The 72,089-nt window shown below is 39.3% G+C and overlaps 1 protein-coding gene across 1 annotated transcript; it reads left to right on the forward strand.

Moving 5' to 3' along the window:
- Nucleotides 1-5,786: 5,786 nt before the first annotated feature.
- On the forward strand, nt 5,787-52,129 carry LOC135217113 (uncharacterized). The gene is given in 9 exon segments (XM_064252815.1): nt 5,787-6,055; nt 18,020-18,154; nt 24,151-24,297; nt 29,242-29,490; nt 29,752-29,947; nt 31,031-31,169; nt 36,070-36,194; nt 36,197-36,225; nt 50,122-52,129. Coding segments are annotated over 8 exon segments (1,824 nt in total). The 5' UTR covers nt 5,787-6,055; nt 18,020-18,034; the 3' UTR covers nt 50,941-52,129.
- The last annotated feature ends 19,960 nt before the right edge of the window (nt 52,130-72,089 follow it).

The following is a 72,089-nucleotide window of genomic DNA, read 5'->3' on the forward strand; positions in this document are numbered from 1 at the left end:
TGAAAGCACACTTAACATGCTCCTCGGACTGGTCAACATAACCACGTCTGCATCATTATGACAGCAGACCTAATAAGCTCAACAGTCATAACAACAATTTCAAAGTAGGAATATGAATTAAGACGAGTTTACTTTGAATGTTGATGTTTTCGGCTGATTTTAAGATGCCTGTATGTTGCAAAATGTTTTATAGGCCTAAAAAAAATAACCTAAGCCTTCTGAGATGTAGTCTGTTACTGATGAATTTATTTGTAGAGATTACCTGTTCTTTGAGGAATACAATAGGAATATAAATTACAACCAGTTTCCTTTGAATGTCGTAGTTTCAGGTAGTGTTTCAGCTACCTGCGTTTTGCAAGATGATTTATAGGCCTAAAAATATAATCTACGTCATCTGAGATGTAATCTGTTACTGATGTTTTCATTTGTAGAGATTAACTGTTCTTTGAAGAATTAAAAGATGATGATGACTTTGGTTATATGTAGAAGATAGCTATTAATCAAAATATCATAAGTATTAATATCAAGGCGTATGGAACACTAGTTTTTTAACTGGTTTAAAATACTATTTTCTTAAAAGTCCTTCTGCTCGCTTTTGGTGTATAATTAATTCTTTCATAAGGCAACTTGAAGTGCAAGAATGTGTAGATAACCTTCTTTGTTTTCTGGCCAGAAATTTTTAATATAGAGATGTGAATGTTAAGAGTAAAGTAAAGAAATCTAACACCTAGGCCTAGGAATAATATCTTGGCTTTGACTGAAGAATAATTGCATAGGCGAATATTTGCTATTATGCCTTCATTTTTTAAATATTTAAGATATATGACAAATAATTATGTATGAAAATCCAAAGATTCCTCTAACACATAAAGTTAATGTTTTCAAGATAATTTCATGGTCGCTACTCATTGTAGACCTACTTGTGTTACACCAGGTGGTTGTTGTTGCACCAACACTAATGAATAGTAATGATACGTCAGACATGCTCCCCTCACAGGTTGATATCGGTGGGCGCATTCTACTTTTGTATATGCATATTTAATTTTTTTTCAGCGGTGCTGTGTATATATATATATATATATATATATATATATATATATATATATATATATATATATATTTCAAATTTTATGCTTGCTTTGGAAGCATTATTAATGTTATGAAAAAATTTTTCGTTTTTTCATTTAACATTTGAGCTTAGGTTTGATGACGACTTCCTTTTGGTTAAATGCTTCAGCGATGAGTCATCAATCGAATATTTTAAAAATGTTTTGTAAGAGTTTTTTCTGATATTTGGCTACACATGACATCTTCTTACAGTTTTGAAGTATTTGACAGATTTCATTCTTATGAAACATATTATGGCCTCATTGTATGCAATAATCGCGTTTTTGCATTTAAATAATAGATAAATATGGAGCTTGCTAAGTTGCCACTTAGTCAATTTTGAACGAAATCCTGTGGACATGTTGCATGAGATTTGAGCATCACTGTACGTATGTATATATTGTTTTATGTGGACCCTTGTATTAGTAAAATCTTTAATAATGACCTTAAAGATAAAATCACTGCTTTAATTACATATTAGTTATCTTAGATATTTTCTATATATCGTGTTATATATACAGTATATCTATATATATATATATATATATATTATAATATATATATATATATATATATATATATATAATAAAAGGAGCCCATAAAAACACCAAATATAGAGAAAAATACTTTATTTCAAAGACTGCTGTCTCCCTCTTCAGGTAGATGAATGAGAAAAGTTTACAGAAAAGGTGGTATTTATACCAAGAGGTCCATCCACAGGTAAGCCAATTTAGGTCACCCCCGCTGTGGATGAGATATGTAGATGATATTCTAACATTTTGGGATAATAGGTGGGGCAATTTTAATTAATTCCTTTAAAAATTAAATGCATTAGTGCTCAGCATCAAATTTAAAGTTGAATGGGAAACAGACAACAAAATTCCTTTTCTTGATGTTTTAATAATCAGAGACACGACAGAATACAAATTTACCATGTACAGAAAACCAACGTTCTCACTTTCATACATTCACTACTTTAGATATCATGACATTGCTATCAAGATAGGTGTAGCCAGCAACCTGTTCTTAAGAGCCTTACAAATTTGTTCCCCAAATTTCCTGGAAAAAGAATTTGAACTAATTCGTAAGCAACTTTCGTCTTCAAAGTATCCTGACCATATAATTGAGAAAGCAATTCACAAAGCAAATGTAATTTTCTACCGACCCCTTAAAGACAAGACCAGAGATACACCCAACAATAAAATAAAAATTCCACACCTGGACACGATTAAGACGGTGACTCAGACCCTCGGAAAATCTAACCCTTTTGCATTTACTTACCCAAAAACCTTAGCCAAATTCCTGATTAACGTCCAACAAAAGACATCCCCCAAGGACACAGGGGTTTATGAAATCCCATGCCAGGACTGTGACCAATCTTACATCGGATTTACAGGAAAATCACTTCCCAACAGATTAATACAATGCAAACTGTCAGTTAGGTATGGAGAACAGAGCTCAGCTATTTTCAACCATTTAAATAAACATAACCATAGAAAAAACGGGAATTTGTCACATACAATTTATAGCATATAAACTGCCGGTACAAGAGTCAAATGATGGAATCGGCCTTAATAAAAGAAAGGCAGGTAATGAACATCTCAAAAGGAGCATGGGATTCAGATGTGATCGACAAGATTTTCATTCAACCAACGCTTAAAGCTAAATTGGCTTACCTGTGGATGGACCTCTTGGTATAAATACTACCTTTTCTGTAAACTTTTCTCATTCATCTTACCTGATGGACCTCTTGGTATAAATACTACCTTTTCTGTAAACTTTTCTCATTCATCTACCTGAAGAGGGAGACAGCAGTCTCTGAAATATAGTATTTTTCTCTCTATATTTTGGTGTTTTTATGGGCTCCTTTTATTACCAGTCATATATATATATATATATATATATATATATATATATATATATATATATATATATATATATATATATATAGATAGATGATAGTAGATAGATATAGTAGATATATAGTATATATATATATATATATATATATATATATATATATATATATATATATATATATATATATATATATTGTGTGTGAAAATGTTCACTTTGCAAAAAATTGTTGTTTAGCAAAATGAGATTTATTGATTGTACTTTTGTAAAACATTTTTTTTTCTTTTTTGTGCCCCTGTTTTGGGTAGGTCTACTAATTCGTCAACTGTATTGGATTCCAGGTGCTTATTTTCCTTTATAATCCCCATCTGTCATTTATACGAGCTTTCTTTGTAAACTTATTTTCACATATATGAGTCTGCTTAGTAAAGTACAAGTGGAAAGGCCTCTCGCAGGAGTACTTCATTGTTTCACCTTCTTTTGTGGAATTTGCCTTTATATATACATATATATATATATATATATATATATATATATATATATATATATATATATATATATATATATATATATAGTATATGTATATATCACATGTATTTGGAACAAAAATTATTAGCAAAAAAAAAGAAACTCAGAAAAGAATTAGCAGGGAATAAAGAATGCTAAGAGAACACTTAAGTGAAGTGAAAATTAAACAGAAATAAATAAACAGAGAGAAGGAATTCAACAAGTGAAAAATGCGTAGAGGAATGTCTGTGAAAATGTGGAAGAGGTTATAGTTACGCTTTGGAATCATAACTCACCAAGTGATTACTAGCCAAAATGATTAGATCAGCAACCGGCCGGCCTGTCAGACTTACCTACCTGCTCTCAATTTCCTCGCCATGGCTGAATGACCTCTAGGTCCTAGTGCTTGGACTTTGGCCTGAACTCTGTATTCAATTCAGTTCAGTTCTAGAAAAAAAAAAGCATTAATGGTTAGTATATAATGGTCCTAAGAAGTATCTAGTAAATGCAGACAGTTGAAATTCAAAATTACTGAGCGAATAATTCAGCGAACGTAGAATCATGCATATGTAATTAAACTTTTTACCAGATATATATATATATATATATATATATATATATATATAATATATATATATATATATATATATATATATATATATATATATACATACATACATACATACTACATACATATACATACATACATACTAGGCGGGAAAACACTGGTTATTCCAGAGAACTAAACACAGGTACGTCGTCATTTCGCCAATGACCGATTGCATTTGTGACGTCCGTAGACGGTGAGAAGGTACACGACAACCCATCTTTGTGAGTTCTTGCTTTGTAACATATCCTCTGAGATCACAACGGAAGTATCTAAACTGATAAGAATTGGCAGAGACAGTGATGCAACTTAAAAAGTCTGGGTAGGTATTCAGTTTCAGAAAACTGGAGACTGTCCAATTGGGTCTAAGCGACAGATAGTTTTAGGCCTATAAAGAATTTGAATATTTTGTGACGACTTTGACATGTTGACTGGCCTAGTTGAGACAAAACACACACACAGACACACACACACACACGCGCGCGCGCACTTAAATATGCACTTATGCTTTCTATGCTCGAGGCAACCAATATTCCTTAACGCCGAATTCACTTTACCTCGTGAATGACTTACACCAAAAGGAAATCATACACAAGGACATAAATATTATGCTCCAGTCAGGATTCGAATTGAACCTAGCCTCATATTTACTATAGGACACTATCAGTCAGAGTCTCAAATCACTTCCATAGATATAGAGGCTATATCAATATTTTGTGTCAATAAATTTTCGTTTTGTTTGTATCAATACCGAGTTCCTTGGAACAAAATTCCTATGTGGATGGTTTTTCTGGTTATTCGTAAATATTAGTCTAGTCTTTTGTGAAACTGCGATGTGCTCTTATTCTAAAAACAATATTCTATAGTCCTGTGATTCTTGAGTAATTCGATATGAGAGTAAAAGGATATAGTTTTATTGCAAAATTCTAAAGCCTTGGTCCTATAGTTGTATATACTGGTTATCTGTTTTATATGATCCTGTATGTTTATCTCCAATTTATTTTGCTGCTCGCATTATTCATCCATTTTGCTGGTCTTTTGGCCCGTCAGAATATGTCGGCCTGAAGTACCTGAGTTGCACACTACCAAAACTTGACAATTTTAATCACTTAATAAAGGAGGTTTTATTAAAAAGATTTGCTACATTTATTACAAAGCTTTTTTTTTAATTTCTTATATTTCTGAGGCTGTTGCTTTGTTAACGCTGTTAGCATTGTTTTAATTTGTTCGTTTGGGAATCTGTTTTGTATGGAATTTCTGCCGTCATTTCTGTTTGGTGATGGCTGTGTCGTCTTAATCGACGCAGTGCTGTCTCCTCGCCATGGTTTTGTAGCTTTTCACGAGTCTTTCATTTTATTTTTCTAAGCCTTCACAGCAAAAGTTTTCATTTATTGAAGGCTTTATAACCATTACCATCCAGTACCACAATTTCAATTAACCGCGCAATACGAACTATGCCTTGAAGTATCGAGCCATATCAGTGCAATGAAGGAAGTATTCGATGGAAACGGGATAAATTAAGTCATATATGTCATTAAATATTCTTTTTAATAAATATGCATGCAGAATGATATTATTCATGCTGTCAAACGGAGTATCATTAAGTGAAAAACGAGTGTGAAAGCCAGAAGTGAAGAAACATCACCAAAACTTGCCGGAGATCCCGCTCGGTCGCCTCCCTCAGGAGGGTTGCACGGGGTCTTATAGCTGAGGAAAGCTGGCAGCCTTAGACATTACGCTTTGTTACTACAATAAGTGATAACATACCACACATTTTCGGCCGTATCTCCTCTAATCGTCATTCTACGATGCTGAAAATCGACAGGCTCGTCTAGCGGGGTCCGTTGCACCGACCGAAGAGGCTTTCAGGTCGTAAATGGGCCGCGTTTTGGCAAATAAGCGGTAAATACAGAACAGCTCGGACTGGTGGAGTGGCGGACGTTAAGGTGGAAGAGCTTTCCTATTTATTGGAAGAAGGTGAGGTTTCATCCGTCGCCCTCGGGTTTGCACGCGCTCGCGGTCCGTGTGAATGCCCAAAGCTCTGCCGAGTGGCTTCACATCGGGGAATGGACGAAATTTATTCGGAAATAAGGTATAATGGCTTCTTAGCCAAGGTCATTCCTTCCGACCCAAGCCTTGGTCATGGGAAGTTCGCGAGGGATTAATATCGCGAGAGCGGAGATTTGGCGGCGCCGGAATTTCGCGACGGCCGGACCATTTTCGTGGCCTTTGGTCGTGGTTATGCAGTGTCATACCACCTTTATAACGTTACGGCTCTCATTTAGCAGTTTAGTAGCATAAAAAGCGATGACAAAGGAAACAACGCTTGTTATTTTTTTGTTAAAGTTAAATTAAGGGACTCTCCGTCTGTCGCAGTTTTGGGTTAAATCAACCGCATTAAGGCAACTTTGAGTTAGTCTGGAAGTAAAATTAATAATCTTTTCCCCATTAGGTATAAGTTGCCCATAGATTAATTATATACATTTTAAAATTAAATTGAAGATAGAATTTATATATTATAGTCATCTTTAGCTACCCAATGTTAGCGTATGTTAGGAATCGTTAATTTCCTAGTGACTTTTTAGGCCATCGAAGTTTTATTAAACTTCATCACTGTAAGTAGTGTTTATTTACTCTTGCGATTGTTTGTATTCAGTTTTTAGCATTTTTCGTCTGAATGTCCCCATGTGGTCTAGACCATCTACTATCTTACAACTTATGCCATTTTCTATGATCTTGAAAACCTTTCTCTTCAATCTTCAATATTTCTAAGCCTTGTTCTGTCAGTTCTTCAGTCTCGTGTGTAACTTAGCGTTTACTGCTTCTCATTACAACTATGCTTTTTAGTGGGACATTCCCATTAGTTTCCAGCCCCATTTTGTATTCACTACTAAATTTCCTCCATTTTCTTGTGGGCTGAGTGCTTAGGGAACCTTAGGTCTAGAACTTTTTTTTTTTTTTTTTTTTTTTTTTTTTTTTTTTTTTAAATCAGTAGTACAAGAATCTTAGTTTGATTCAGTTTTTCATTTTTGCTTCTATTTCCCCTCAGTTTCTAGCTAAGCTTGTCATTGCAGTCTAGTATGTTGCCAAGGTAACAAAAATGTACTTACTATAATATCTAAGGTCTACCCCTCCCAACCATAGTACACTCCACCCAAACCCATTATATACCATAACCCTTACTGTTACATCTTCCACCAACATCCACCAACTTTATCATTTAGATGTGTGTCCTTCCTTCATTTCTCTGATAGGTAATAAAGGACTCGTTCCTGATCCTAAAGAAGCACTAGCCTTCACCCCAAATTCTTCTGACCTTGCCACACTGCATAGCTTGTGTTAAGTCTTTTAGACATAGGCCTATACCAGTTTGATTTGTAATGCCTTAGATTTCTTGTTTTGTGAAATACCTTTTCAAGGTGTGAAAATATATAGGACCTTATCATTTGGTATTTCTACAGAAGCAGTCCGCACGGACGTCAAGGAACGTAACTGCGGATACGACATCCACTAGGGATTGGGGCGTCCAATGCATTTCGTTGTGTTTAGTACTGGCCCCTGGGGGGTTAATTACAGTTGTCCGAATAAATATTACTTAAAATTCGTCTTCAGTAGGTAAAACTCTATAGAATTATGGCAACTGCCATAGTCTAGGCCACAGCAGATAAGTACCCTAGATCTACCTATTATTTTTCAGAGGTACTTCGCATGCTCTTGTTTTATCATTCAGTAAAATGCACAGGGCCTCTTGATATTAATATCCCTGGTACGAACGAAATTGATGGTTGGGGTTTTCATCTACTTTTGTCACCTTCTCTGTACTGTTTGAAAGCATTCTAAGCCCTCAGTATGATATTCTAGATGCCCCTTAGCTTTAAAGATTTTACTTTAATACCCTTCCGTTCGCCAGTTTCCATCTTGTAATTTATGGTGTTGTGTGGTAATCTTGAAGGATTTTTCAGTGACTGATTCTACCCCAAGTGGTCTAGGAGCCTTGCCACTTGTCATGGTGACATCATCATCTTCTTGCAGTAGGTTTTCAGAGTTTTAAGCCTTTTACTTATCACATTTTCAGATTTATTTATCTTGTTTTATTTTTAGATTCTTTACCCTTTTCATGTCATCTGCGCTCATCCTGTTAACAAATCTGAACATTTTTTCCTTCTTCACTAGGCTTTGTAGAAAATTTGATACATTTTTCTCCTCTATCTTCTTCATTGCCTCCTTCATATACATAGACCTCATCTATGACTGCTTTCTGCTTCCCATTGTTTTGTATGCCATCTTTTGCAGCCTTCATATGAGGCCTTTCATACTCTTGTCTGTTGAAAAGTATCCTTCATATTTAATTTCTCAGTTTCCTCTATTTACTCTTTTGACTAACTCATCATCTTTCTTCCTTAGTGCCTCAGTGGTGTGATCGGTATGGTCTTAGCCTGCCACCTCAATGGCTGCAAGTTCAGTTCTCTGGCATTCCACAGAGGGGTTAGAGATGTGTATTTCTGGTGATAGAAATTCACTCTCGACGTGATTCGGAAGTCGCTTAAAGCTGTTGGTCCCGTTGCTGAATAACCTATGGTTCCATGCAACGTAAAAAAAACTCCATACAAACAAACAAAACAATCTCTTTTCCTTGTTACTTGGCATGCATGAGTATACCCTGTGCTGAATTGCATTTCACGCTTGGCACATCTCGTGTTATAACAGAGTTGTTTTCTTTGATAGTATGTACTACATTTCTTTACGATGTGTTTACACGTTTTGAATATGTATGGTGGATGGAAACATTGTTTTCTCTGAACGACTTTGGACATTGTTTGCAGCATTTGGAAAATCTGGCCTGGAAGGAATTCAAAATGGCTTCTCCCTTCGTTATGTTCATCTTCAATCTTTAGCCCAACAGAATTCTGGTACTGTTATTCCCTTGTGATTTTGTACTCCAAAGCCACATCCTCATTTCCCATCCTCAAAACAATCTTGACTTCCTTTGTATCTACTTAGAATTTTTCTGCTATCATTATTTACCTTAAGTGTGACATTTTTGTCCTTTCATTTGATAACTTTACCAAATTTATTGCTTTGACTTAGTGGACTCTCCGTTTGTGGCATTCATTCAGAAAAATCTTTTGCTTATTAGGGTAATGGATATTATTCTAAAAACAGGAAACAAAGTTTCCTTCTGTTTTATCAGTTGAAAGTGAAAACTAGTGTGCTGTATAAAACTTAGGCTAATTACCCTACTGGCCATTTATGAAGAAGCTGACCTAATAGATATGTTCTGGGGGTATGCTAGGCTTTGCCAAGTTTACTTTTTTATTTGTTCCCTGACTTTTTCTCTAGGTCATAGGCTTGCGTGGCATAACTGTTTGCTGGGTGACTTTTTTTTAATTGTATTCATGTTGGTAGTTTTCATATAAATTACATATATACGTGTTAGAGCAAATTTTGTTTTCTTAAATGTTTCTTCACCTTTTATCGAGACATTTTAGTAAAATGATTATTGCAGCCAGTCGGCATAACCTAGTGTGATGTAACCCAAACCACTTGAATATCAAGGCTAGTGTTTTCTTTGCCATTTGCCGAAACAATTTCTTTACCCTTGAGCAACCTCTTAACTATTGTGTTCCCTGGTAAAATCTACTGTTTAATTGTGCCAATCTTAGTTGGCTTGATTTACCTTGTTGTTTGAGATAGGTTTGTTCCATGTAATAGGAGACTGAATAGCCTGTAGTAGCTATCAATCTCCTTAGAACTTGCATGGGTGTTAGTGTCAAAAGTTGCTGTGTGAAAGCGCTGATATGGAAGATTGCAGTAGCAATTGTTCAATCCTTCTATGGCATCTGCAAAGCCTTGTTTATGGATGGCCAGCTTATAACACTAGTAGATTGACTGTATAGAGGTTGTGAACTTTTAATCATCTTCCAACCATTGTTTGAATGCAGCGTGACTGAGGGTTGTAGGCTTGTGTGGATATACCTGTTACGAGGCTGAAGGGTCTTTACTGCTTAATGTCGGGTTGCAGGCGTAAATTTGGTGCACTCAGTGAGCAGTAATGGTTGAAGGAGCCACAACAATACATAGTTTATGTAGCAGCAGCAGTAACTTGAAATATCTGGTCCTGATTATATTAAAATTGTTTCTTAAATTCACTTCCTAACTTCTTCCTGGATGTGTGTTCTTTTTCTCTCTCCTTGGAAATGTTGACTAGTTCAGCTTGTCCTAGAGAAGGTCACCACTTTACTATGTTGATAGTTTCAAGTGCTCAACAGAGTATTATGTATCTAAAATGTCTGAAGGATGAATAAGTACGGCATCAGTAATACAGGAATACGCAAACAAGTCCAGTACTAGGGCAGTGATGAAAAATAAAGAGCTGTATATAATTGCTGCTTCAGACAGACACCATTTTAACATTACACTAATGTGGCACATCTAAACAACAAGTTGGATGTTTGTGTAGGACAAGCAGACTACCCCTTGTTTCCAAGGAAAGAGAGAAAAAACACAAACCCCAAAAGGAGGTTCAGAGAATTCAAGACGCTTGAAATTTAAACTGGATGAGACAACATTCAAAGGTTGGGCTGCTAAGAGGATGAAAGTTGGCTAAACATGTAAATTATAAACAAGATGTCTACATACAGTGGTCCCCCCGTATTCGCGGGGGATGCGTACCAGACCCCCCGCGAATAGTTAGAATCCGCGAATGTTTGGAACCCCTATAAAAACGCTAAAAACAGCCTATTTTGTTAGTTAAAACTTAAGAAAAGCCACTAAAAATGTTCATACTTGGTTTTTATAATAGTTTTATCACAAAAAGTGCATTTTATGATGAAATTGATAACAAAAACCAGGAATTTGTGGATATTTCTCAGAAAAATACCGCGAATGCGCAAATTTTCCGCGAATAATGCAGGGAAAGGTTCCCTAGAGAAATCCGCGAATGTGTGAGTCCGGGAATCCGGAGAACGCGAATACGGGGGGTCCACTGTATACCTACAGAGTGCCAACATTAGTGTCGGTTTCAAAGCATTTTGCAACTCAGTCACACACAAGCCTATTACCAAATTCTACTAGCCTTGCATACTCAGAAAAAATGAACTGTGAAGGTAACTGTGTTTGTGAATGGGCAGTGGTACTAACATGGTGATTATGTAGATACTGCAGTGTATGCATTTGGCTTCCCCTGTAATTGGTTGTAATTGGTGCTAAGATTCTTCTTATATGGGTTCAACACTGTGACTTTGTAGTAAGAAAACATGAGAGAATAGCAGTACAAGAATTCTGCAGGGTAGAGGATTAAAGAATGCAATGAAGCCCATGAGTGAGAAGCCATGCTGGAATTCTTTCCGAGCCAAATAGTAAAGATGCAGCAAACAAAGGGCTAGAGTAGTCAGAGAAAAGGTGGTAACATACAACATAAGAATGAAGAGAGTGAAACATTTAGGGGAAGAGAAAAAAAAGCACTGCTGCACTGACCTTTCATGCTAAAAGCAACTTATATGGTTGTGAAGGATATATTATTGTACTTATGTCAGGTAATTAGGGAGGGAGTTACTGAGTCGGTGAAAAAATGTCTGATAACTAGGGAGGGAGTTGTTGAGTCGGTGAAAAAGTAAAAACCAGAAACAGAACTTTAATTACACATGAAAGAAATGTGTTAAAAGATAGGAAATAAAAGGCAGATAATGAAGAATGCAAGAAGGCATACAAAAGGAGGAAATATGCAGTGGTCATTTCTACCAAAAGGGTGTAAAGTAATGCTGGTAACGATTGAGTAGGTGGGCCCCCCAACTCTTCACTTGCTGCTAGGGAATTACCATACCCTGTTGAAAAGTTAATCCATATATAAGAATTCAAGATTGTATATGTAGGGAATTTGCAAGTTGTTCTGAGTTTGTAAAATTGTATGTAATCATAAAACAGATTTCCATTGGTTTTAAAGCACTGAACAGGAGGGAACATTTGTTGACTTGAATTTCACTCGGTGGAATTGTTTTATATGTGAATGGATTTCAGCGAGGATTTTGTGATCAAAATAGTCTTAGAAAACATGTTCGGGAACTTCATATGAATAAGTAATTCAAAAGATTTGGCATATACATTGATGTATTGAATGGGATAAACAAATTTAGTAGTACAATGTCAGGAATAATTAAAAAGTTGATTGGGGTCACATTCTTGAATTTGAACCACTGAAGAAGCATGGCAGAAGTTAAATCTTGTTTCAAGTCAGTGGGAATTGGTATCTTTGTAGTTAAACATGTAGAGTTGAATCTAAGTACTTTTCTTTATTGTTGATAGGGGTAATTATTTTAGAGTAAATATTTAGTAAAATAAAGAGCAAAATGTGTAAAGGACATCAGGACCAGGTGTTCTCATCAGACAGACTGAGTATCATTAGTACTAATTGTAATCTGAATCTTCTTTGCTATGTATTTTGCCACAATGTGAATGGGAATAGCCACTGAAACTCATGAGCTGTGTCAGTTTCTCAGATGTTTGGCACAGGGTGTCTTTTATAAATACAAAAAATATCTAGAGTGGAGTTTCACAAAATATGTAAACACTTGATCTGGAGCTCCAGACTTGTAGTTATCACGATCACTGACTAATTGAAAAGTATTGTAAATGGGAATGTTACAGCTGTGTTTAAAACATTAGATGACACGACAAAATGTGAAGAAGGCTAAGAATTTCTTTGTTTTCTTCTGAAGATTGAAAAAGAAACCCACAAAATTACTGCTTATAAGTTTTTTACTTGTATATTTACATATTTTATTTACTCAGCACTCAAGTGTTGAGTAATAATATGTAAATACAAGTAAACAAGTTGTACGCAGTCATTTTCTGGGCTGCTTTTTCAAGGCTGAAAATGTTTAGGAAGTCATAATTGAGTACATATATTTGACATGCAAATTAGTTTTGATGTATACTAATGTTATATTTAACATAAATCACTGACAATACCAGGTGAAGTTTAGTAAAACCTAAATGATACGAGATGACATAGCTATTAAAAAATGTAGTGATGTTGCACATTAATATAACCAATTTATCAGTACAAAAGTGACATGGGTTAAGATATGGTGGTTGTACTTTGTGCCTTGCTGTTTGTAGTTTTAACTCTTGAAATGTATTTAGTTAGAAGAAAAAACTGTATTGCTACAGTACAGCAGATATGTACTTCTAATACCTGAAGTAATCGCACCACCATTGTTGTTAACACTAGTTGCCAGTATCCCAGCGTATGATCTGGTCAAATGCTGCATTTTTTGGGGACCCCAAAATTTTTTTTTTTTTTCTCAAAATTTGCAAAGCTGACATATGTATCCTCTGTGAATGTAAAGGGACAACTCTATATTCTTACAGTTTTGGGAACACAATTACTGTATGCATATAGTACAGTGGTACTTCGAGATACGAAAGGCTCAACTTACGAAAAACTCGAGATACGACAGCTACATACGAAAATTGCTCAAGATACGAAAGGTTGTTGCTGTAAAGTCATAGATTCGCCCGGACCACCGACAACAAAGTAGACTCGCCACCATCCTCCTGCTCTCCCATTGGTTCCTGATCCTAGTCACTGCCATGAGATCCTTCTCTCCAATTGGTCAGCATCCCTCCCGTTATGCATCTACTACGTAGCGGCGTGCTTCTTCAGCCACTGCACGGTATCATCTGTATCGTACGCACGCGGTATTCATTCGTTCTAACGATTTCGTTTATTAACGTAAATTCGTTAGTGATTTCGTTGTAGTATACTTTATCGTGTTGTGTGAGAACTTTACTCCATATGTATACGTACTACATACATAACATAATTACGTACAGTATATATACATAGTCATGGGTCCCAAGAAACTTGAAATTCACGGAAAGAAGAGGATGCACTCTTTGGAAACGAAGATGGAGATTATCAAGAAGTATGAAGCTGGTATGCGATTGAGTGTGATCGCCAAGGAATACGACCGAAATCCATCGACAATAGGCACCATCCTTAAGCAGAAGGATGCCATCAAAGCAGCTACACCTTCCAAGGGCGTCACTATTTTGTCCAGCAAGAGGACCCACGTGCATGAGGAGATGGAAAGGCTTCTTCTTGTCTGGATAAAAGACAAAAAAATTGCTGGCGATATGATAACGGAGACGGCAATCTCCCACAAGGCCAGCGCTATTTTCGGCGATTTGATTGCCCAGGCCGAAGACGACGGAGGAGAAGGGACATCAACGTCAACCCCAGACTTCAAGGCTTTGCATGGGTGGTTCAAGAAATTCCCTAAACGGACTGGCATCCATTCGGCGGTGTGGCATGGGGAGACTGCCTGCTTGGACACGAAAGCGGCCGAGGCCCTTAAAAAGATGTTCAATGAGATGATGACCAAGGAAGGCTACATTTCTCAGCAAGTCTTCAACTGTGGTGAGACTGGCCTTTTTTGGAAAAAAATGCCGTGACGGACGTACATCACGGAGGAAGAGAAGCAGCTACCCGGGCATAAGCCTATGAAAGACAGGCTTACGCTCGCACTTTGTTCGAACGCCAGTGGGGATTGCAAGGTGAAGCCCCTACTTGTCTATCATTCCGAGACTCCTCGAGCCTTCAAGGCCCACAAAGTGCTTAAGGAGAAGCTTCCAGTGATGTGGAGGGCTAATGCGAAAGCCTGGGTAACGAGGCTTTTGTTCATGGAGTGGGTAAGTCTGTGTTTCGGCCTGACAGTGAAGAAATTCTTGGAAGAGAAGCGCCTCCTTCTGAAATGCCTGCTGGTGTTGGACAATGCCCCTGCACACCCCTCTGGTCTCGAGAAAGATATCCTAGTGGAGTATTCCTTCATCAAGGTTCTTTATCTTCTGCCCAACACCACCCCTCTCCTCCAGCCCATGGACCAGCAAGTGATATCGAACTTTAAGAAGCTGTATACGAAACATCTTTTCAAGAGATGTTTCGACATCATCAATACCACAAACCTCACCTTGCGTGAATTTTGGAAAGAGCATTTCGATGTGATATGCATCCGACTCATTGACCAAGCTTGGCAGGAGGTTTCGAGGCCAACCTTGAATTCCTCGTGGAGGAAACTCTGGCCTGATGCCGTACCTGCCCGAGACTTTGAGGCATTCGATGTGGGCGAAGCTGGTGTTGCAGATTCAGAAACAGTTAGACGATTCTGAAACTGTTTTGCAACCAGATCTTGACGAGATCGTTGCACTCGGCAAGTCCATGGGGCTAGTCGTCGACGAGGACGACCTCAACGACCTTCTCGAGGAGCACCAAGAGGAGCTTATGATGGATGACCTGAAGGAGTTGGAGGCCATGCAACATAACGTCGTTCAAGAGGAGTTCTCTAGCAGCGGCGAGGAGGAGGAGGACGACCCTATGAAAACAGCAGTAATTAAGGATGTTCTAGCTGTTTTTCATAAAGTGCAATCATTTGTAGAAAAAGACACCCCGAAAAGGCTTACACAGGTCGTATGCTTGCGCAGTTCGATGACACTTGCCTGAGTTGTTTCAGGAATATTGTGAAAAGGAGGCAGAAGCAATCTTCCTTGGATAGTTACTTTTTTAAAGAGGCCTTTAGTACTAGCAGGAGTAAGCAAAAAGGAAGAACTAAGTGATACTAAAAAACAGAAAGTTGAAAGTGGTGATGAATTTGAAATTTTGTATAAAGAAAAAAAAAAACACGTAAAGTATACGTATATAAAAAAGTAAAAAAAATTTTTTTAATTTTATTTGTTTTTAAAGTTAAGTGATACAGTTTTGTTGATGTGTTTCGTAAAGTTTAGTTTATGTATGTTTTCCTTACATTTTTTTGTGTTTCATAAAGTTAAATGTACGTACGTATCTGCCGTTTGTCCTCCTCCTCTGTCGCCACTTTCGGAGATAGCCTCACTCGAAAGGTAAGCTTCCACATTTTACTACATACGTACAGTATTTCTTGTATACCATGTACACTAATACACTTTATTTACAGGTAATTAGCAGTACGTATTAAGTTAGGTATTGAATGGTCCAAATTGTTGTAGTATTTCATTGTTTATAGGTTAATTTAGCTTTATTATGAAATTTACTGGGTTGTTTTTGGAGGGCTTGAAACAGATTAGCCATTTTACATGTAAAATGCGGTCCAAGATAGGAAAAGCTCATGATATGAAGGCCGCTTCGGAACGGATTAATTTCATATCTCGAGGTACCACTGTATTTGTTTCATTTGATAGAAAGGATAGTTAAAGGGGCTCTTTGACTTGTGGGTAACAGGACATAGCTGAAAGTTGTGTATTTTGTGATTATAACCTCATTGTTGTCCTCCCCCTCCCCCCCCTCAGGAGATGGATAAATGTATGATTTGCTTTTTCACTAATAATAGTGTACATAAAGGGAATTTTAAGGTATTTGTTTTTAGTCGAGTGGACAGCATCCATAATCAAGTAATCACATGACTATTTGTGCATTGGAGTGCATATAAGAATACTGACAAGACAGTATTTATGCCCATCTTGTCATCAACCCTTGGTGATGTGTGGTACATATTTTTTATTTTAAAAATTAATGCAATGACATACTTGTATACAATAACAGCTTTGTAATTTTCTGCTCTAGCATTAAGGAAGCAGTGTTAGAAGAATTGTTTTAAGTGTGATTATCTGCTGAAGTTCTGACCTTGTTAGAAGGGAACAAATTACTGTGCTTTGAGTTGTCTGTTGATGATTTCGATGTGTGTACAGGACAGTCCCTCAATGAAAAGGGAGATACTAGAGAGTATTGTGTAGGCCTTAGCTCTTCATTTTAATTCACAATAAACCTCTGCATAAGTTTTATTTTTGATTGGGTGTAAAACTTTAACTTTGTAATTTTGTGGGTGATATTCTTCAGGTCTCAGCACTAGCGGATATGAAGTAAAATTTTAAAAGCTTAATTTACTCATATATACATAATGTATTACTGTTTGTTCCATACCTCTACCAAACTTGAGTTGTGTGGAGAATATGAATTTGTAAAAATTATCAGTATCCATGTAGAGTATATGTATATAGAAAAGGGCCCCCTTGGGAGTATTGCTATCAATGCTCTTCACATGGTGTGCTGTAGGCATTTCTGAAGGGTCTTTGCATTGAACCCCTGGCCCCAGACTACAACCTCTATCATTCCTTGTACTGCATGTCGTTCCAATCCTCTTTCATCCACTTTTCATCCTCTTAACGGTTGTTTCGTGGCACAGGTGTAAGGTTTTCCTCCTGTTACACTTCAAATTTTCTTATTGTGAATTTCCCTTTCAGTGCTGAATGACCCCTTAGGTCCCAGCACTTGACCTTTGGCCTAAATTCTATACTATTGTATTCTGCGGAAAGTGGGTATCATACTGAGCATATTTTGAAAACCCCCCTTTTTGAATCACATCTGTAGCCTTTTTATGTAATTTTGATATCAGTATAGTTGTATTGATTTTGGTTACAAAACACTTCAGATGTTTTCAGAATTGTTAATGACCGCATACTTGATGCTTCCTGTACACTCGACACAGAATGGCACATGGAATTTATGTGTATAAGATAATCACAAATTATGATAGAATGAGAAGGGGCTGTTGCTTAGTTATTAGAATGAGAAGGGGCTGATGCTTTGTTATGTATACTTCTGGTTCTAGTGATGTATATTTTTTTAAGAGAATATTACATGATTAACACCTACATGCCTTTAGTCTATCAATGTCTTGATGAAGTGTAGAATAAATATGCAACTAGACAATGTTTAGTCTTGAAAGACATGACAGACTTGCCTCTTGAAAGTGAAGTTTTGGAAATTGGGGATGTAAATACTGTACTCAGGTTGAGTAGTGGAAAAAAATCTGCAGAATAAAATTTTATATATGTATATTTTTTTATGTATGAGCTACAGCTCTATGAAATTGGGGCCAGCTTTGTTAGTTCATTACCCATTTTTTCCAGGCATTGTTTGTTATAATGGTTTTGACACGTCTGTCGCACTTTGGAGAGGTGTGTCCACTCAGTGATCATAGTTACAGCGATCCGACATCCCCTTCAACGTCTGTTGGCCATTCATCACAGAAAAGAATTCAGCAGGTGTGTATTACCCATGTATCAAGGTACTTATCTGCATTATATATTTGTTCATACATGAATAAACCTTCGGTCTTAACAATAGGATAATTTCCCAGTGCCTAGCTGGATCCGGTGAATTAAACAATCAGATTATAAAGTAAGGAATTTGTGAGATATGGCAACGCGTGCGTATATCGGGTGAAAACTGGTCAAAGGCTGCACACCCCACGCTACCACGTTAAGTTTTTTTAGTAACCGCCTGGGTGAGTGACACGGTTGCTCCGTCCAACCCGGTTGTTTTGCCCGTGTTCACTTTCTTGCTTGTCTGTGTGTGTTAGTGTTGTTATGGCTTCCTCTGCGTCTTCTCGGCCTTGCCAACATATGTACTCAGGGATTCAAGGTTTCCCGTGTTATCGTTTCCTGGCTTCTGCGAGACTACGGACCCCCATTCCACATGCATTAGGTGTCATTCTAATTACTATAACGAATCCCTGCCTGGAATGTTGTGCGTGGCCTAAATTGCAGTGGAAGTTATTTTATAGTAAGAGGGAGTATCGTAGAGTTTCAACTCTTCTGTCGTGGGAAGGGTTTTCATCTCCTCACCCAGACGCTTCGTCTTCTTCCTCAGTCACACCCCATGATGCTAGAGTTTGTGTGCCTGTCTCTCCTTCCTTTTCTTCCATCAATTTGTCGTTGGAAGTATCGGGAGGCCCTTAGGCTGATTTAATGCGTAATGTCACCTCCTCTCCCTCAGGGGTTAATTTGCTTCCTGGGAGGGAGGTCTATGGGGTTCCGCCTCCATGGAGGGTTTGCTGACATTTCATGGAAGCTCCTCCTCCTCCAATCAGGCCTCCCCAGCTCTACCTTTTCCCCCTGGCCTTCTCAGCGTTGGTGCCCGCAGTCAGCCATGGGTATCTTATCGTTCCGCCAGTGAGGCCTGCCGCTAGCTTGGGTCAGGGGGAGGCTGTGACTTCTCTCCCAGCGCCGTTGATGACGTCACTCCCTGCTATGTTGGTGTTGTCGTTTGGGACTGCTGCGCTACCTCACTCTTCTGTGACGTCATCGCTGCCATCCAAAACGTATCCTCTTCCATCTGTGTCATATGCGTCCTGTCATGCAGATCCATCTGTGGCTATATGTCAGGCGGTTCTCAAGAGATTGGACTCTGTTTTGGAGGAAAGGTTGTTGCCCTCTGCTGACAAGGCTATGAGCAAATGTGTTGCGTCACCTCCCCCCTCTCCTGCCAAGAGGGTGTGTAAGGACTTTGTTTTTTATTTGTCAATGTGTGAAGAGAGGCACATCCATGTTCCTGAGAGTGTTAGTGTTTCATCTGCTGCTCCTTGTGGTGTCAATGGGAAGGATCCATCCCCTGTGCAATCTGCTATCGCTGCGTTGTCCTCTTCGGGACACGAGCGTGTTGCGGCTGCGCATGTTGGTGATTTGTCCGCTGCTTCTGCTCGTGTCTATTCGTCATCGTAAGGATCTTGAGGCGCCTGTGAAAAGATCCAAATTTGGGGATGTGGAAGTGGTTCAGCCGGGATGTTTGCCTTCCTCTCCCGATGTTGCTGTTCATGGTTTGATTCTGAGGAATTCTTGTTCTGCATCGAGTTCGAGACGCTTCTCCGTCACGTGTGTGCTTGCTCTGCACGGACACGTACGTGAGTCATCTATGGAGAGTCTTCGTAATATTGTTCCTAGTATTGTGATTGGTTTGTCATAGGAGTTGGTGTGCGATTCCAGTCCAGACAGGTATTTAGTGTCTGTGTTGGATGGCGCCCCAGGTTCTTTGGCTGCTGGGTCTGCAGTTGGTTTGCACAAGGAATGTGTGTTGAATAAGCCTGCGTCTTCTCATCGTTGATTTCCATTAGCCAGAGCAGGAGGAAGGAGACGTACAGGAGTTTTTGTCTTCTTTTACTGAGGTTGTTGATCTCGGCTCCCTTTATCAGGGCATGTCCAGTCTTAACCTAGATGTCATACATTTCAAGCCTGGGTTGGACTTTGGAGCAGGTGAGGTCGGTAGCGCCGTCCTTGTCACCTCAGGATGCTTTGGCAATGGAGTCTACAGCAGCCTCCATGTTCCAGACAGTGTCGTGGTTAGACTTGTGGTCGACAGTCATTCCCAAGATTACATCTGACAGGTCTGCAGAAGGGTTGGTGAGTGCATCTTCTCTTGCTAGTTTGTTACAGTCTGGGGGCAAGCCATTTTCTTATCTTGCTCATCTTAGTGTCAATTTGTGGGTTAAACTTCTGCTGATAAGCAGAGACGCAGCATTGTCCAAGATGGTGGGATTGGTTGACCATGAGTCTTTGTTGGCACTCAGGAATGAGGATTTGTTGGATTCTCTGTTCCTGTTTTCTCGGACTGATGTGGAGTATGCGATAGACCGGTGGCGAGCTGGCATGGACAGGTTGGTGTATCTGGCTGTCTCCAAGTCGGAGTCTCTTTCTTTGAGATGTCCCTCTCTTCCTCCTCCTCCTGTTCAGCAACAAATGCAGAGATCGTCACCTATTAAGCTGTCTAGAAATTCAGCTTCAGCTGGACCCTCTCATTCGTTGTCTCAGACTAAGTTGGATGACCAACGTCCCTTTCAACCCCTCTTAAGAGGCCAAGAAGGGGCTCCAGGGGCAGAAATAAGGGAGGTCTTCAATAGTTTGGGCACCTCTCCCTCTCCTTTGTCACAGGTGGGGGGTTGCCTGGCAGGCCAGTGGGCCAAGTGGCAGAGTTATGGGGCAGAGAAGTGGTTAGTAGATGTTCTTCAGATGGGATATCTGCTACCGTTCAACTTCTCTCCTCCACTCTTGGACAGAACTCTGCTCGGGCGAGTGTACTCCCCCAATTCTCCAAAGTCTTAGTTCTCCAGGAGGAAGTGCAGAAAATGCTGGACAAGGGTGCGATAGAAGTGGTGCGTCCGTCTCCGGGGTTTTACAGTCACATCTTGTAGGTGCCAAAGGCGTCGGGGTTGGAAGCCTGTGATCAACCTGTCCACTTTGAATAATTTTTTTCAGGAAGATGAGGTTCAAGATGGAGATGTGATCGGTGTTGGCAGCAGTGAGGGGAAAATGACTTCATGCTGTCAATAGATCTAAAGGACCCGTATTTCCAAATCCTTATTCATCCATCGTCCAGGAAGTTCCTTCACTTCTCTTTCAGAGACAATGTGTTCCAATTCAGATTAAATAAATGCTGGGGAGACGAGGCGATCTATATTTGTAACAATATTAAAAACCATATTTTAATATATTACTGTACAAATTGACCAGAAAGTAACTATGTTGAAATCTGTTTTAAGTAGAAATGAAGAAACATGGTCATCTTTTTGTGGGAGTTTATCCATAACAGTTCATTACACATCAACATTTATGTCATGTTATAAGTATTATGTACCTAATTAATACTGTAATTACAGTACAATAATACTTTGATAATAATACCACTAATAGGTGTTCTTTTTAGTAAAAGATTCTATAAATACACAAACACATAACAGCATGCATGGTAAATGCACTTGCAATTTCTTTAGTGTCTTGTTAGTTACGTAGCCTATTAAACAATGCGAACAGATTATTTTATAATTCTTATTGATTTGTTTCATGCATGTTTGTTAACGTTCGAATCAAACCTTCGGTCTTAACCTAGGATAAATCTTCTAGTGCCAGCTGTAACCATATTTACAATGTATAAACTACTAGAATGGTAGGTATGATGAAGAGGAGAATGTATAAAATGTATTCCCTTTTTACACATGCTACAAAAAATAATTATTGAAATCAACACCAAAACCAGCAGTACATCCTAGAAAGTAAATTTGCAATAATTACAATTTTTTTTATTTTATATTGCTGTCTAAGGGTCCCTTTGAGTTACAAAGGCATGGTTTTTGGTGTTCAGTTAAGTGTTGTGGTATTCTGGCCCATTTGCTTTTTTTCTGTTTAGGTTTTTGTTACCCTCTGTGTGTCAGCATACTTCTCAGAACTTGCGAGGTTCTTTGTTGTCAAATTTGTAACTCATCCATGTCTGTCTTAGATCTTGATCCACTTCTCTGTCCATCATTCCAAGCCCACGTTTCCTGCATTCGGTATAGGAAGGGGACATGAAAGCACAGTACAGTATTCACAATCCGTTCTAGATTTTCTGAGTTTTCATATGATGGCTCTTCCAAACCACCACCTTGAGCAGTGCGTTTGTTTAAAGAAACCTCTCCTTAGTCTATGATTGCTAAGAAGACCAGTCAGCAAGCAAGAAAGTGCCTCCTCCCTATGAGGTAACCCTAATTAAGCTGGCTGTGTTAGTCCATTTGCATCCTGTGCCTTAGTCCAAGCTCCACTATCTTGCTGTTGCAAGTGCTTGCATTCAGGTCGTTCATGGCTTTCTTGCTTCACATGATGCCAGTTCACCTTTAAGATGTGGTATCTTTGAATCAATTGTTTCAGTCTCAGTTGTGGTCGTTAATCAATCCTTCACTTTGCTAGATTCATGTAACACAGGAATCCTGATCTTTCCCCAACATCTGCTGGTCCATCATGTGTCCTAACTATAGTAACTGCTGCTGGTTCAGGTTAGTGATTACATCTGCACTTCCTTTGGTAGCAGTTGAAACAGTGTCTCCCGTTGAGGCCCTCTTCTTCCTCGGCTACAAAACGGGGACAAGTGGTTATTCCTTTAGTCTTCCGTAGCCCTTGGTAACTGATACCATAAGCATCCCACAGTCCATGATCCTGTCAGAGATAGTTCTAGGGGTGCCTCAAGATTATCTCCTGAGTATGGGTCATGATAGAGATTTATGGCTAGGCAACAATTAAGTGATTGAGTGACTCCTCAGTGAGTGGCATTCGTTCATCTCTAACCATACCTTTTATCTTGCTCGCTTTTGAACCTCTAGAATCCTTTGTCTTTGTTGTGGAGTTTGTTGTGATGCTTTCAACCTGCATATGAAGCAGTTTAAGCATCAATATGATAAACCTTAACTTCCTCCTTCTCCTTCCTTCCTCTTCCTTCCTCTTCCTTCTCTTCCTTCCTTCCTTCTTCCTCCTTCCTTCCTCTCCTTCTCCTTCTTCTCTTCTTCTTCTTCTTCTTCTTCTTCTTCTTGAAGCATTAGGCGGAGGGAAAGGTTACATAGTATTTTAAAAATCTTCTCCTTTCTTCTCTTCTTCTTCTTCTTCTTTTCTTCTTCTTTTCTTCTTCGGAAGCACCAGGCAGGAGAAAGTATACATAGTAAAAATCTTTTGGACCTCTTCTTCTTCTTCTTCTTTGGAAGCACCAGGCAGGAGAAAGTATACATAGTAAAAATCTTTTGGACCTTGACTGATTCAAGTCCAGTGAGATTGGGATTTTCCCAGTCATGGAAATAAGGCAACTTATGATTAATGGGAGAAAACTTGTGCATTATAGCAAAACATAGTAATATGTATTTATAATGAAGGGAGTGAATGAAACTCATTTTACATTTCTCTCTAACCCCATTAAGGGGTTGACCCAAAATTGTTTGTGATGGTGGTGATGTCTTCAAGAATATTTAATAGACAGGTTTTACATACGACTGTAATAATATGCACATTGCCATCACTATATTCCTATGGTTTGGTCTGGGATGTGCTTCATAACTATCTATTTTATTTACTATAAACTATATTATTATGTGGATATCTTTTTGCTCATTGTTTTTGTTTATGCTCGTCTTTAATAGGAGTTCTTTCCATCTTGATCTCTCATTGCTTGTTTTTTTATTTATGATTTGTTTGAACCACAGGATTCTACAATCTACTTTAGTAGTAGTGGCTGTCATAGCTGAGAGAAAATGAGAATTTACCTGGTTAAGGTATCACAGATATTTAAATATTATGAAAGCACTGTTTACTTTTGTAGAGGACCATATGTCCCAGTGATTGTTGCTTTGCTAATACTTAATTTCCCATACAAATATTATTTCACATCAATTCCAAGCCAAAAGTTGTTTGTGATTAATGTTGTACAATTCTTGTCAAGATAAATGCCTTTAATGTAATCATTCTCTTCACAGGTACTCCTGGGACTAAAATCGTCACCATCATCTCCAGCCTCCCCTCAGGATGTTGGTGTTCAGTTGCACGTCTTCGATCTTCCCAATGAAATTATTGAAAAAATATTTTCATATCTTTCCTACAAGAAAATTGGAGAGATAAGATTGGTAATTTCTTTTGTTTCATGTCTATATTTTGAAAAATGGAACACACATTTGGATAATAGCTACTGTGTTATATCTGTAGCTTTGATGCCAAGACAGAACACCACATTTTATGTTAATAAATCCCTAAGGGTACAAGAACATTCCAGCCCACTTAATTTTAACTTTTATTGTCCTATAAATGATTTGACGAAAAGAAATGTTTTATTTTTATAGTTAACAAATTGTGATGAGCATTCTAGAATGGATAAGTATGATAAATAGTTATTGTAGTAGAGAAATTAAATATATCATGGAGAGATTGCATGCACCAAGACACAACACTTTGGAACCTAATTATTTAGGATTCACTTTTGAAAATACGAATAAAAATGTTTAGGTTTCACTTTGAAAATGTGAAGAAAAATGTATTGGTTTAGGCAGCTAAAGCCCCGTCCACACACACTTTGCGTGACAAACTTTGCTCAATGTAACGTCAGAAGTTGGAAAAGCCAGAACCTTGTCTACTGTTTCTGTTTTATGACGTCCAAAACATTTATGGGAAAGTTTTATATATATATATATATATATATATATATATATATATATATATATATATATATATATATATATATATATATATATATATATATATAGGAACAACACAGACCTGCAGACCCTTAGTAAATTTCAAATTTGTATATGCATTTTCAAAGTTTGTAATAGTGCAATTAAAATTATTGTATGTAATCTTTCATCTAGAGATGGTATTTTACCAAAGCTAAACCCACGAGTCAGTGGTTAGTATATAGTGAACAGGTTGCTTAAACCAAGGCAAAATATAGCAGCTTTTCCATGTACAAGTAAAGGCAAGAAATGATAACTAATTTCTTGTTGCCCCTGAACAATGGAAATCAATGAGAGTACTGGTACATCATGCTTTAAATCATTAAGCTTAAGAAATTAAACACTTGGGAAGTAACAAATTTAAACCTCGCAAATGGTTTTATTGTGTCTTGTGTTGCTTGCTGTAGATTATAGTTTATTTTTGTGTCCCATGGCCCTAGTTGTATTTTATTTTACTTTTTATCTTGTACTCTGATTGTCTTCAACTAGATTGTTCAGCTTTTCTAACTTTACCCTAATATAATTCTCCATTGATATGGGAAAAATCCTTCAAGTAAGCCCTGTGAAAGTCTTCAAAAGATACTTGTCAATCATTATATTCTTTCCAAAATTAACCATTCAAAATAGGTCTAGTAGATTTTTTCTGTGTGACTCCAATTTTGTTAGTAATGAGAGAGACTCCTTTGAACCTGTACACAAGTGAAATTTAAAGTTAGTTTTATGGCCAAATAAATATTGCAATAATATATAGGGCTGTGGCGTAAATGTATTATTGAGGTTATTGCATAGTTAGCTTTTAGAGATTCAGTAATTTCTGAACATGAAAAGGAAGCTCTCTTGATAGCACTAGACTTTTGTTCAAATGATTCAAGTTTCTGTGATAGGTTAAAAAGTAATTGCTTCTGTAGGGTTGGAATAACTGTAAAGGATCATAATTAGTCACAGTTGTTTATGGGTGTTGTATGTTTGACACCAGCACTGATTGTTAAAAATTTTAATTTGGTAGTCTTGTTTAACTACATTAGATGTAGAAATGAAAGTATCAGAAGCCAAAAATCATGAAGTTGGTGTAGTGACTAGCACATGTAACATGCACAATTCAATATAGTTTTAAGAAAATGGCTACTAGGAAGGATATTGGTATTGCACTAAATATATACTATATATATATATATATATATATATATATATATATATATATATATATATATATATATATATATATATATATACCATATATATATATATATATATATATATATTAATATATATATATATATATACCTCTAAGGTTGTATCACATTTCTCTTAAGATAATCCTAATCCTTTTTGAAACTTTATGAATTTTGATTTAATAAACTTAAGCCATGTCGTTCTGTATGTATATGAGAATTCCATCAGTTTTGAAAGGCACAACAGTACAGCTATTGATTACACAAGCAATAATAATCATACTGTCTCTCACACACAATACACACATTTTGACAAAATGTTTACAGAACCTTTTTATTTGCTTGTATGGATGTAGCTTGTAGTGTAAAGGTGGTAAAGTGAAGTGTTACAGGGTTGTCATGGTAGGTATTTGTGCATAGTGTAGGTCTGGTATGTACAAGTGACAAGATTGTAATGTATTTCCATTTCCAGATTTTCATATGAATCAGAGATATCTTGCTTTTAATGTCAAATATTATTGTCATATTAAGCAGCATATGCCAACTGGACATATTGATGGGAATAAATTGCTGTACGTGATTTGTATTTTGTGTCAGCTTTGCAGAACAAAGTTCTTGGAGACAACTTTCCAGTTTTTCCATGCTGTTTAGAGTGTTTGCAGTTGTCATTTTTTCATTTCTAATTGTTTTTGTGATCATAAGTGTCACCAATTTTATCTGTTTTCTTCACCAATGTTAGTATCACTGTCTGTGATTTGTGCATAATTATATTTTTTGTTTCATCTTTTCATCTTGTTCTCTGTTGTTTATTCTGTTCAATGCACTGTTTGTGGGTTATTTCACCTTTTGTATTTTTTGTTATGCTGTTATTTTAGTTAATAGTATTGCTTTACATATTTTGTAGCCTTACTGTGTATAGGAGCATTTCACTCCTTAGTGCACAATGGTTTCATGCCTTTTCTTTAGCTCCTCGTTGGATGAGTGGGTTATGTGCTTTCCTGCCAACTCGGTAGTCCTGAGTCTGATTCTCCGCTCTGCCAACGTGGAATCAGAGGAAATTATTTCTGGTGATTGGAAATTTATTTCTCTATATAATTTGGTTTGGGTCCCACAAGCTGTAGGTCCTGTTGCTAGGTAACCAATTGGATCCTAGCCACGTAAAAATATCTAAGCCTTCGGGACAGCCCTAGGAAAGTTGTTAATCAGCGTAGTGGTAGGGTTAGACTAAGATACACTTAACTTATGCCTTTTCTTTAGATAGCAGTGATGTCTCTCAACACCCACAATTGATAATTGTTGTGACTATATTAGAATTCTCAAGTGGTTTGTCTTGTTCTTGCTTTACATAATTATATTTTGTCGTGAGTATTCTCTGTGCTCCTCGCCAACAGGTTTGCAGCAGACATGAGACAGCTTGTCAACTGAATTGAAGACTGCAAACATTTGCCCCACTGTTTAAATGGGATGTCATTATAATGGTGACAGCTTGATGGCAGTTGTCCTTTTATTAAGAAACTAGTATGTCATAAGATCAGTCTCTTTTGTTGTCTTACAGTTGATGTCTTTGCATGGACAGAGGCAGGCAGTGTTGAGATCATACCAAGGTTTGATCCAGGAAGGGAGTTTCATGAGATGTTCTTGTTGAAGTGACCAGTCTGCAAGGTTCCTTGGCATATCTGGGATACATTGTTCATGTACTTTTGCCATAAATCTAAAGAACAGACTACCACTGCATTGCTTAAATCAACTGGATCCATCAGTGTAGCAGTAGGATGCACAGCAGCATTTCTGAGTCTGTGCCTATACTTTTTCCCATTCTGTTTCATCAGGTAGACTTTGGCCAATGCAAGATCCCCACTGGCACGAGGATGATGATGATAGTGTTTCTTTGGTCAAAGTAAGAATGCTATGTAGATATCCTTTGCTTGTCAGGAGACATACCCAGAAGTCTTAAGTTGTGGAAGTTTCTCAAGTACCCTTAATTTTTAAAGTGATCGTTGCAATGAAAAATATGATCAGGTTGACTTCAGTGTTCCTGTAATTGCAAACTTCTTCCCTGTTTAATGTTCTTAAAGCAGCTTTATGTGGATAAATATACAGGCTGCTTTCTCGCAGGTGCTTGAGGTCTAGATGTAGACCTGTCCATTTTTAAAGACCTTCAACCATTAGATGTAGGTCACTTGGACAGTTGAGCCTTCAAAATGGACCCTTTGTCTTGTTCTCAGAAGCCTTGCTAAGTTACCAGATTAACCTCTTCTGGTGTGTTCTCTCCTACATCTTAACAGTGAGGCCTGGGGTTTTGTTTGTTAATACTCGGGCAGAGTGGGCCTTTTGTAGGTCTGCCATTTGTTCCTGATTGTGCAGCAGAAATCCTCTTACAGCAGTCAAGGCTGCAATACCACAACATCCGCTCTGTCTGCCTTTTTATCAACAATAAGGAAATCCTGCCATGTGTAGCGAGGACCATTCCTGTTTATGAGAAGAGGACCAAGGGTCTGAGAAATGACAGTGCCTTAGTGTTCATGTTTGCACTGGTTTCAGCGTCCTGATTCTCATCAAAACAACACTGGCTTTAGCAAGTTTTTGTTCATGACTACATAAATATAAAGCCTTGACTGATTTACTTCAGTTCCAAAAGATTTCAGTAATGGTTACCTTTATTATTCATTTAACGTAAATGTCTTTGCCAGTGCTTGCTGCATTTATGCGTGTTAGCATAGTACTAAATGAGGGAGACAGTTGTAGACAGTAAACATTTCCATACATTCGGGTTAAATTTTAGCTGAGAAATAAGTAAATGAATTTAGTTTTGAACTGTGTTTTTGCAGCATTTAGTGAACAATTACTTTTTTGTTAACACTTTGTGTCTTGTATTTCATACTTGGTCATGGTGCTTGACTTCTATTCAGCTGAAAAACAGGTTTTTATTACCGATTATTAATAGGGCTCAGTTTTTCCAGACCTCTGAACAAGTTTTACTCTCTCTCTCTCTCTCTCTCTCTCTCTCTCTCTCTCTCTCTCTCTCTCTCTCTCTCTCTCGATGTAAAACTAAAACTGGTTTGCAATGTGGATACCAAATTCCAGGTGTCATCTTTTAAGAAATGAATATGAATAGGAAACATTCTTCCTGGCAATGTCATTCAGATTGTGTTTGTCTTGGCATTTTCAGGCCTGCAAGAGATTTGAGCAAATTGGGTCAAGCATTTTAAACACCACATTTCAGCGACTACAAAACCAGATGTTGATACGTTTCCAGACTATAAAGGGCCAGATGCCAAGGAGAGAAAGTGCACGTCGCACTCATCCCCTGGCCAGGGAATCTGACATAGTTGAGACACTCCACATGAGGTTGACTCTGTTGCAGATGTCCTTTGGCAAACACATAGAACGGAAGCATTGCTGTTTCTTTGCTGGAGATGTAAGTATTTGAAGAGTTGCTTTGACTGTGATCCTGGTCATTTTTTACTTAAAATTAATAGTTGTGTATCCCATTGCTAATAATGGTACATTGTAGCATAGAATTATTGAGGTTTTATGTTCCAGGGTGTTAACACACATTTAACATGAATTCAAAACCTCTAGTAAAAGGAAGACAGTGTTCTTGCCCTTCATTATAATGATATAATATTCTAATCAAGGAAAGACAGTCATGAAGTTCATGATGTATTTAATTTGGCAGATCCTTGATGAGGTGTATCGTTTACTGGCCTACATTAAGAGCACTCCCAATCTTGATCGAGCATATATTGTCACAGATGAACTTTTTGACCTCTCTACAATGGCCATGGAGTACTTCAAGGAGCACATTGAACCTCGCCTTCCTGAAATTACATGTTTTGGTTCAGAGTTCTTAGATATTACATCAAGATTCTCAGGTAACCACTTGTTTATCTTTACTAAAAGTAGAGAGATCAATTTTAGATTAAAGCCCTTGGACAAATTTACCAATCAAATTTTTGGTGTCACATGTTTATATAGGTAGTTTGTCTTTTTTCATGTTTTCTGCTATCCAGTAATGAGGGAAATTTCAGAAATATTGGTGATTCTATTTGTAATAAGTGTTGTATGTATGATTTCATTCACCTAAGTTCAGACAACAAAATATCTATCTTTTTGACTGTAATTGAAAATCCCCCTGATTCTTATGTACTCAAGCTACTATTGATATTGAACTAAGTGTTAATTTGAGTTTGGCGAAAAGGATTTTTTGCCCTTAAAAAAAGGCTTTTTTAAGAAAGTGGAGTGCTATCGATTTTCTTTAAGTATGCTTCATTTTTAGATCATTGTCCTAAGTGAAAATTTTATGCTGATAATTGTTTATATTAGCATCAAAGACAGAAAATGTGATGTACCACAATTGTGATCAGCAATCTTTCTGTCATTCATCTCTTGGTGTGTTATCCATTACAGTGTACATTTTATGGCACACAGTGGATGGTTCTAAAGGTTGTATGTGGCATCCCCTATCTAGCTGAATTTTTTTCTTCCCTTTACAGCATACTTGTTCCCCTTCATTTATTCCTACTGTACTTCATTGTCTTAAATTGCAGTAGTCCTCATGCCCCATTAAAGAAGAATTCTATTGTACATTGATAATTGTTTGTTCAGCTCACAAACAGAATTACCAGAGTTCTATCCACAAACCCCAAGATGGATAAATTAAGTTAGTTGGTTGACATGAGTCACAATGAATGGAGAAAGAAGGGGCAAAAAGGAAATGGCATGAATGATAATTAATCCACCTGAATATTTGTCTTCATATATTTGAAAGAGGGAGGGCCATATCCCACTGGGGTGAAACCATGTGGGATTTTCTTTCTCCATTCAAATTACAGATTTGAATAAGCTTGCCCTACTTTCCAGGGGGGGTAAGAAGGAATTATATAATATCCTTTAATTCTGTATAAAGTAGAACCTTTTAACACTTGAAAAGTAACATTTATGTTTTGCCTTTACAGAGGAATGTAGTGTTCGATCACCAAGTGGCAGTGGACGGTCATCAGAACCAGAGGATGAGATGCCTGAGCATGAGGCTCTACCACAGTCCAACATGGTGTTAAGGAAAAGAATTAAACGTATTCGTCAAGGAATGCGCAGGTTGGTGTTACGTTGTGATTCAGTGATCTGGTGAGGATAGGCCTGAGTGCTGACTTACAAAAGTTTGCCAAACAGTGTGGATGGAAGTTTCGAGAGAGAACAAAATATTATCTGGAGAGTGTTTTAACCCACCACACCCCTGTTTATTATATAACTTTATAATTGAATCCAGGATGAGGGTTGTATAAGAAATGTTTTAAGTTGTTCATGGAACACCTTCAGTCTTAACAATAGGATTACTTTCCAAATGCCAGCTGGTAACCGGTTAAAACAGTAAACAAATTTTAAAGCAAGGAATCTGTGAGATCTGGTAATGCCTGCACATACAAGATGAAAGCTGGTCAGAGACCACGCATTGGATCTCATGAAGCTTTTAGTCTTTCCTTAACCGCCTTGGGGAGTAGTCACTTACACTTTGCTCTCCTTCCAAGCCAGATGTTTGTGCTTGTATTTTGTCTTTCAGTGTGTTGCGTGTGTCTGTGTGTGTGTTTTTGTTGTCATGGCTTCCTCATTCTTCATGGCCTTGTCAATGCATGTGCCCGGGCATTCAGGGTTTTCTGTGCCAAGTGGCAAGGGTATGGAGTGGAAAAATGGGTGGTAGAAGTTTTGCAAGTGGGATATCTACCACTTTTCAACTTCTCTTCCTCCCCCTCTCAGACAGACCCTTTGTCAGTCAGACTTATGCTCGTGATTCCCCAAAGTTCTTAGCTCTTCAGGAAGAAGTGTTGAAAATGGTGGACAAGGGTGCGATAAGAGGAAGTAATGCATCCTTCTCCGGGTTTTTAGTTGCATTTTCTGGAGACCAGTGATCAACTTTTCCACCTTGAATCATTTTGCCAGGAAGACAAGGCTCAAGATGGAGATGTGATGGAGATGTGGCAGACAGTGTTAGTAGCAGTGAGGGACAACGACTTCTTGCTATCAATAGAACTAAGGGATGCTTACTTCCAGATCCCTGTTCATCCTTCATCTAGAAAGTTTCTTCTTTTCACTCTGGAAGAGCAGATATACCAGTTCAAGGCCCTGTGCTTCTGGTTGACGACGTCCCCTCAGGTGTTCACAAGGGTCTTCGCCCTCATCTCAACATAGGCTCATGCTCAAGGGATTCGCCTATTGAGATACCTTGACGACTGGCTGGTCTTAGCAAGCTCCAGGGAGAAGTTGCTGCAGGATAGAAATCATCTGCTTCGGTTTTGCTGGGAGCTAGGCATTGTAGTAAACCTAGAGAAGTCGAGTCTCATTCCCAGCCAGAGAGCTCTTTATCTAGGTATGGTTATAGGTTGGAGAAGTTGCAGTTAGTGGCACACAAGTTCCTATCATGATCAGAACAACCGGCTCACGAGTGCCAGGTCCTTCTGGGGATTTTGTCTTCTCTGGAGAAGCTGGTCCCTCGTGGTTGTGTTCATGTTCGGTCCCTGCAATGGAGATTGAAAGACTTCTGCTTCTTCCCCCTTCAGAGAGTTCCTCTGTCCGAAGAGGTGAGACAAGACCTTCGTTGGTGGTTGGACAATCAGAATCTCTTGGTGGGTGTCCCTCTGTGTTCTCCCCTCCAGACTTTCTTCTGTTTTCAGATGCCTCTCTCACTGGTTGGAGTGCTCATCTAGGGGACTTCATTGCGTCAGGTGTTTTGAGTATGGAAGACAAGCTGCTACTCAGCATTTTGGAGCTGAAGGCAGCTTTTCTGGGTAAGAGAGTTTTGGGAGAAGGTAGAGGGTCATTCAGTAGTTCTGATGTCCGACAACACTACGTTGGTCGCTTACGTGAATAAACGGGGGTCTGGTGTCTCATCACCTCCATTCATTGACAGTCGAGTTACACCAGTGGGCAATTATCAACTTGGTAGAGCTCTCGGCTAGATACATTCCAGGCAAGAGGAATGTGGTCACTGACAGGCTGAGTCGTCAGAATCAAATCCTGGGCGTGGAGTGGTCTCTGCATCAGGTCGTGGTGGACAGGCTTTTTCAGGTTTGGGGGAGGCTATGCTAGATCTCTTTTCAACTCGCTTCTGAACAAGGTCCTCTGTAACTGCTGCAAGCAGAATGGTTTGTGGCCCTTCTGTTCCTTTTGTCAGAGATTCCAAGAGAGATTCCCCCTGTGGAGACAGTTTCTTTGCCAGCCTCACATAGAAAGGTTTCACCAGTCTGTAGAATCCCTGTCTCTTCACAGATGGAGGCTATCAAGTATCTCCTCCGAGCGAGAGGTTTATCTCGGAGAACAGCGAGAAATATGTCCATTTATCTCAGGAAGTCCACTTCAGCAGTTTAGCAGGGAAATGGCAATCTAATGCAATTGGTGTCGTCGACAGGGTTTCTCTCCACTCAAAACATCTGTTCAGCATATAGCAGATTTTTTGGTCCTCCTCAGGGATGTGAAAGACCTTTCTGTTCCTGCTATCGGGCTACAGAGCAGGGTTGAGTTTGGTGTTACGTCTGAAAGGCGTAGACATCTCCTCATCCTGGGAGATCTCCTTGTTCAGGGGTTTCGAGCAGAGCTGTTCTCAAAAAACTAAAGCCTCCAGCATGGGATGTTTTGCTTGTCCTGAGAAATTTCGCTAGAGCTCCTTTCGAGCCCTTGCTTTGATCATCAAACAGGAATTTGACGCTCAAGACAGTTTCCCTTTTGGCCTTGGCTTCTTCGAAGCGAGTGGGGGAGCTTCATGGTTTAAGTTATGATGTGAAACATACCAGGAGTTGGGGGTCTGTGAACTTCGAGTTTGTCCCGGAATTCGTGGCCAAGACCCAGAATCCCTATGTGCATGGTGGCAGATTTCCTCTCTTTCCATTCCATCTCTGGATGACTTTGTAGACAATGATCCACAAGAGCTCTTGCTATGTCCTGTCAGAGCCCTACGTTGCTGTCTTAAAAGGACTCGACATCTCAGACCTAGGTGTCGTAGGCTTTTTGTTGGCACTGGTCAGTCCAAGAAAGAAGTTTCTAGGAACACCATTTCACTCTGGATAGGTGAGGCAATCAAGTAGGCTTATTCGTGTCATGATGGTTCTGTCGCTGAGTCTGTGCAGGTTAAGAAAAATTTTACAGTTCATAGAATTTTGAACACTGGTTCTTGGTTGCATCAATCTATATTCACATCTTTTTACCTGAGAGATGTTGCCCACAGGTCCTTGGACACATTTTCCTTGGGCCCTGTGGTGGCTGCCCAACAAATTGTTAACTTACCATTGCCCTTCACCAGACAGTTTTGTATCACCTAGGATGATTGTGTGGAAGAGAGAATGAGCGAGTTGGCTGGACTCTTTCTTTCTCTTTGTTCCTTTCATCTTCCTACGGGCAGGTTGAGGAATAGACACATCATAAGCTGGACTGGTCTGATAACAGGTGAGTAGGGTAGTCATACTGATAGTTGTTTTGCTTTATGTATTTTTGAAATAATCAAACCCTTCAAAAATAATCAAACCCTCTATTCAGTAGCACATACTCCGCTCTTTAGCAAGGGGAATTGAGGAGTGATAACAGACCCCTGTGATTATATGGTTTGTTATATTAGCAGTCAGAATTTTCTTTAGTTCTCTAGATGCAATGAATCTGCTCTTACATCATTGTATTGCAGCCCAGACGGCTGAGTTGTTAGATATCAGTTTATCTATCTTCTCACGGACATTGGTCCACCTTTAGAACTTGTTCTTCTAGAGAGGTGGGTTAACTCCAAGCTGGTTTAGGATGCTTGTACCTCCCTCCAACTGTAAGTCTATCTTATTATCAAGACTGAAGGTTTGTTCCGCATATGAACAAATGACAAACTTTTAAATCAATTTGTATTTTTCATAGTTAACATATGTGAGATCTTAACATTTACTCCCCCACCTCTAGCCACCCCTCTTTTTATCACTAATTATATCCTGGGTTGGGGAAAGACTAAGGCGTCACAAGATCCAATGCACGGTCTCTGACAAGCTTTCACCTCGTATGCGCAGGGGTTGCCAGATCTCACAGATTCCTTGCTTTACAATCTCTGATTGATTTAACTGGTTACTAGCTGGCACTTGGAAAGAAATCCTATTGTTAAGACCTCAGGTTCGTTAGCTATGAAAAATACAAATTGATTTAAAGAAATTTCATTTTCATTGTCTTTGAAAAGCATGTTATGAAAATTCCCCTAGTTTTCATTATTTATTGTGTTAAATGAGTATTATAGTCTTCAGAAGAGTTGTTTATGTTTGTTTCAGGTGACCTTTTGTAGTTAAAATTGCTGGAAGTGAGATGATTATCTTTGCTTACCCATACCTATGGTTTGAGATAATTAATCATTGCTAAATAAGATTCGTATGTACCTTATTGCTAAAGGTACACAAATTTCATGTGCAATATTGCTAGGGCTGAAATCACTGTTACTTGGGAGGCCAAATTGCTAAATGTCATAGATGAATTGCAAAGTGTAGATGGAGCCAGGAAAGCCATTAGAATATTACATACTAAGGACCAATACTCGCAGAAACCCAAAATGGGTTTACTCCAGGATTTCATGAATCAAAGAGTACAGGAAAGCCTTCATAATAGGTTTAGTGTCATGTTAAAATGTCTTCAAAAACCAATTAATAGCAGAGATGGAGGTGCAAGAAAATCTGGATTATTAAGTAACTAACAAATTGGAGAGCATTCCAATGATTTATTATTGGTTCAGCAGACTCCAATTTATGTGGTAGGTGGTTGGATGCTGAGCTCGAGGGGCACTAGTATCATGAAGCAGAGCTCTTTCATGTACAAGTCAGTGAGCCTGAGGACCATGACAGACAAAATGGGAGCATATGACTGATGGTGTCACTATAAATTTTCTCAACCTGCATGTTTTGTCTTAGAGAGACAAAAGAAAGTCCAACCATATTGTAAGTTTCAGTATGTGCCTGTAGAATATGCTCTTTTTAATGGAATCTTGTTTCACCAGATGCAACACACAACTTGCTGCAATGAGGCGAGAATTAAAAAGCTGTAAAGGCAAATTGGCGGACCAGCATAAACAGGTCTTGGAGTATACCACGAGAATGGATGAGTATGACAAGAAATTTGAGAGTCCTCCAGAAAATTCAGCACAGTGTTACAGGTAACAATTTTAGTGATTAAGAAACATTTTGTGTTTTCAAAGCCTGAAGAATTTTGCTCAAAATTCACTGCATGGCTGGGTGATTGGTTTGTGCTTTTCCCTTACTGATCCACTAGACTTTTATTTCATTTTATTGTAAATTACTTTGAATGATATTTAACACTGGCTGAAATCTAGCTGTTACTGGTAGATTGATGAATTTTGTAGATAAAGATGAGTGTAGTAAGTATGAACCTGCCCTGTATTGTCAGTGTTAGACTTTGGTTATTAAAAGATTTTTTAAGTCTGAGAACTTTTGAGGCTACAGGGAAATATTTGGGGTTATCAGTTTTGGATTAACTATCTTAGGAAGTAGTTTACGAAAGTAAATTCCTCAGGTCTAGGAATTAGTTTATGAAAGTAAATTCCTCAGGTCAGTATAATTAAATCCTTGAGATTCTAAAGACATTTTGCAAATTTTAATTCCTTCAGATTCCAACAGCTTGGGTGCCATTCATAGTAAGTAAACAAAAGAAAACTAAGTCTTTTGATGTATGCTGTCATTGTGGTGACATTGTGAGTGTTGGGAGATGGGTTATCTCCAAGACAGGAAAATTTTCTTTGGTTTTTTGGATGGTTTTATATGTACTAGTTGACATAAATTGTAATAATTTATGTACCGGTTTTATATGTACTAGTTGACATGAATTGCAATAATTTATATACCATCATAAAGGAAATTTGTTACTTAATACATACAAATAACACTATCACACACACAAAAAAAACACACACACACACACAAAAAGAGGGAGAAAAACCAGGAAGTACTAAAACAACTGGTTTTTTGGCTAGATACAGTTAGGCCATCTTGCTATGAAGGCAGTTATAGAGAAACTGATACGTCATTGTTGTTGGGGGTGAAGCCAAATCGGCTTGCTCCCTCCATTTTCACCCCTAATAGCTACCAACCATTGTCACCAAATCCTTGTGCTTTTTATAATCAGAATGTAGCCGGTGCTAGAGAAATTCCCTTATGTTAAGACTGCTGGTTTGTTACTTATGAAAAATGCAAATAAATTTAAGAGAATTTATAATCTCACATGGTATTTTTCTATGTTTATGAAAAGTCATTTTTGTACATGAACTTCCCTGTCAGATATATACTTAGCTATAGACTCCGTCGTCCCGACAGAAATTCGAATTTCGCGGCACACGCTACAGGTAGGTCAGGTGATCTACCGCCCTGCCGCTGGGTGGCAGGAATAGGAACCATTCCCGTTTTCTAATCAAATTTTCTCTGTCGCCGGTACTGTCAACATCGTTGTTGGTACCTCCTGACTTGAATTTTGTTTTTCATTGCCATCGATCTTCTGAGCTGTATTATTTGGTGACGTATTGGATCTTTGGTTTGGCATACGCTTTTGTTGGATTTTGCTTCGAAGAAGTAATTAGAATTTGGGTGAGACCACCAAATGCTTAGGTAGACCCTCACAACTTTTGCAAGTAAGGGAAATATTAATTTTTATTCACTAATACGTGTAAGAAGTGTTAAAACTTGATTGAGGAAAATAAACACACTAACTTCCTATTTAAGGAAGTCAGAAAAGCATATGACTAGAAACTCTTCCTTTAGAAGCTTTAATAAGTCTCGTGCTAACGAGCAGTTAGAGTATTAACAGTACTAGTAGTTGTTGCATCCTCATCACCTTCTTACCTCACAGAAACTACAAATTCATCTTTTGCAAATTTGAAGAATAATTGGAGGGAGCTCAAAAGGCGAGCTCTTAAAAGGTAAGAAGTGAATATAGTGTTCCCAGTGCAGTGGAGGGTGCGTCTGATCGGCTCCCTAGCGCTTCCAGGCCTAGACCTCTTCCAGACTCCCAGATCCAGTGGAGGAGGAAAGTCGACAGCCGCAGGAAGGTTAGGGAGAACCCCCACCGGTCAGGCGTCCCCTCGGCAGGATCTGTGGCGACCCAGACTGCCAAGGATCGCCATTGGAAAGGCATCCTCATAAAGTGCGTCTCTTCGTCCGATTCTTCATCTTAAGAGACAAAGAAGTGGACTTCCCTTCATTAGCCTAGGTTATTTGAAGTGTAACTAGATAGGCTAGGGCAGGTGGTATTGTTTTTGCTTCGCCCTCATAGTAGGGTACAATGGTCTTGTCACATCGTTGTCATGCCCCCGTTGACAGATCATCTAGAGCGCACCAGCTACACAGGTCACGTCCTTGCTGGAAACTCTAGTGAAGCAAAAGCAGCATTCGGTGTCTAAAAAACACCTATATGGTCTGTCACATAGTGGTCACGCCCCAGTTGACAGAGCATTAGAGCGCACCAGCTAAAAAACAGGTCATTTACCTTGCTGGAAACTCTAGGAATGTATTACCCAAATTATGTCTAGAAACACCTACATATATGATCTAGTCACATTGTGGTCACGCCCCCGTTGACAGATCATTAGAGCGTTCCAGCAGCCAGGTGCGAGCCGCGTTCCAGCAACCAGGCGCGAGCCGCGTTCCAGCAACCAGGCGCGAGCCGCGTTCCAGCAACCAGGCGCGAGCCGCGTTCCAGCAGCCAGGCGCCAGGATCTCCCGCATCGCCTTATGAGAGAGAGGTCAGCCGCGAGGCTCCTCTTATTAGTTTTTTCGCAGGATCAGCCTTCTCATGGCAAAGGCGCTAGATGTCGCACAGGCGGCCGTCGCCTTTGTCAGGATGATTCTAGTACGGAGAGAAGCTCTTCTCCAATATACAGAGGACTGTTGTAACAGGCAGTTCCTCTCAGCGTGGGCTCTCTCCTTCAGTTCATACTCTTCCATCATTATGGCGAGGCAAGAACTCCAAGAGATTTCTGACTAAGAATCTCTTCTCTTCTGCGTTCGAGACGGCGCTGCAGAAGGGGAACTTTATGGTTCTCCCTACCGTAAGCCCAATCTCGGAACAGGAATCCTGCCCCTTCCTCAAGTTTGGTGGTTATCGGAAAAACTATATGCTCGAATTCCTAGATTACTTACTCTCATATAAGTGCATTTTTCCCTCGTTAGTGACATATTGCACGTTTTGTCAAGCAAGTGTGTAACACATCATTGACAAAAATATTTACTCTTTGTCTCGAAAAGGTGTTTGTTCTCATTGACAAAGATCTTAATAACATTTTATTGTGTAAGCATAGGAAACTCGCAAGCAAATATATTTAAGCGAAACAGGATTCGCTAAATACAGAAGCTGAGTTGTTGTGGTAATAATACCTTTAAGCGTTGTCCCTACACCGGAAACTCCTGGAATGTCGCAAGGAGTACCGATTAATTACACTTAGAGTAATGGTCCTTTCGGTTGCCATCCGTAGAGGAATCTTCGGTACGCTTATATGACTTGAACCATACAGTAGAAAAAATAACGCAAAGGTAAAATACGTAGAGTATTGTAGTCATTGGAACAGCTAATTCTCTACTACATTCTTTCCTCGATGAGGAAGAGAGAGAAGGGATATCGACTGTCTTCGTTCCCTTCGACAAGGAAGAGAATTAGTATTAGCCGAAGAAAATCCTCAAGTGAGAACCGAGGACTGAAGAGGGAAGTTCTAGCTTCCTATGCTATTGAATATAAGACTTCAGAGACTTAGTCGCTAAGTTTTTTTCCTGGAAGAGCCTCTAACCAATGAAGGAGAGCTCTTCCGAATCCTCGCATCAGGTTTTCGGCTCGATAATATTAATAAACCTATTCCTTCATTGAATGGAGTAACTGGCAACTCAGGGAGAATACTGCGAGACGGCGAACGTAGATTGCTGTCGCTGTAGACCAACGCAGTACCATCTAGTTCTCGGTCATGAGTGGTCGGTTACATCTCTCTTTCCTACGGGATTGACTGGCTAACCGTATCTCTCCCCTACAATCACAGACTTTAGCCTCGGATTGAGGGGAATTTGTAGGCAAACATGAATAAACATTGTCTGCGTTTTGCTAAGAAGCTTTCAACAGAAAGATCTCTTACACCTTTTCAATGCTGTTTACTGCAATGTAACAGAATTATGGGCGATTCTAACGCGGAATAGCACTATTTTATATAATGCTCTCATGCTTATGAAAGCATAGCCTTATTAGAGAACGGAGCATGCTCAGTGAGACAATGGATGAGTCTGCTGGGAACCTTTTCTTCGTGGCAGAAGTTGGTTTCCCTGAATGGACTGCAATGCAGACCTATATAAATTTTTTCCTATCAAGAAACGGAAATGATATACGAGACGGTGCCGGGTAACCTGACAGAGGTTCAGATGTCCTGGCACTTAGTCTAAAGAATTGCAAGCAATTTAGTTGACTCTACAATTCTTTGATACAGTGAGTTGTTATCCGAAGGGTTCGGTAGCCTCTCTTGATAGTAGGCTCAGTAGCGTCACGGTCCGTTCCTGATTTCGTTCCCCGTCTAACTGGACGGGGGTTCGATCCCCGAGAGGGACGAAATGATTTTTATCAATTAGGTCAATTCCACAACTCTCTCATATCTCAAGGAGCATCGAGAATCTCTCTCTTCGCCCCTGTTTGCGTTAACAAGAGAGACCTGTTTGGAGCACAGGCACGGAACGTAACGATCCTCAAGAGGTTCGCTGCACTATGTTGCACGTCCGTGAGAATCGTCTCGATCGACGATAATAACTTTTGACGTCTGACTAATCGTGGAAACCTGGGAGACGTCTTGTTCATAGATCTCTTCGCAGTGTTGAAGACGAAGAGGCTTCCTCTAGACTGCTTCCTTATTCTCGATCCAAGAGCGTGGTAGCAAATAACGCCATCCTTTAGTTTGGAAGGGGAATAAATATTTTTTTTTTTTTTTTTTTTTTTTTTTTTTTTTTCTCTCTCTCTCTCTCTCTCTCTCCTATACAAATTCTTAACAGATGTATTAAGATAATTACTGGCGTCAGAGGGAGAGAGGATGATGCTTTTCGCCCCATTTTTGGCCTTCAAGAGGCTGGATTCACAGAGGTCACGTCCTTCCTACAGCACTTTCCAAAGGCCTTCCCAAGAGAGTCGGTCTACTCTATCAGCCTCACTTAGAAAGGGACCTCAAAACCTATCCACTCCGAGTCTGTCTGCGTGCAGACTGACGAGAAGTTGACATGAATGGGAGGATTTTTCAAGGTGAATGGCAAGTGTCATGGCCAAGGCAAAGAAGTGCTGCAGATCTTGCTAGGTTGAATGAATAAACTGTCCTCTTCCGATACCTCTGTGACCTAAATGACTCTTTTTCTTCCTTTCTTCCCTTTCTGAGAGAAGAATCACCTTTGGATATATCTGCTATCAAAGACTACAGTAGCAGGCTATACTCTGTCTTTACAAAGGGACTTAAAGATAGCAGAGGACTAAGATCTTAGGGATCTTATACGATACCTCAAGATAACCAAGAGTAGGACATCATGTACTTCGAGTTGGAATCTTTTTGTGGCCCGCAGATTCCTTGTTCCGACAAGTTGGAACCTCCTCATCAAGCTTCTTTTAGAAATCTTATGAGGAAATTCATTTTTTCTCTTGGCCCTAGCAACTACCAAGAGGACAAGTGAATTTCATGTATTGGAGTCTCTCATCGGATTCAATGGACACTCGGCGATTGGTTCTTGCCAGCACATTATTTCTGGCAAAGAACTAAAACCCTTCTAACCCTGGCTCAGAGCTTTGAAGTCAAGGGACTTTCCCATTTAATAGGGGAAGAGATAGAAGGGTCTCGTTGCCCAGTCAGGGCGCTTAAGTTTTATCTTCAGCAGAAGAAATGGCTTAAGGGTTGCCTACAGAGTCTTTGGGGTGCTATGAGGGCCCGAAGCGCTTCCCAGAAAGTACTCAGAGGAATACAAGAGCCAAGAAAGCCCTGGGTTCGCCCTCTTTTGGCTCAGTCATCTTCGACTCCCAGACCTTCTTCCCCTCCTTCGGGCAAGGAGAGGGAAGATTCTGCAACGAGAAACCTCCTTAACATGCAGGAATAGATCTCATCAGAAACGGAAGTACTCATGAAGGATCCACCTCGGAGGAAGACTCTTCTCTCTCGGCCTATTAAGATATCCTATCGTCTACTGGATGTACCTGGCTCCAAGCGCCTCCCCTCGTCCTAGGCCAGAGGCTCCAGGTAGAAGAGAACCTTCCACCCTTCTCCAGTCTCCAGACAAACTATTGTTGGTTTGTTCAGGATCCTCGGACATCGAAGCACCAGCCAGGCTCCAAGTGCCAAACAGGCGAAAAGCGCCAGATGCAGACAGCTCGGACGAGCGCGTTTATTGTCCGAGGCGGACAAGGCGCGGGCCTCCAACTTGGCGCAAAGCGCCAGATGCGGACAGACCGGACAGGCGAGGGTGTCCGATGTGGACATCGCCAGCCAGCCGGGGGGGAGGTGCCAGGCGCCGAAAGCGCCAGCCAGGAACCAGGCGCCAGTCAAGAGTGATGCGCCAGCCAGGCACCAGGCTTCATCCAGAAGAGATCCATATCAAAGAATGCCCTGGCCTTTGAGACAAATGTGATCTCGAAAGCACATGATAGTGCCTTGATGATTCCTTCAAACAGCTGAGAATTAAAGCACATGAAGTGCGAGCTTTTGCGAAGTTCTTGTTCTTTCCATAAGAATGTCAATAAATGACATATTAGCTGTCACATACGGGAGATGCAACTCTGTGTTGACTTCCCATTACCCGAAGGATGTCAAGATAACCTATGAGAGATCCTTCTCTCTTGGTTTATACGTTGCTGGGATAGGGAGCCGATACTGATCCTTAACTAGTGAGTTAAATTTTATTTAACGTCGAGTTTTTAGGGTTGTTTGGAAGGAGTTTGGGGATAACTTTTCAATTTAAGTACTAACCCTCGTGTTAGGATCAGGTGATCGGGATCGGTGTTGTGCTCCTTAATTATGCCACTAGGCAAGGTGTTTTGTCATGTAAGTGGAGAAGACCCCATTGACAAATGCCATCAGGCTCTGTCGAGTAAGTGGATAAGACCCCATCGACAGACCCACAAGAACTCTTAGCCAGAGGTCACATCCTTGCTGAGGCTCTTGAGGCGAAGCAGACTCCTAAGCAGTAGCCATGAAGTCTGCCGCCTAAACAGGTAGGAACCAAGGTTTTTTATACATTACCTACAACGTATGTTGTTTACCGGTCTATTCAGTAATTAACTGTCTCTTACCCACCACCATTGGTGTGAATCTGACAGGGAAGTTCATGTACAAAAATGATAGTTATTTTACAATAAAGTTTTCTACATACTTAACTGGCAGATATATATGATTAATGGCCCACCCAGCCTCCCCTCAGGAGACAAGTGGAAGAGTAAATCTGATTAGAAAACGGGAATGGTTCCTATTCCTGCCACCCAGCGGCAGGGCGGTAGATCACCTGACCTACCTGTAGCGTGTGCCGCGAAATTCGAATTTCTGTCGGGACGACGGAGTCTATAGCTAAGTATATATCTGCCAGGTAAGTATGTACAAAACTTTATGGTAAAATAACAATATCATTTGTCTGCTTGGCTGACCTCAGCACTTGATTCCGACATAAAGTACAGGAGTCCTCGGTTAATGGCAATCCGGTTTTATGGGGCTTGTCTAGTGCCACTAAATCAACAATTTATGGCGCCATAAGGGCCGAGTTTCGATTATCTAACAGAGGTGCCATAAATTGCCCGGTTTTGGTTAACCTTTAAACGCCGAAGCAGTATTTTAAAAATCGTCTCCTGTATGCCGGCGGCGTTCGCGAGTGAGCGCCGAAGCGGAAAAAATGTTTTTTTCAAAAAATCACAGCACTCTTAGTTTTCAAGATTAAGAGTTCATTTTTGGCTCCCTTTTTTTATCATTGCCTGAAGTTTAGTATTCAACTATCAGAAATGAAAAAAATATTATATATAAATATTGGGATATGACAATGCAAAAAAAAATGTCATATAATTGTATACAAATCGCGCTGTGGGCAAAACGGTTAAAGCTAACGAGTTAATTTTTTTTCGTTGTATTGTACACTAAATTGCAATAATTTTAGTATATAACACATTGTAAAACGATCAAGGCAACACAGAAAATATTATCACAAAATGATGCACGAATTCGTAATGCGCGGACGTAAAAAAAAGATGTTTTCAAAAATTCACCATAAATCAAATTATTCTGCTAGAGACTTCCCGTTTGTTGCAAAATGAAGGTAATTGATTGAATATTAATAGACTGTAAGTGTTGTAGCTTACAATTGCAGTTTTCAACCATTTCTGTTTAGTTAAAGTTGACTGAAGGACGAATTTTTCTATATCGCTATTTACATGAAAATATTTCAAAACTGATAAGAGCTACAACCATGGGTTGTGTTTTGTTGTATTCTACATGAAATTGTGCACATTTTCATATATAAAACTTTATGTATCTGCTAATTTAAAATGGTACAAACATTACGACAATCGGACAAAAAAATTTTTGAATTTTTTGGAAGTTACCGCACGGGCGTAAGGAAAAGTTTTTTTTCATAAATTCACCATAAATCGAAATATTGTGCTAGAGACATCCAATTTGTTGCAAAATGAAGGTAAATGATTGAATATTACTAGAATATAAGAGTTTTAGCTTACAATTGCATTTTTTGACCATTTCGGTAGAGTCAAAGTTGACCGAAGGTTAAAATTTTGGCACTTATCGTTATTTATATGAAAATATTTCAAAACTTATAAAAGCTACAACCATGAGTTGTTTTTTGTTGTATTTACATGAAATTGCACACATTTTCATATATAACACTTCATGTAACGGCTAATATGAAACGGTGCAAAAATTATGTCAGTGACGAAATAATTTGAGATGTGTCGCTGATGCTTTTTAGTGCGAGAAGAAAGAAATTCGCGCTTGCGCGCCTGGGTAACGATTATAAACAAAACAATGCCTTGATCCGTGAGCTCCCAGCATCCCCCAAGGCGCGTGATTCAAAAGTTTTTGCCTAGTAGGCCTATTTGTATTTTTTCCGCAATATTTTTTTTTTTTTTTTTTTCTCCCCCCAACCCCACCCCCCACCCCCCACCACCCCTCCGTCGATGTACCATACGTCCAATCGGCACCCGACAGACAATTTTCGTTGACGTTTAATACATCCAATCGGCGTTAAAGGGTTAATGGTGGTTTTACTTATCAAGCACCCCACAGAGAATCGGAACCCTCACCGGGGACTGCCTTTTATTGATTTTGTCATTTTACATTTGATATCACGTACAGTGGGTCCCCCGGTATTAGTTTCCAGGGATGTGTAACAGACACCGCCCGCCCCCCCCCCTTTAACCCTCTTTACGGGCCCGTTGACGTTTAATACGTCCAATCGGCGTTAAAGGGTTAATGGTGGCTTTCGCTTATCAGCACCCCACAGAGAACGGAACCCTCACCGGGGACTGCTTTATCTGATTTTGTCATTTTACATTTGATATACGTACAGTGGTCCCCCTGTATTAGCCGGGGATGTGTAACAGACCCCCACCCCCCCCCCCTTTTATAGGTAGAACCCGCGAATAGTTGGAACCTTCTATAAAAATCCTGAAAACAGCCTATTTTGTTTGTTAAAACTCAAGAAAACCCCACTAAAAATTTTGATACTTGGTGTTTTTAAGACTTTTATCACAAAAAGTGCATTTTATGATGAAATTGATAAAAAAAAATACCAGGAATTTGTGGATATTTCTCATTGAAAAATACCACAAATATGCGAATTTTCCGCTAATAATGCGGGGAAACGTTCCCAAGAGAAATCCACAAATGTGAGAGTCCGCGAATACGAGGGGTCCACTATATATATTTATATACAGGCAGTCCCCGGGTTACGACGGTGTCGGCTTACGACGTTCCGAGGTTATGACGCTTGTCGATAGACGTTATTTCCAGGGTTACGACGCATGTTATGTTCCAGGGTTACGACGCCTACAACGCTCATCTGGGAGATGAAATATGACACCAAAAATGCAAAATAATCAATATTTGAAGGTTTTTTTATGAAAAATGCCATAAGAATGCAGTTCACATAGTTTTCAATGTACCCAAAGCATTAAAAGTAAGGTTTTCTTAGGATTTTTGACGATGTTCCGGCTTACGACGCGTCTCAAGAACGGAACCCCCATTGTAACCCGGGGACCGCCTGTATATATATATATATATATATATATATATATATATATATATATATATATATATATATATATTATATATAATATATATATATATATATATTATATATATATATAATATATATATGTATATATATATATATATATATAATATATATATATATATATATATATATATATATATATATATATATATATATATATATATATATATATATAGTTATATATATATATATGGTATATATATAGTATTATATATAGTTATATATATATATATATATATATATATATATATATATATATATATATATATATATATATTTTATATATATAGTTATATATATAGTTTTATATATATATATATATATATATATATATATATATATATATATAACTATATATATATATAGATATATCTATATATATATATATATATATATATATATATATAGTATATATATAGTTATATATATAAATAAATACAGTAGGGCCTCGATAATCATGGGGGATAGGGCCCAGAACCCCGTGTTATCCTGGTATCCCCTCAAAAATTGCTAAAAACTGAATACTTTAATAGTTAACCCACCCAAGACCACAACATATTCCAATAGGTTCTTTAAAATTCTTGTAAATGAAGGATAAACAGACCATCAAGACGACAGTAGCGGGAAGCAGGTCCGCGCTTGTCACTACAATGACCACTGGACAGTGACTGACCTATGCATATGGCGGGGGAAATAAAGGCAGTGTTGACACATCTAATTACAATGTTGCCAAACGATGCATAATGAAATAGTGGTCTCACAGTATGTGCAATGGGAAATATACATGGAAACATAAATATAATTCTTCTATAGAATAATAATGCAAAGCAAATGTACAAAATGTTCATAAACTGTACGTAATAATATACAGCATAACATTAAATATCTATACACCTACTAGCCTATGGATTACAGCTAGAAGCCTACATATGCATGCTCATGTGGGCCTCTTTTCTTCACAACACATGTTAATATATTACACATACTAACCTTCATCTGACGTTTAGGCTTCTTTCCCACTAGAGTAAAAGAATTGGGGCTTGTGGATGCCACATAATTAACTCATTTATATGGGTGCAATTTAAAGAACGTGGCGAACACGACTTCAATAACAACATAAAACGTGGGCAGGCCACTGTTGCCGAATGGGAATGGCAAATTCTTGCTAGGTTTTGCTCCATAAAGTGCTAAAAATTCATATAAACTACAATGCCACCCAGCCAATTTCAACCGATTGCTCTCTTTTTGGATTCAAACATGTTTCTAACATACACAGTGTACTTGTACATTACGTTACATGATTCCTTATAATTTCAAAACCTATTCTTTCAATTCCTGAAAATGGTTTTGCAAGATTTCGTTATTTTTCTTACATGATATATCAAACATAGTAAAATAAAAGAAATATTAAACTGAACATTTCAAAGTTTTGATGTCAAAATACGTATGCTAGATGTATTTGAAAACAAATGCAAGCTTTCCTGCCAGATGCTGGATTGAAAATTTTCTTGCTAATTACCTCAAGAAAATGAAAGCTAGCATTAAAAATGCAAAATTGGTAACACTGGGCTCAACAGATCCATGTTACTAGTACAAATGATAGTTATTGTATTATTAAAAATATCAAAATAAACTAAGTCGCAAAGCCGATTCTATTCATGTTTTTCTAAACACGTAGCCTAAAAGGAAAACTATTTTGTTTGTTTCATTGTCCCACAAACCCCTGACAATGCAGAGTACATATGATCATTCTAAACTATTATTTACTACCAGAATAACAGTGATATTGTGTATTGAAAATGAATGTTACGTATATTCCCAAACATTATTACTACCATGACTAGTACTATTACAATTTCGAAAGATAATCGAGCTGTGAACGCTACCATAATTTGATTTTCATATACGTATGTGCATTTTGTCAGCTGGCTGGCTTTGCATAGATAAAAGTTGATTTCACCGATATGCAACCCTCACATTGACAGTACTTGCCTTTTTTGTCATAAATCTTAGATAAATCTATACAGAGTTGCAATGGGGATCTGTTCCTACAGCTTCTTGTAGGTCAAAATTCGATATAAGGCTTAACAATGACTAAACAGCGGCGTAACGTTGGTTTTTTGGGTTTATGTTGGAACTGCAGCGTAATGTCAGATTTTCAGTGCTACGTCTGAACCAGATTTTTTTATTTATATTTTTTAATAGTGTTGTAAGATCAAAACGCCCTAGATTGAGACTCGTAAACTGGGGACTACCTACATTGTTTCGTTTATTTAAATATAAAAATTAAATTATGTAGGAAAGCAAAAACAATTTTTCCTCAACTCAATCTTGGCCATCTTCCTTTCTCTTTTGAGTATTTATCGATGCTCCTTATTTGCTTATCTCCTGAGAGGGCAGGGCACTAGACTTATGGTGAATTGGTTTGTATGAGAACTTGGTTCATTGTAAAAGCTTAGTGTGCAACAAACTTTTCATCATATAATAGCATGAATTGCTATTTAGGATGGAGTATGAAGGAGATGAATCTAAGGAGGAATAAATCACTGCCAGAAATCCAGTAGGTTGGAGAAAAGTGGAGAGCGGTGCAGGAACAGTTAAGGGTTTAGAAGGGTTAAAGATGCCATCTGTCAAAGGGGAGTTCTTGAGAACATGGTTTGAATGGAGAAGAAAACAAAAAAATTTTATAGCACCAAAGTTACACCGTAAGAAAAACTATGAGCATGTAAGATATCTACAGAAGGTAAACTTTGGTAGAATAATCCTCTATATTCTCAAATATATCACAGAAGAATAAGTGCAAGAAAAATCACTGAAAATAGCACCAGCCACAGCACGCTGGAGTGCAGGTCACACTAACAAGCGGGCAGTGAGGTCATTATCAAGATCACAACAGGGAGCTTTAATACGCTGATGGCGAGGCACATTGAAAAGTCTGGTGGAGATGGGTAACTTGTCCTCACTTGATAAATATGCATGATGAACAAGGAGCATTGAAAGTATCCCTGGTAGTGAATAGTTGGATGACTTTGTGCAGAAGAATATTTTTTTTATACCTCTTGATGCATCCCTTACAGTTTAAGGCCAGTTTGTGGTGAGTGGGTTTTATATATATCTAAAGGTAAAGGCTATTTTTATTAAAAATTTTCAATATTAAGAATACTGCATGTAGATCCAGTCATAAATTATTATGGAGAAGTTTCTTGACCAATAGCTAACAGTTGCATATAAAGTATTCCTACATACAAATCTTAGGAAATCAGCTCTTAACAAGTAAAAATATCACAGTTCATATCCCTTCTTCTACCATGAATTTTACTCTGAACATTATTTTAATATTTTTCATAGTGTGAATGGTTGAAATTGTGGCTTGTGAAAATGCAGTTATGAATTTGCATTACTTTATAAGGATAAAAAGAATTCCTATTTTTTCTTAATACTATCTTAAGATCAACAAAATTGTTTTTAATACAAAATTTCAGCCTCCCTGCTGGGAGGCTGAAATTTTGTATTAAAAACAATTTTATGATATGAAGTGTATTAAACAACACTTTATGATATGAAGTGTTGTTTAGTGCCTTATGTGTTGTAATATTATAGAAATACACTGTGAATAGTCGAGTAATACATATCTTAATTTATTGTTGCAATTTGTGTACATTATTTAGCTTTCTTGCAAATTGACTCCCTTTATATGTGTAGTGTGCTTAAAGCAGAAAATAATAGTCTTCTTTTTTTTTCCCTGTTGGGAATGATTTTAGGAACTCAACAAATGTAAAACAGAACTTCAGTATTGGAGATCCAAATCTCCTGCACAACCTTTACTTTGCTTTGGTTGTGGACAGTCAATTGGTGAAGGAGCCAGTCACCAAGCGGGAGTATTGATGCCAGGTGGTGAGGATGCAGTAGTGTATGTACCCCTAGCTGCTGCTCCTGCCCCTGAATGTGGTGAAAAAATTCAGCCTTCATTGCTGCTGGGAGCAAGAGATGACAGTCGGGATAGGTGGCATGGAGGTGTGAGTTCCTCCAGGTCTATATGTGACCCTGTTCCTCAGCAGGCGCAGCAACCTCCTCCCCCTCAGAGCTCCTCAGCTCAGCATTCACCACTACCACCACCACCACTTTTCCAGAGTATATGTTGTTCACAGCCAAACTTACCAGAGACTTCACAAAACGTTATGAGCTGTCCAGTGGCAGCAACTTCAAACTCTGTACCTGCTGCACGGCCACTGCCCATCTCTCAGCCTCTTGTAGGCACATCAGCCATTACTACCTCAATGACTAGTTCTGCTGCCCACGTTTTGCCAGCTCCTCTCCCATCCGCAATATCGCAGCAGCCATACTCTGCCTTCCATTCGTGCACCTCCTCACACAGCACAGACCATCGATGGTATGGGAGTCAGGAGCATGCTGAAGACCTGTCAATGTCCAGAACAAGTAAACACTACCTGGATGATGATGTGGACTTTGTCAGTTCAAAACGTCGTGGTAGTGATGATGACAGTGATAACTGTGATAATGACGACACCGTTGGTCGAAGGGTTAAAGAACGCAAAAGAATTAAACTTGACGTTTTTTAAGAGTACTTTTTGACAAGAAAACAATTTCTGTATTTTAACAAAGAAAAATAGTTTTAGTTGCAAAATTGTATATAGCTCTATATATATATACATATATATATATTTTTTGTTCTTAATTTTATTTTGTCACTCGGTGGGCTCGTGGCGATTATGCAGAAGTGGAAAAAAGATATATGAATTAAGAAGTGTGAACTGCAGTACTATAGTGTATTAAAAAAAAAAAAGAAAGAAATATTAGACATGTAGTTTACTTATATTTAGTTAATTATTTTGTTGTGAAAGTAGAAGATGGCCGAAGAATGGTCTCATAATGTGAATATTTATATAGATTGTAAAATAGTGGAAATAATCTACACTGGGGAACCAGGTCAGATGATGACATGGAACGTGGTTTGTACATTAGGATGAAAGTCACATTTGCATTTTCTAATATTTTAATTTTTTTTTTATATGTGTAGTTATGTCTTAATCTTTTCTGATTATCCAGGTACTTTGTGCAAGTTTAAATGTGCTACTGTATTGGTATAGAATATTAAATCTTATATCTCCATTGGTTTGGATCACTCTTGATCTAATTTCATGTCTAGTAAACAGATTGGATACCAAAGATAATGTAAGAGGATTTAGACTTTATTTGAAAGTAAAATAATATCGATTGAGTGTATCATATATTTCATGTAATAGATTCAGCCTTTAAATTGCTGCCAAGGACACCGTCCTGCTTTTTAACATTTCTGTTATATTTATATACACCAAATTTTGAGGATTAGACATGTAGGCCGTTGCCGAAGAATTAAAACTTAAAGTTGTTTATACAGCTGATATTTCAAGTCAATTCTTGGACATACAAAGCTTGTTTTTGATAGAGAGTTTTATGTTACAGACTGAGAATTTTTTCTTTTTATTTTTCTGGGAAGGGGGGCGGGTGTTCGTGTGTGAGTGGGAATTGTTTTTCTATGTTTTAGAGATAGTTATGGCACGTGGATAGTATTTGGATGATTCGGGAGTTGATTTATTATTGTTTCTAGACAGTCATGGCACCTGGTTAGTATTTGGATAAATTTTTTTTCCAGGTGAGTTGTTGGATTGTACATATCCAGCTGCGGGTCCCTAGGACTGATGTGGCACCTTCTTAGTAACCTATTTAAATAGGGCCCTAACAAAATAAAGTTGTTTATGGAAGATTTCAGTCTGCCTTCATCTTTTATCCTTTGAACTGAACCTCAAATATATCTTGAAAGAATAACTTGGCTCGTTAGTTTTGTACAATGATATTCTTTCTACTCTTCTGATGAAATAGTGCTGGCTCTGGGTTGTGGCTGTTTAGTTACAGTTTGGATTAACTTGAGGTTTTGCTTAAAAGAGGAAATTTTAGGGCCTAATTTACACTTGGTCACTGATATCAAAGCAACAGCACCTTTGGAGAATTATAATCAGTGGTCTGATTAAACTTTTAATAATAATGGAATTCATCATTGAAAAATTGATCATAACTTGAATGACTTTGTCACAATGATTGGAAATGTATGCTCAAAAAGTAGTTGAATGTGTCCATAATTTGGGAGTAACAGTTATTAAATTGCCTAATGCATTTTAGAAGTCATAAAAAAGGAGATCGGAGACCCTCTGGACTAATATTTTCACATCATGAGTCTAATAAAGCAGGGATTGGTTTTAAAGAGATGTAACTATACTATTGGGTTTCATAGTGCATCATTGTTCATATGTGGAACAAACCTTTGGCCTTACAATAAGATAATCTTCTAGCGCTAGCAGGAAAACTGGTAAAAACCATCAAAGATTGTAAAACGAGGAATCTGTGGCATCTGGCAACTTGTACATATACAGAGTGGGTGCTTGGTCATCAACCAAGATCTTACCCCAGCAAAATATCGGTCTTTCTTCTACCGCCTTTTCCAAGCCAGTTTTTTTATCGTAGCCTGTGCTTTTTATTTTTATTCAGGACAAGTTCCATGGATGTCAACGTTTTTAGTCAAGCCTTTGTTTGGCGTTTTTACCTTCCTTTGGACAGATGCTTTTGGTGTAGATATGACTTTTACTCGGCATTGGCATCGCTTGCATTAGTGTGAAAGGCTGTCCATCTCCTGAGAAAGTAATGTCTTCAGAGAGACAGGACCCCTTACTTTGGTTTAGTGTTTTATTTGGAAATGTGTATTGACAATTATGTTATTATGTATCTTTTCACATGTCTGGGAACTTTGTACTGTTTTAGTCTTTCAGAATGTGTGTTTCGGAATGTCGGGACGATTTTTAATGGCGGACGATTGCGATCTTCCCTTCTATGTGCAGGGCCAGTTGTCACATTCTCATCTCTTTCCGTCATTTTAGTAGGATTGGGCTGTGAACAGTACGGCTCTCTTCCGTTTTTCCCTCCATCCTCACATATTTTAATTATTGTAGTCTCTCAGGATGTATTCTTCTTGCTTAGGGAGAGAGAATTTTGGTTTATTTACAGTGAAGTTGTCAGCCTTGTTTCTTGTCTGGAATGTGGCAGTGGCAGTGGCAGTGGTGTTCCAGAACTTCGGAGCCCGTCTTCTTCGCATTGTTCTGACAGATGCCAATTCACTAATTTTAACTTGTGTGTTTGTGCTGTGAAAAAGTGAGAATTTGTAGCAATCCATACTGTCATGTGTACGTGGTTCATCGCTTGTCCATGTACATGAGGGAGCGATCTTCTCTCTGATGTTCCAGATTGTATCGCTCTTCATAACACGAGCATGTAAGGCGGTCATTGCTGGTTCATCGCTCGGCTACATACTTGACCATCACTTGTCCATGTACATGAGAGAGAGATCTCACTGATGTTCCAAATTGTATCGTACCTCATTACACTAGCGTGTACAGGGGTCATCACTGGTCCTTGTACATGGTTTATTGCTCATCCACGTACTTGACCATCACTGTCCATGTGCATGATTCAGCAGATATCCAGCTGCTTGATATGTCCTTTCATGGACGTGATGTGCCATGCCCATGTTCTTACACCAACATCAGCTCCCGTACACCAACTTCGTTAGACGTATACTGACGTGCACTTACATGTAAGCAACCACATACGTTTTCCATTGTGCACGATCGTATTAGAAGTTCATGTACCTGCTTCATTGAACAGCCACGTCCGGTGTCTTTTCTACAAGTTACATTGTGTTCAGGAACAAGATAAATTTTTCAATCGATTTGTATTTTTCATAGCTAACAAACCTGAGGTCTTAACAATAGGATATTTTCCAAGCGCCAACTGGTAACTGGTTAAACAATCAAAGATTGTAAAGCAAGGAATCTGTGAGATCTGGCAACTCCTGCATGTACAAGGTGATAGCTGGTCAGAGACCGCGCAGTACCTCGTGACGTCTTTAGTCTTTTCCCAACTAGAGTTGGGCAGTAAACGTTAAGACCTCAGGTTTGTTAGCTATGAAAAATAAAAATTTATTAAAAAATTTGTCATTTTTTCATATGCGGAACAAACCCTCGGTCTAAACAATAGGATAGACTTAAACCTGGTAGGAGGTACAAGTTTCCTAAACCGACTGGGAGTTAAGCCACCTGACTACCCCTCTTAGAAGAAAGAGTTCTAGAGGTGATCTCATGCCTGTGAGCATATAGATAACCATGTCTTAACAACTCGGCTGTCTGGGTTGACGTACAATGATATATGATTCATTGCAACCAGGGAACCAAAGAAAATTCTTACTGTTCAAGTAACAAACCGTATACTCTCAGGGTTTGTTACCATTCCTCACTCCTTGCTGGAGAGAGAGGAGTATTTGATACTGAATAGAGGGTTTGATATTTCCAAGATCATAAAACACCCCCACACTTTCGGTAAGGCTATTTTACTCACCTGTATCAGACCAGTCCAGCATATGACATGTCTATTCCTCAACCTGCCCGTAGGAAGAGAAAGGGTTAAAAGAGGAAGAAAGAGACCAGCCAACTCACTCATTCTCTCTTCCACACAATCATCATAGGTATGATACAAAATACCCTATTAGGGGTAATGGGTGAATTACACAACTTGTTTGGCAGCCACCACAGGACCTATGGAAAACGTGTTCAAAGATCTGTGAACAACATCTTCCAGGTGAAAGAAGTGAATGTGGACAGTACAACCAGGTACCAGCTCTCAAAATTCTGTGAACAGCAAAATTTGTCTTAAATGCCAGAGTGGAACTTATACTTCTGACGTCATGTGCTGTAGCCCGCACGGACTTGGCAAGAAAACTATCAAGTGAGGAATGAGCCAGCCTGCTTAATCGCCTCGTGTATCTAGAATGAAACGGTGTTCTTGGAAACCTCTTACCTAGAACGACCAATGCTGACAAAAAGTCTATGACATCTTGGTCTTGGATGACAAGTCCTTTTAAGGTAGTATCTTAGGGCTCTGACCAGGCAAAGTAAGAGCTTCTGTGGGTCATTGTTCACAGTCTTTCAATGATGGAATTGAAAAGGAAGCAAATCTGTTGTCATGTACCAAGGAATTTTGGGTCTTGGCCACGAATTCCGGGACAAACTAAAAGGTCACTGACTCCTAACCCTTGGTATGTTGCGCGTCATAACTTAGGCCATGAAACTCCTCCATTCTCTTCGAAGAAGCCAGTGCCAACAGGAAAACTGTCTTTAGCATCAGATCTGTCAGATGAACGACGCAAGGGTTCGAATGGAGCTCAAGTGAGGCTTCTCAGGACAAGCGAAACATCCCATGCGGGAGGCTTGAGTTCCCTTGCAGAACAGTTTGTTCGAAACGAAGATAAAAAAAAAGCTGCTATTGACCGAATAGAGGCTTTGAGTGGAGAGAAACCCCATCGACGACAACAATCACAGTAGACTGCCCATTTCCCCTAATAAACTGCTGAAGAGGATTTTCTGAGGTAGCTGGACATAGTTCCCGCTGCCTCCTGAGAAAATCCCCTCGCTCGGAGGGGTGAAATCTTTCAACGAGATTGACAAAGTTGTCGCCACGGAGGAATCTCTCTTGGAACTTCTGCCAAAAGAGACAGAAGGTCCGGGAACCACCGCTTGCAGCCACAGAGGAGCCACCAGGTCATCCTGAGATTTCAAGAACTTTTTACCCTGTTCAGAACTTGATGGATCAGGGAAAACGGAGGGAAAGCGTAAACCTCGGGATTGTCCGAAGGGTGTTAGGTGTCCTCTGCTAGAGCAAGAGGATCTGGGAGCACCAAACAGTAAACCTCCAGTTTTCTGTTGAATCAAGTTGAGAAGAGGTCTAGCATAGGCCTCCCCCAAAACCCGAAAAAGCCTGTCCACCACAACCTGATGCAAAGACCATTCCATACCTAGGATTTGGTTCTGACGATTCAGTCTGTCGGCTACCACATTCCTCTTGCCTGGAATGTACCTGGCAGAGCTCCACCCAGTTGTCGATTGCCCATTCCAACCACCAATGAAGGTCTTGCCTTACTTCCTCGGACAGAGGGACTCTGTAGAGGAGAACCTCCCGCCGGGGACCAGAACTCTTTCAGTCTCTATTGCAGCGACCAAAGATGATAAGGCCCATGAGGGACCAGCTTCTCCAGTGAAGACAAAATCCCTAGGAGGACCTGCCACTGGTGTGCTGTCTGTTCGGTTTGAGACAAGAACTTCCATGCTACTAACTGCAACTTGTCTAACCTCTGGTCCAACGGTAAAACCCTCGACGCTGCTGTATCTATAACCATACCAAGGTGAAGAGCTTTCTGGCTCGGAACCAGGTTCAACATCTCTAGGATGATCATTACACTCGGCTCCTGACAAAATTGAAGAAGACAATCTCTGTCCTGAAGCAATTTCTCCCCAGAGCTAGCTAATACCAGCCAATTGTTTAGGTACCTTAACAGGCGAATCCCTTGAGCATGAGCCCATTTCGATACAAGGGGAAAGACCCTCGTGAACACCTGAGGGGACATGGTCAACCCGAAGCACAGGACCTTAAAGTGAAAGATCTGCTCTCCCAGTGAAGAGAAGAAACTTTTTGGATGAAGGGTGAATAGGGATCTGGAAGTATGCATTTAAGTCTATATACAGCAAGAAGTCATTGTCCCTTATTGCTGCTAATGCTGTCTGAGGCGTCTCCATCTTGAACCTTGTCTTCCTGACAAAATGATTCAAGGTGGAAATGTCAATTACTGGTCTCCAGTCATCTGATGCTTTGGGCATCAGGAAAATCCGACTGCAAAACCCTGGAGGCTGATGTTTTACTAATTCTATTACACCCGTATTCAGCATTTTCAACACGTCCTCCCGAAGAGCCATTAACCTCTGAGAGTTGTGGGTGTAAGTCCGATTGAAAAGGGATCTGTCCGAGAGGTGGGGGAGAGAAGTTGAATGGTAGTAGATATCCCACCTGTAGAATGTCTACTACCCATTTCTCTGCTCCATGCCCTTGCCACGTGGCCCACTGGCCCGCCAGGCACCCCCCTACCGGTGGCAATGGAGAGGGAGAGGCGCCCGCTCTATTGACGACCCCCTCTGCCCCTTCCCTTAGTGGCCCTACCAGGCTTGTAGAAGCATGGTTGAGATGGGCGCTGTTGTTTCTTTGCCTTGGCTTATGAGGGAGATTGGGAAACTCTCCCGGAGGCAGAACTTTTCAGAGATTTCAAAGGTGAAGATCTTCTCACCTGTTGTTGAGGAGGGGGGCCATCTTGAATGTGCCTTTGACTTCGATACTACTTGATGTACCAACCTGTCTTTGGTATCTGCTCATCGCCGGTCGATAGCATCTTCCAATTCAGTCCTTGGAAACAGGAACTGAGACTCTAGCAGATCCCCATTTCTGAGAGGACAAAGACTCAGAGTCCACCGAATTTGCCACCTTGGACAGTGCTGCATCTCTCCTGGCCAGGAGGTGGTTGGTCCACAAGTCCAGCCAGGAACTGCCTGGAAGATCGAAGCTGAAGTAGTCTCCATAGCCAAGAACTCTCAAGATGAAAAGGCAGTTCCTTCAGTCCTAACCTGTTCCAGAGTTAGGCCAGGTTTTAGACATATCATGTCTGTGTTAAGGTGACGTGGCATCAATTAAACTGTCCTAGTGGAATATTACTTCCTATGCCACAAAAGAGGAGGGGGAAGAAGCTTAGATGACCTACTAGAACTCAGAGATCCATTTGGTCCAACACCAAAGCTTCACGCGTTGTAGGATGGACCGAGTGTGGCCTGACAAGGGAAGCTCAAAAGAAGTCCTAGGTTCCAATTTAGCACCCAGCGCCTCAGTGGTGTAATCAGTATGGTCTTGGCCTGCCACCTCGGTGGCCGCAAGTTGACCAGTGTACTGGCTCGTTAGAAGCACCCCATACGTGATCACGTACATATTCACGGGAGGAAGCACGTAGGTGATCGTGTGACAATTAGTGTACACAATCTTGAGAAGCCAACAGGGCATGATCCCGAGAGAAGGAACGTTGCTGACAAGAGATAACTGAAGGAAATGGACTGATAAGGTTAAGTCTCTTCCAAGGAGAATAAGAAACACGTCAACTGACCAATGAGGCCTCATGTCTTTGACCCTCAGCCTCTGTCTTGCCAATCGCAGAATCCTTAGGTGACTCCTGAGCAACCTTCACATCTGCCGCCTTCAACCTTTTAATCAGCGCTTTATTGTCCTTGCGCTGATGAACTGGTCCAGGAACAGATGAAGCGGGGTCACCCCTGCCCTCGCCAACACGTACTTGCAATGATGAATCGCGGTCACGAACAGATGTCGCCACACTCTTTATGCTCCCCACCCTCACACTGTCACAAGCACGTACATGAGAGGGAGAAACACGGCCATGAAGGGAAGACGAAGATACATAACTCATAACATTCAGGTGATACACAGACATGTATCACAGAGGAGGATGCCCTTTTCCCGCTATCTCCACTGCCAACCTCACGGTCATGAACATGTGAAGATGAAACAACCTTGTGGTACATGAGGAGAAACACTTCTCTCATTAGCACGGACACGAACGTGCATGGGAGAGACATGTTTGTGTAGGGAAGGCCATGCACTCCTTTCACTTGAAGACGATGACACCACAAAGTCCTTTATCCTCCAACGTCTGACACGACTGGAAGAGGGTGATGGCGTAGGCATAGAAGGAGAGAAATTCCTCTATCTATGCAATCTCTTACTAGCTGGAGTAGGAGACAAGACCCTCCGTTTTTTACTCTTCTTTGTAGATCCAGCAGAAATTAAATTCTCTTGCAAAACAGAGTCCAGTCTCTTGTAAACTGCTTGAGCTAATGCCTCGGATGGCTTAGCGAGAGCAGGCGATGATGTCATAATGGGAAGAGGTAACATCACAGCTGGGGGATGAACAGCCAATGCATCTGATGTCATAGGCTGAGAGGACGCTGGGAGTGACGTCACAGCATTTCTAAGACCAAAGCTTGTCGATGGCCTTAGCAGCGGAGCAATAAGATGCGACCCAGGGAACGTCAATGATGACAATGGGGCTCTACAAGGTGACAGTACGCAAGATCCAACGTAGAGTCCAGGGGAAGGTGGGACTGCTATAGGGGTTAGAGAGGGGTTGTTGGTTTATGCACCCCTTAAGAAATGCAATAACAGTCCATCCAAGGAAGGTGAACCAGGTAGCCCCAGCGATGCCCACACGGCCGCCATCTTGGATGACTCCGAATCTGAGAAGAAAAACCCTCCCGAGAAGGAAGAGTCAAAATTACGATGTTCCCTCATCTTATAAAACACACTCCACTGCGACTTAGGCCAGGCATGACATTCCTGACAAGGATTAGTTATTGTACAGTAATTAGCATGGTACCTACTGCATGTCGTATGTGGGTCTGTAGCAACAGAAGCTGAAATCCTTGAACAGGGAAATCCACGAATGCCCATGCATGTGTTGACGAGGCTGTGGAGAGACTGTAGAATCCATATCCAGAAATACACACAAGCACTCTCTAAAAATAAACAAAAACAGGCACAAATCAACCGGCTTGGAACGAGAGCAAAGCGATAGCGTCTTACTCTCCTGGCAGTTAAGAAAAGACTAAAGACGTCACAAAGTAGTGAGCGGTCTCTGATCAGCTATCACCTGTATGCGCAGGAGTTGCCAGATCTTACAGATTCCTTGCTTACAATCTTTGTGTTTAACCTGTTACTAGCTGGCGCTTGGAAAATATCCTTTTAAGATATACGCCCTTCATGGGGATTCAGGCCTTACTTTGTGGTTAGATGCTTGGGCTAGGCCGAGGCACTTTTGGGAGAAGGATGGTAAGGAAATGCTGGCCCCTGTTTTTTTTTTTTTTTTTTTTTTTTTTATCCTAAGTGATGGCATTCTTACTTGGCAAGTAGCCAACACAACTTAACCTAAGGGGTAAGGTCTTAGCCTAGCCTGAATAATTCAGAAGCCTTCTTAACCTAGCCTAAGTAGTTGAGTTCTTAGTCGAGCAATTGCAGTTCTTAGCTAGCCTAACCAGTTCAAGGGTACAATATCCTTAGCCTAGCCTAGCTTGCTACAATATCCTTAGCCTAGCCTAGCTTAACTAGTTCAATGCTAACTTGATCTAGACTAACTGATAGGTCTTTAGCCTAGCGTAATTAGTTCAAGGATACCTTATCCTAGTCTAAGTGATTTGAGTTCTTAGACTAGCCTAGCTTAACTAGTTTCAATGCTAAATCTTGATCTAGACTAACTGATAGGTCTTTAGCCTAGCGTAATTAGTTCAAGGATACCTTATCCTAGTCTAAGTGATTTGAGTTCTTAGACTAGCCTATCTAGTTCAAGGCTTCCTTGTCCTAGGCCAAGGGTTAAGTTCTTAGCCTCGTCTAACTAGCCCAAAGATTCCTGTCATATGGTGACCAGATGTTCCTGGTTTCCCGAGACAGTCCCCGTATTCAGACCTGTCTCCGGCTACTGCTGTCCCCAGAAATGTCCCCTGTTTTCACTGTGACTGAAAGTTCCAAAATTGGAATACAGGGAAAAAAAAATGTTAAAACTATACATACTGCACACCATACTACTGGCACTGCACAGTACAGTGTATATAACTTAAGAAATAATAAACAGCTATGCACGGCATAATTTGTGAGATGACCTTCCAAGAGCATAAAACCAAATTTCCCGCCAAACCATCATCAATATCGTCATGCATGTCCCTGACTCCCTCCCCCTTGCCTTAATTCCTGCCAGCTGCCAGCCAGCACCACTCTCTGGCTGCCATCCAGCAGTGTTTCACCCACTGATATAAATTTAATTACTGTTCAATCACTGGTTTGTAGTCATTAAATTATAGCCTACTTTGATTAATCAACTGAATTTTCATTCAGTTCATTTGCAATTCAGAATAAATAGGGGGGAGAAACTTTTGAATGCTGCTTTATGAATGGTAAGGGCTGTAGTATCCCCATTTTAGTTTTTCAGTGATAAAAGCACGTCATGTTTTGGAGGGTTTTACGCCACTGAACCAGAAATGTCTCTGGATTTTGTCTCAGAAATCTGGTCACCTTACATTGTCATTGTCTATATGTTTGTCCTTAGCCTAACTTACCTAATCAAAGCTACATTAACTACTATAATTAAGTTCTGTTTTTGTCTTAGCTAATACCATGTTGGCTGGAACTTTACTCTCTATCTTAGCTTGGACTAGGTGCTACAATTCTGGCATTGCAGCCTACGGGGATAAGTTCTTAGCCTAACCTAGAATGACAGTTTATGACCAGATCAATAATGTGTATCGTTTTCTGGTGGACTTGCCTTTGGAATATGAAGGATCCATCTTAACTGTGTTTGTGTTGCTCTGGAACACAGCCACGATGGTTCCTTAACCTAGAAGGGGCTCTCAACGTGGTTCGAAAGTCACGTAAAGCCGTTGGTCCCTTTGCTGAATAACCATTGGTTCCATGCAATGTAAAAACACCATACAAACAAATAGAAGAGGGTCCTGGGACCTGTCAATATAGGTAGACTACTCTGATGAGGAGCATTCTGATTGTATGTCATCACAAGAGATCACATTTGAGAAATCTCTACTGTTGAAGATGCATGTCTTCTGGGCAGCTCAAGGGCTTCTTCCAGTTCTACAGTGCAGTTACTTTGTCATGAAAAGTTTATAGTGGGAGATTTTGAATATCTGTGCTGAGTTTTTTGTCTTTTTTTAGGACATCCCGGTAGGGTGCCCTATTTTCTTTTTGGCATTTTGAAGAAGTCGAGTCTCTTCTCAATGACGGATTCTAGAAGTCTTCTATTTGCTGTCCCAGTAATGTGCACTGGAGATGAAAAATCCTTTCTGCCGCCAACTCCTCCCTTTTGACAGTCGAGATGCACCAGTGTGCAGTTGACACCTCTGTGCAGCTCGGGGTAAGCCGCTTCCAAGCAGGGGGATTGTGACGACCGATATTTTAGATAGTGAAGTAAAGACCTATTTTTAGACTGGTCCTTAAAGCAAGAAATAGTGGTTTACCTTTTTTTCCCTAGGGAAGGTCTGTGCTAGACCTCTTTCTCTCTCACTACAACAGGAAGCTGGAAGTCGAGTCTCCTTTACCTCAGATGAGAACACTTTTCAGCATCTTTGGTACAATCTCCAGAGTAGGCATTCCCTCAGCTCTGCCAAAAATGTCAGGTCCTGGGCAGAGAATTCTGCAGGATCTGTCAGGTTCTGAACAGAGTAGTCTGCCGGATTCATCAGGTCTTGGGCAGGCTCTTGAGCCCCACAAATTTCAGGGCATCCTTGTTGACTACCTGTGTACACAGGTGGAGCGGTTCCCAGAACTAATATGTCTTCTGTGAGCAATTCTGAGAGGAATCCTTCATGGTCCATTCCTTGCCAGCCTCATGTGGAAATGTTCCACCATTCAGTAAAATCTCTGTTGCTTTGCAGCCAGAGGCTGTCGAGTAACTCCTGAAAGCGAGAAGGTTTTCTTGCAAAGCAGCAGACCAGATGCTTAGCTATCTTAGGAGGTCTTCGTCAGCAGTTTACTGAAGAGTGAGCCACCTGCTATGGTTGGGTTCGTTGACAGCTTTCTCGCCACTCTGAATGTCGGTTAGCTGTTATTAAATTTCCTTTTCTTTCACATAATGAAAAGGTCTTTCAGGAACTGCAGGGCCAACTTCTGGTTGATCCTGCTCTCAGGAGCTGCAGGGCCAACTTCGGGTTGATCCTGCTCCTTAAAGGATCAGACATCTCTTCATCCTGGAAACTAATGGTGTTTGGAGTGTGTTACAGTCCTATTCAACAAGGGAGCTCAAATATGCATTGTGTGATCTTACTCTGGCCTTGGGTAGTCTCACGTGAGCTCCACGTAAACCACTATGTCAATAGTCACTGGGAGATCTGACTCTGAGACAGTTTTTCCTGTGTGCATGAACTCCCTCGAAAGAGAGAGTTAACTTCATAGCAATATCAAGGATGAGAGGTCTGTAGCCTTTGAATTGTCCCGGATTTCGTAGGTAAGACTCTGAATCCCTTAGTTCATGATGAAAGTCCCTCTCGTTTTCATTCTACTCCGGAATGAATGAGTGGACAGTGATCTGTAGGAGTTCTTACCTTGTCCTGTCAAAGCTTGGCCCTGCTATCTTAGGATTCTCCACCTAGGACCAATGGTCATTGACTTAAGTGTTAGCACTAGTCGGTCAAGAATGGAGGTTTCTAAGATCCCCCGGACATTCTAGCTGGCGGGGGTGGGGGGGGAGGGTTAATTAAAGGCATACTCCTCATTGGATAGTTCTGCCACAGAGTCTGTGAGTACTAGAGCATATGACATCAGAGGATTGAGTTCCTCTTTGGCAATGAAGAAGAATTTGTTGGTTCATAGGGTTTTGAATACAGGCAGTCCCCGGGTTACGAGGGGGGTTCCGTTCTTGAGACACGTCGTAAGCCGGAACATCATCAAAAACCCTAATAAAACCTTACTTTTAATGCTGGGGGTGCATTGAAAACTATGTAAACTGCATTCTTATTGCATTTTACATAAAAAAACCTTCAAATATGGATTATTTTGCATTTTTGGTGTCATATTTCATCTGCCAGATGAGCGTTGTAGGCGTCGTAACCCTGGAACAAGCATCGTAACCCTGGAAATAATTTCTGATCTATTAAAAAGCGCTTTAACCTCGGAACGGCTTAAGCCGAACCCGTCGTAACCCCGGGACTGCCTTTATTGGTTCCTGGCTTAAGCAGACCACGTTCACCTTCTTTCTGAAGGACAATGCCCACAGGTCCTTGGACACCTTTCCTTGGGTCCAATGGTGGCTGCCCATCAAGTTGAGTAACTCATCCAGTGCCCCCAGAGGGACATTTGGTATCTTACCTAAGATGATTGTGTTGGAAAGAGAATGAGGGAGATGGCTGGTCTCCTCCTTTTTCTTTTTGCCTTGTCTTCTTCCTGGCAGGTGAGTTGAAGGCTGGAACTGGTCTGATACAGGTGAGTGTGGCAGCCATACTGATTGCAGTATTTGTGTGTTCCTATACAAATAACAAATCTGTTTCTCAGTAGCCCTTACTCCTCTCTCTTAACAAGGGGAGAGAGAAGTGGTAACAAATCCCTGTGGCATATGTGATTTGTTGCTTGAACAGACAAAATTCTTTTTACTTTCCGCTAATACATACAATGAGTCTGGACATCATTCATTGTGTTTCATCCCAGAAGGTTGAGTTTTTAGATCATTTATCTATTCGCTCCCGGGCTCAGACACCCTTCCTTAGAACTCGATCTTCTAAGGAAGGTGGTCAGGCAGACTGAATCCCCAGGCAGTTCTGGAAACTCATACCTCCCTCCAAGTGTAAGTCTATCTTATTGTTAAGACCAAAGGTTTGTTCCACATATGAACAAATGACAAATTTTTTAATAAATTTGTATTTTCCATCACTAACAAACCTGAGGTCTTAACGTTAACTGCCCACCTCTAGCTGCCCCTTTCATGTATCTCTGGGTTGGAAGAAAGACTGATATTTTTGCTGGGGTAAGATCTTGGTCGATAACCAAGCATCCAGTCCGTGTATGCACGAGTTGCCAGATGCCACAGATTCCTTGTTTTACAATCTTTGATTGTTCTTACCAGTTTTCCAGCTAGCGTTAGAAGATTATCTTTTTGTTAAGATTTCAGTTTTGTTAGCAATGAAAAATACAAATTTATTAAAAAATGTCATTTTTTGTTGTATCTTTCATGGTACTACAGATTACTTTCTCTAAGTTACTGAAGGTAATATTTCAAACAAATCAAAAAGGGCCTGGTCATGGTTGAATTACTTGTTTTACAGTCAAATTCTTTCTTGGACAGTTAATCTTTTTATATTTTTTCATGTAAAGTTAATTTTTTTCTGTACTGCCCATGGAACTGCTATGGATTTAATTTGAAATTTGGTTTTATGAGTGTAGTTAATATCCATATTTTTACATGTACCTTAAATTTTTTCATAGGTTGCTACTGGGTCATTTGAGTGAAATTGTTCTATTACTGGAATATGATATATACTCATTTGCTGATAGTTATTCAAGAGCCAGGTGAGTGCACATTAGTTCCATGATTTTTTTATTGTCATAGTTTTTCTCAGCCTTCTTGTTCTTCCAACTATAGATTGCCATTTCAGGTTAGTAAATGATGATTCAATACTTTGTGTTCCATACTAATTTGCTCTCTGTTAGCAGTGTTTTTAATACTAGTTTCCTTCATTGTGTGGTCAGTATTTCAATCCTTGCTACTAAAAATTGGAATTTTAAGCTTTATTATCACTGCACATTAATCATCTTGCTAAATTTCACTCTTCTTGGATATAATGTTCTCCTGCTATTTGACCTGACATCCAAAAGTGCCATTCCAAAGTGTGTATTCTGAAATGAGATTATAGAGTAAGATTATATAACACTTTCGTTTCATAATTCCTTTTCTTGATACTGTACCTGCAGAGATGGTAAAATTTCCTCGCCTTATAGATGATTGACACGTTTGACCCTGAAAATTGCAGATTAACCCAGCAGTAAAATTATGTTGTTTATTCCAAAATGTACGCTACACTGAAATAATAATCATTCGTCCAATTGGTCCCACTTTTGGCCATGGTATTTTTATGAACTTGCACAACCTGTCGCTGAATGCAGACCAGCACTTCAAAACAGGCAACAGTAATTGTTCAGCTTTTAACCAACAATATATTTCAGTTATTGGGATTAAATACCTGAAATAAATTTTTGAAGAATCTTCAACATTTTGCTGTTCATCCAATTATTAAATTCTCAATATTTTCTACTTCTTATAAATTCATGTTCTAAAAAATCCTAAATGCCAGCTCTAAGTTAATTTGCTGCTCTGGTTAAACTATTTATTTATTTATCAATAATAATAATGATGATAATGTTTGCTGCCTTTTTGAATTTTTGAGAACCCTGTACTGTTAAGTGTACTGATTTGGAGATAAACCATATATGTTGCAAGATAGATTTCCTTAAACCCTACTAGGGTTACCCACATTTAAAAGCATGATTGGTTTTTGGATCATTTTGCCACCTAACAACCAGCAAGAAGCACTCTTGGATTCCGATGACTTAACCCAAAACTGATAGGGGGCTAACATTTTTGTAATTAATATTTCTTAGTTAAAGGAACAGATATAACGTAAGTAATTTTCCCACTTAGTAAAAGGAACTGATATAACGTAAGTAATTTTCCCAGAGACTTCTGATCGTATGTTAGAGCAATAATGTTTTGTCGCTTTTGTAAACAACAAAATGTAGAAAACTGGCAAAGTGTCAGGGACATTGCAAATAACACAAATCATTAGATTATAACCAAAAAAGTAAGATCTGTAATAAGTGACCCCAGTAATTCTTCAGATTATTAAGAGAATCTGGTGACTAAAAAATTTAGTTTGCTGTGCTCAACTAAGCCTTTTGAAATTTGACCAAGTGAGCTAGTTAATAATGGCTCTCTTAAAAGGCAGAAATTCCAGGAGTTGATTACCCTCTTATCCCATCTTCATTCATAGCTGAAATTCCCAACGCCTAAGGTCCTCTTCAATGGACACTCCCAAAGATGTTAACTCATAAATTTTTTAAACATTGTACCTTTGTGAAGATCACCTGAAACTGTGCTTTTGGTATAGAATCAGAGAATGGTGTTCTATGTGCTGTCATCCATAAGGATGAATATGTTACCAGTCTTTGGAACTCATTTTGGGTAATTTTAAAAAAATTATCATATGCCAAGACTAACAGGTCATTTACATTAACTGATACGTAGTTTGTTTAATCGTTTCCACTGTCTATTCCAAAATGCTCAAGAATGACTAATTTCTCCTTGGTCCCTTCGTACATGGAAGTTTGATGTTGAATTAGCTGAAAGCGAAGTGAAACTACTTTGAAATATTGATATGCATTAAAAAGTATCACCTGCTGCTATGAGAAAGATCAATTTTGTCAGAGGGAAGTGGGAAAAGAGGTGACTGTCACACAGCCTTGCCATTAAGAAATATTAAGATAACAGGAATAATATAAGCTGTTGGCCTGAAAGTTGCAATGTAACTGTACACTTAAATATGTCATAATCTGACTGAGGATCTTTAGAATGGTAGTGGCGTAGCAGTATGTGCTCTCTGTGATAGTTTACTGATGAGTTAGCATATTCTGGTTTGCTGCTCCCAACTTATGAACAACTGGGGAAAATACTGTATGGTGATCATACTTGAAAACTCATGGGGATTTACAAACGTACTGTATTTAAATGATGTGCATAACTTTTATTCATAACCTAATAGCGCCTCAGTGGCATGGTCGGTTTGGTGTTGGCGGACCACCTCGTTGGCCGCAACTTTGATTCTTGGGCATTCAATTGAGGTGTGAGAGATGTGTATTTCTGTTGATAGAAGTTCACTCTCAACATGGTTTGGAAGTCACGTAAAGACGTTGGTCCCGTTGCTGAATAACCACTGGTTCCATGCACCGTAAAAACACCATACAAACAAAACAAACAAACAATAACCTGTCATGTAAGTTTTTGATAATTACTTTTGCTTTTTTATTTTTGTATGCGTCTCTGCAGAGATGGCACTAAATGTATCCCCAGTGCCAAGCCATATCCCAAATTTTATATGTACATTAATTTGAATATAAACTATCATTTTTAGCAGGAGCCTAATATTTTTTGTACATGAAATAGCAATTGCAAACAGGAACAGGGTTCCAGAAAACTAACAATGGTCCATGGCAGCTGAGACTGAAAGGATGTTGCAAAGAATATTGAATGACATGTACACCATGCAGTTGGATCCTTGAGAGAAGCACTCCACAATCAAAGTATTTGACACTGCTATGAAGGGCTGTTGGTAAGTGCAGTTCAGAATACTTTAACATATTCTGTATCTCCATGAGTAACACTGATAAGATCACAGTAGTTCCTAGATATACTTGAGTTCAGTATACATAAATGGAGAATATTGATTTCTAGAAATTGATAGTTTGATTTCAGATGTTCCATATGAATGCTGATATATTTTGACATTATCCACCTCTAGTCGCTCCCTCCAGCCTTTTGTAATGTGAGGTCAGTGTCATCTGCAGGCATTCATGATGTACTGAAGAGTATATTAACTTTGCTCTGTTCTTTGTACCATTGTGTAAAGTTCACTTAATATGGTCCTAAAGGCACAAAAGTAATGAAAATGGCAAATCTGACCATCTCAAGAAAGCCCATGAAGTCCTCCTTTAAGTCTGCCTCAAATGAGTGGAATAAGGAAAAGAGAAAATGCTTCCTTGAGATGCTTTTGTATCTCTCAGCGTTACGTTTCTAGGTAAGGGTAAAGTAAAGATGGAAAAATTTCACATTTCTAGTTAGAGGATAAGAAGTGAAAACATGCTCCATTGAAGTTGTGTTTTGTCACAGGGGATGAGCAAATGAGATAATTTGTCAATACATATGATACTTCATGACCAACTAAAACCAAACCTCACAGCAAATAAGTGTTCCATGGGTTCTGAAACAGATATGGTTAAGGAATTTAAAAATGGATGAATATGCAACTTCCTTTAAGATGTTGCAGCTGCTTTTCAGCAGGATTAAAGGTGATTGAAGATGAAGGTCTCAACTGGCATGACATGGCAATATTTGAGATGATGCAGAATTGAACATACCGTTCATCCAAAAAATTACTAAACAGGCTAGATAAGTGAGGCATGAAAGGACTTCATGTTATTGGTATTGAGGCAGTGTTGTGGGACATACAAAACCAGTTATCTGCTAATGGGTTAAAAATCTATGCATTCTTTGGCAAAACAGTAGAAAACTGTTGTTCAATGTATGGTTTTGCCATCTTCTCAACTCCAAAAGTCAGAAATCCCCTACTGATCTAGGCAGTATGCCCACCTAGTATTTTATCATATTTGAGCAGCAGTGGATGATCATCCTAATCTGGATGTGAGGTTATGCAAAGATTCATTCACCATCGGAAATGCAGTAATTTTGATTAAAGCTGCAGTTGATGAACTGATAGAGATATAGTTAATTCATGTATGGAACCATCAAGGATTGATGTGAATATCTAAAAGACCCATTGCAATGTATGAAGTCAAAAAAATTCTTTGGCAGCAAGAGGAGTTTGTAGAAAAGGCTTAATTGATGTGGTAGGTGGAGAAGAAGAACTTATTGAAAATCATTGATGTGTTTTTACAATAAAAGAAAGGTAATGCAGTATTAAATTATCAACAAAGAATGATGAAAAATCTTTGTGGAAGTAAAGAAAATGTCTTTTTTAGACTGCTATGCAGTTTCCAAAACTAAAATTATGGATTACACTCATAGGTAGCCCGTCATATAGATATTGGCCAGGGCACTGTGAATATTTACCTACTACAGCTTTCTGATAAAAAAAAAGGTGAAGAGTATAACTTACACCGAAAAGTTTCTCAAAATGGAATCGCCTATGAAAAAATAAATTTTTTCATTTGCTCTTAACATTCCAGAAGAGAACTACAGTGTATTAACCTTTGCTATTGTTATACCAGAAGCAATTACAGGAATTGAGTTGCATCACTTTTGTGCGTTCAAAGCTCTTCCAAAGCAGTGAAAGTCATAGCCTAACACTGCACACTTACAGAGAATTTAATTTTAAGAAACTGATTTTCATGGTAGGTCATTGATAAGGTGACAGCATTGATGATAATTACCACTTTTTATTCTCAGATGACTTTTATGTGTTGGTAGACGTGACATGAGTTCTCTCTATTTGGTGCTTTCTTTCCAGATTTCCTTCAGATTTAGGCTATCATCTGTGTGTTGAAAAAAAATAAGAAATATTATTACTGATAAATGCTTTAATCAGACCTCTCGAGTTAATATCTCTTATTCTCACATTGGCCCAAAAGCTTTGTTCTTAATACAATACAGTAGTGTATATGTATTAGATCTTTTATAAAAAATTGTAACTCCTTAATTGAAGACTGGGTACATTGAAAATGTTGATTATTCTGACAATTTTAGAGGTTTGTTCCCAACTTGGCCTTCATCATTGCTATAAAACTAGGGCGATCACAAAATAATATGTATTCAGATGTAAGTGTTGTTATGCATTTTGAGGTGGCTCGTGGGCTATCTGTCAAATACTGATAGGTCAAATGAGTGTGACCAGTTTGATTGTTTTGTTTGTTTATATGGTGTTTTTACATTGCATGGAACCAGTGGTTATTCAGCAACAGGACCAACGGCTTTATGTGACTTCCGAACCAAGTCGAGAGTGAACTTCTATTGCCAGAAATACTATACAACTCTAATCTGTCAGTGGAGTGCCCGAGATTAGAACTCGTGGCCACCGAGGTAGCAGGCCAAGACCATACCGATCACGCCACTGAGGCGCCAGTTTGAAGACTGAATAATATTACTTGAATGTGGTGACCTTGCTGAGTTTACCTTTGGTGGAAGGCTGCCTGAAAGTTCTTCCATGTAATAGAATGCCATGAACTGGACAAGAATATCCTCAGAATTGCTTCCATGTTAGACTTACTCATTCAATATGTACAAGATGCTTAAATCATTTTTACTAACGTATGTAAAATAAGTTATAAATGTATAAAACATTTATCTTGAGGCTAGAGCAGGAAGTACTAATGTACTATTGCTAACGTTTGTAACTGCAGGATTAGAGTTGTTTTCTTTGGGCTTTTGACAGTGAATGACGAATTAGGTAGAATGCCCAAACAAAACTTGTAACAAAATACTCCCTGGGATACAAAATTACTTAAAGAGACATCACTGCATGACAGCCTGACTTAGAGCTTTCAAATTCCATGTACAGGGTTGCTATGTTGTTTACCACAAGTAAAAAGGGCAAGAGATACACATGTTGCACAATCTTTTCTTATTAAAGATCAAGACTTTGCACCATTGGGACAATTGACCATAGGGGGAACTTATTTTCCCCCTTTCCATCCTGACAAGACAACTAATCATGTACTACCAATGCTTTTAAGAACCGATTGTCACCGTACAATGTAGAGAGATCATGATAAGAGATGCAGCTTTGTAGACAGCATTGTCCTCCCAAGCTTTGGAGGTATTTTTCTGTGGGGAATCATGAAGGAAAGTCTTCATGCTTGCTTTGAAAACCATCACGAAGGGTGAGATCTCTGTTTGAGTGGAGTCAGAAGGTCTACATCAGGTATTATATTATCCCCTTCAACGCCTTACCACACTTACCCGTAGGGAACTAGTGTACTTCATGCTATGCACTGTAAGGCATTACTTAAGGTTCTTTGCAGTCCCCTTCATTCCTTTTACTGTACTTTTTCATATTCATATTTTTCTATCATGCTTTCCACCCTCTCCTAATAGTAATTGTTTTATACAGTTCTGAGGTTTGCCTTCCTTTACACCTTTAAAACCTTTTTTAAGTCACAATTTCCACTCCATTCCATTTCGGATATTTATTTGGAGAATCCAAAGGTTTACATCACTTCTTTATCCATTTCATTTCAATAGCCGCACTTGCTGGCCACATTAGAGCAAGGGCCCCGCCAGCATAAACATGCCTAATTTATACTACCCAATGAAGAAGCGTGAGCGCAGGGTTCATCACCCCTACCTATTCAAAATACTATTTGCTACCAAATGAATCAGCCCTTGGACAGTGTAGCAACACTCAAGATTATAAAAGTCTCTACTAGCCAAAGTATCATTGGTTGAAGAAGTTTTCCTAAAGTATGGTGGACA

The sequence above is a fragment of the Macrobrachium nipponense genome, chromosome 7 (assembly GCF_015104395.2).
Source record: "Macrobrachium nipponense isolate FS-2020 chromosome 7, ASM1510439v2, whole genome shotgun sequence".
NCBI classification, from domain to species: domain Eukaryota; kingdom Metazoa; phylum Arthropoda; class Malacostraca; order Decapoda; family Palaemonidae; genus Macrobrachium; species Macrobrachium nipponense.